General features: G+C 39.2%; 6 protein-coding genes across 7 annotated transcripts; 2 read left to right on the top strand and 4 right to left on the bottom strand.

Moving 5' to 3' along the window:
* Window positions 1-2,261: 2,261 nt before the first annotated feature.
* LOC116264531 (probable protein phosphatase 2C 39) lies at window positions 2,262-7,136 on the top strand. Of its 2 annotated transcripts, none has more exons than XM_031644820.2 (5): window positions 2,262-2,448; window positions 5,160-5,306; window positions 5,602-5,878; window positions 6,328-6,482; window positions 6,780-7,136. In XM_031644820.2, the coding sequence occupies exons 1-5, from the start codon at window positions 2,416-2,418 to the stop codon at window positions 6,915-6,917; spliced, it is 750 nt and encodes a 249-aa protein (XP_031500680.1). In that variant the 5' UTR covers window positions 2,262-2,415; the 3' UTR covers window positions 6,918-7,136. The 2 variants fall into 2 exon arrangements, with proteins under 2 accessions (XP_031500680.1, XP_031500679.1); XM_031644819.2 differs by having other exon boundaries at window positions 2,273-2,448; window positions 5,160-5,411.
* A 7,514-nt stretch (window positions 7,137-14,650) lies between these two features.
* LOC116264546 (zinc finger CCCH domain-containing protein 23-like) lies at window positions 14,651-16,367 on the bottom strand. Its single transcript, XM_031644841.2, has one exon. The coding sequence runs from the start codon at window positions 16,029-16,031 to the stop codon at window positions 14,847-14,849; it is 1,185 nt and encodes a 394-aa protein (XP_031500701.1). The 5' UTR covers window positions 16,032-16,367; the 3' UTR covers window positions 14,651-14,846.
* Window positions 16,368-21,990: 5,623 nt separating this feature from the next.
* On the bottom strand, window positions 21,991-24,008 carry LOC116264324 (aspartyl protease AED1-like). The gene is made up of 2 exons (XM_031644467.1): window positions 23,680-24,008; window positions 21,991-22,747 (listed from the first exon to the last, which is right to left on the bottom strand). The coding sequence occupies exons 1-2, from the start codon at window positions 24,006-24,008 to the stop codon at window positions 21,991-21,993; spliced, it is 1,086 nt and encodes a 361-aa protein (XP_031500327.1).
* Window positions 24,009-42,814: 18,806 nt separating this feature from the next.
* On the bottom strand, window positions 42,815-45,442 carry LOC116264323 (aspartyl protease AED1-like). The gene is made up of 3 exons (XM_050080559.1): window positions 45,387-45,442; window positions 44,574-45,152; window positions 42,815-43,577 (listed from the first exon to the last, which is right to left on the bottom strand). Exons 1-3 carry the CDS (start codon window positions 45,440-45,442, stop codon window positions 42,815-42,817), a joined length of 1,398 nt encoding a protein of 465 aa, XP_049936516.1.
* Window positions 45,443-53,283: 7,841 nt separating this feature from the next.
* Window positions 53,284-56,463, bottom strand: LOC116264321 (aspartyl protease family protein At5g10770-like). The gene is made up of 3 exons (XM_031644465.1): window positions 56,269-56,463; window positions 54,867-55,335; window positions 53,284-54,037 (listed from the first exon to the last, which is right to left on the bottom strand). The coding sequence occupies exons 1-3, from the start codon at window positions 56,414-56,416 to the stop codon at window positions 53,284-53,286; spliced, it is 1,371 nt and encodes a 456-aa protein (XP_031500325.1). The 5' UTR covers window positions 56,417-56,463.
* Window positions 56,464-61,317: 4,854 nt separating this feature from the next.
* LOC116263934 (pentatricopeptide repeat-containing protein At2g35030, mitochondrial-like) lies at window positions 61,318-63,678 on the top strand. Its single transcript, XM_031643767.2, has one exon. It carries the CDS (start codon window positions 61,774-61,776, stop codon window positions 63,661-63,663), a length of 1,890 nt encoding a protein of 629 aa, XP_031499627.1. The 5' UTR covers window positions 61,318-61,773; the 3' UTR covers window positions 63,664-63,678.
* Window positions 63,679-71,443: the final 7,765 nt, after the last annotated feature.

Here is a 71,443-nt window from a genome sequence, read left to right as displayed (position 1 = left end):
CCATTAACAACTTCATTAATTTTTAGTGTTTTTTTTTTTTTTGTTACATATGAATGTCACTTAAAAGTTTAACTTACAGTGCTTCTTAACCAGAAATTTCTCCGCCACTGTCCACCTTCTTAACCTCCAACACCGACTAGATGGTGACTCCAACGAGAATTGAATCTTCGACGCATTTCTGCACCGCAGGTCCGACCGGCTACTTAAGAGATTGTTTATAGCTAAAAATACCCATAAGCTTTTCATCATACCTAAAAACTTCCATTTGATCCCAAGTTATTTTAAATCCAAGGCAAATCAATGAGTCAAAATAACTAAAATTAATCAGTTCAAATTAAGTTTCCTTCTTCTGTTGATCGTTTCGTTCTTTTGTCTTTCGCAGTTTTCATCCCACCAACTTTTTTTGCAGCTTGCAGCAACTTTACTTACTTTTGCTCAGTCATCCTTCACTCTTCGTGAAAGTTAAACGTCTCTCTCGTTGCGTCTCCATAGAACTTTAACATGTTCTCCAACTTTCTATTGTGGTAGAAACTTTAAATATGCTTTGAGATCTTAACTTTTTTACTTTATTTATCTCTTCGTTCGCTTTATGTCATAAGCGTGTCATCTAACTGTCTAAAATCAATGCTTACCTAAATGTCACACAGAAACGCGTCCAACATTGTGCATGTTTCTAAGGCCATAGCTTGGCCCAAGCTCGAGTTCATATGGTTTTAGCAAACAATTATGAGATCAACGCTGCTTCTTGATGATGCCGAACTCTAAACATCGAATTTCATGCATATTTCACGAATATAACATTTATTTATATTCTGCTTAAATTTTTAAGATAGATTCATGAAACACATAAACTTAATTACAGTAAAAAAAAACTTTTCTTTAACTCATGTGACAGTGCCCAACACACAAAAGGAGTAGGCCATCATCAGTGGCTCAACTCATTAATTAATTTTAAAAGTAACCCTTCTTTATATAAAATCATTATTGATATTTAGGAAAAAAAGTAAACGGAAAACAATGAGAGAAGGGAAAGGAAAAATGCATTGGAGACGTAGGTTTCTTGTAAATTCCTAAATTGCCCCTGATGCTACATGTTGGGGCAAGCACCTCGCTTTGCCCATTAAATAGATCCCCTGAGCTGCCTGTTAAATTGTGATTCCGGCTCCGCCCATTAAAAAGGCGTTTGATTGTCTTTGATCTAAAATCCTCTGGATTTGAGAACCGTAAATTTAAATCAGATTTTCTCTCTTTGACCTTTTCTTAATGCAAAAAAACAAATAAAGATTTCAAATGTAGATCTTAGGTCAAAGTTAGTGTCCTTAGTTTGATTTTGTTTAGAATCTTTTGTCGTAGGCATCCATGAATTTCAAATCTAAAGTAATCAAATGCTCCTCAGTTCAGCATGAGACCTCTTTTTTTAATTAATTGACCTTAGCATTCTTAAGAACAAAAACGAAAGGGCTTTCTTTAAAATTGAAAAAAGAAATAAAAAAGTTAGTTTGTCAACAATGTCATGTAACCAGCGAAAACCAGGGGTTAGCTCCCTCCCCTTTACAATTTGAAAACTTTTCTCTTTTAAAAAGTTTGAAAATGTTAAATGGCTCTGCCACGTAAACGTTCACACCTTGTCGGCGAAGGCAGTTCCATAGAGCAAAACCGATTTCATTCCTGACATGTGTTGATCCCATCCTTTCTCGTTTGGACAGAACAATTTTCACTGGTTCTTTCAGAAAATTTCATGTGAAAAGTTTAACACTCAGGTTCTTTCAGAAAATTTCATGTGAAAAGTTTAACACTCAAGTCCAGTTAACTTGAGATTGAGCTGAACTCATTCGATGCAAGTTGATTTATTCAATAAATAAGTCGAATTCAAGTTATGAAAAGAACTGGATGATATCTCTTGTTGAGTGAGGCTTAATTAATAGGGCTGTTCAACAAGTCGAGTTAACTTGAACTTGAGTCGAACTCATTCGATTTGTTCAATAAATAAAAGTTATGAAATGAACTCGACAACATAAACGAGTTGAGCTCCCATTATCTAATGCTTAGTTAAATTCTGTTAACCTAAAAAAAAAACTATAAAATAAGTTTAATAAAGTTGTGACGAAAGTTGGATGGCCAGATCGAGTGGAACACGAGTTTCACAGTCGAGCCGACAGCCCTACTTTTCGTCAGAAAATGGGTTTGCCGTGGGACTCTTTTTCCTACCCTCTGGTGCGAAACAAACGCCTTCAAAGCGTCAACTCCGGCACGGCGGGCCCCGGCGTGTGTAAGCGGCGGCGTCAACCATCAACAGCGAAGACTTTACAAACGGATAGATGATAACTTGTGGGACTTCGAACCAGTGCGATCACATCCCGGCTGCTTTTTGCGATTGCTTTCCTGTTCCTTCCGGAAAGAGAAACCGAGAAGACCATGATGGGCAGAGACATCATCCAGAGGATGAAGGTATCCCCCTCCCCTGTCTCCTTCTGCTATTCCAATTCTGGTCTGGAGTTTCAGATCCTTTTGGCTCCTCCCCATATGGTGCTTTGTTGCTTACGTTCTTTTTGAGAAGTATGTTGTTGCTTCTCACATCAGTATGCATCTGTGATGGTTTTGTGGCCTGTTAGTTTGAAATTTTTCTGAAGGAATATGAATGGGTTCTGTTGATTATGACATTGACATTGGAAAATTCAGATGCCCACTGTTCTGTGAGGAACCAAAATAGTATTGTACTATTGTGTTTTTAAGCCTCTAAGTCTAAGAAATTCATGTGTAGGGGGTTCGAAATTTGGCAATCGCCTACTTGTATGTAACCTGTCTACATGAGCAGGCGAAGAATGTTAAATTTGGGGACCGTAGAGTTCAAGAAAATGGTTTGACCGTTTGATTGGTTTGGCTCTTCGTGTTTTGAGCTGGAGCATGGAGTGGGCTTGGAAGAATATTTGCTGGTCACGAGTGCAGTGACGTAATTCGTTGCTGCGCCCGAATCCTTTGATCTGTACCATCTGAAAAACACTGGAAGGTGACAGGCCAACTCATTTAACAATCAGGAGTGTCTTTTCATCATCTTATTTTCTATGTTTTGGAACATAGGATGTGATTACATTCGGCAGGGGCAATGCTCTTTATTACCGGTAACTGTTCCTTTGGCGGAAAACCTTAGCATCATACGGAAACGGAGCTGGAGCGTCTATGTCTTCTTGTCAGACTTTGAAAATGTTGGGGCGTACGAAGGCGCTGGGGAGCTTGTTATATTTGTAGAGCTGCCACCTTGATAGCAGATCAGTAGCGCAAAGTTGTTTGACAATTGAAGGAAAGATTACAAGAAGTGACACTGGGTTTTGTATATTTTGACGTGAATAACAATATAAACAACTCGAGAAAGCGATGGCTACCGGTGATCTTGGGATATGCTTTTGAAAATTTAGGCAGGCGAAAAGTTATTTTTAGTTAGTTCGGTAATGGTTTCTTTTTATGGTGACGAGAATCTTCACATTTATGATTTATGTAACTTTGTGGGAAACCTTCTTCAGATGGTAGCAGATAAACCATGAATGGAGGGCTGCAAGTTGAGTTCAGCAGTTGCCTTAGAAACAAGGAAACGTGGATAACCCTCTTGGTACAAGTTGAACTTTTAACAAATCAGGTCAAATGGAACCGATCTTGTTGAAGAATATGAAAGGGAAAAGGACTTGCATAGTCAATCAATCTTCAGACTTGATCTTGGAGGCAGACAAAATTATGTCGACTTTAAACTCTGCAGGAATCATAGTGTACATATTAAGTGGTTTCCTGCTTGTTTGCATCTAGACTACGGCCTGTCAGTTACAAGACTATTTCGATATGGCATTCTTAAGGAACATAATATTGGAATTTAGAACATTCAGGAACTCCTGATGTGCAAATTTCACCAATGAAAATTGCTTTATATATGCAAATGTATAAGGCTTAGAATTTTATGACAGGACAGGTTGAAACCTTGAAGAGGCAAATTCTATTGGAATTTACTTTTTTCATGATTACATTTTTAAGCTTAGTTTATAAAGTAGGCTAAAGCGAGTTGTTACAGCAAAAGTGGTGATAATAGACTATAACTTATCCGATAATGTGGAACTTATCATGGTGATAACATTTATTTTTTAAACAAGGTTAAATTTTCTCATATAAGTGAAGGTGCATTTGTGCTCAAGCTCCAAAAACTGTATGTTATTTCCATATTCATATGTTTTTAGGGTTTTGTTCTTGGTTGCTGTTCATAGTGAAGCAACTGAAATGAAGTGCAGCTATTCTATCCTCGTTTTCTATGGAACATACCATTGGGTGCTGTCTTTCACAGATTAAATGTGCTATACTTGGTAATATGTTATGGTATTCAAGAGTATCTTAATTTATGGTAAAACCTGGCTTAACACAGACCAGCTTCATTTTCTTTAACTTTTTGAGTGCGTTGTTATTTTGTTGACTTCATGCAAATTTATGAACAAACTCTAATTTACCAAGAACGCTGGAGAGAGACTAACTGTAGCATGTAACTAATAAATACATTATTAGTTGTCATCTTTTTCTTTTTTACTTTTGACATTTTCTTTTAGTTCTTTGATAATGATAAATAAGAATAATATTATTATTATTATCAGTGATATCATGGTTGATTTATCGAGTAGCAAGGCTATAAGAGGCATGTCACAATTTTGGTATACAAACAATAATGGCTTCTTCGTTTCATAGGTTTGACACCATTGTCATGAAAAATGGTCACCTTGGACACTGTTCATACTGTCTATGTGGCATAGCAGTAGGCCTCACATTTTCCAAGTTCGATGTTCCATTTTGTATAAAATGGCTTCATCGGTCCCCATTTCCTGCAGGAAAGGAAGAAGAGCTTCTGTTTTTTGGAGCTTCAATTATCTTACCTCAAAAGGAGGCTTGAATGTTTTTCATTTTTGTCAAACTATTTGTTGTCTCTAACAAGTATGTATCAATGCATGTAACTGCTGTGGAATTTCTAAATTATGTGGTCAGAACACATAACACATGTTGTTAAACCTTTGTTGGCTATGTTACAAAGTGAGGTTTCTTTTGAGGTGGTCATTCAACTTGGGAATTTATGTAGGATCATTGTCTTTTGGCAACAAATAATGCAATATTGCTCTGATGGCTTTTATTCTTTGTAGGAGGTAGCTGGTTTTGGCAGTTCTACATCAGACACAGGAAAAGGGAAGAGCAAACAATCTGCTAGGCGCATCACTCACGGGTTTCATTTGGTTAAAGGGAAATCTCGTCATGCCATGGAAGATTATCTCGTGGCACAATTTAGGCAGGTGAAAAATTCTGAATTGGGATTATTTGCAATATTTGATGGCCATTTGGGTCATGATGTGCCGAATTACCTAAAGGGAAACCTGTTTGAGAATATTCTAAATGAGGTAAGCATGATAGTTTCCTCAAGTGTTCTTTCACTTGTTTGTTAAACTGCATCCTACTGTTTCACGTATGTGGGGTTTCACAACATGTGTAAATATGTCTTCCAATTTCATTCTGCGTTGCTATGTTTCTATTTAAGGTTGTCTGTCATATTTCTTCGTGCAAGATTCATATTTTTCTTTTCTTTACCAGCCCAACTTCTGGACGAATCCAGAGGAGGCAGTAATGAAGGCATACCAGATGACTGATGAGACAATCTTGGACAAGTCAGGTGAATTGGGCAGAGGGGGTTCAACTGCTGTCACAGCTATCCTGATTGATGGGGAAAAATTAGTAATAGCAAATGTAGGAGACTCTCGTGCAGTTTTATGCAGAAAGGGTGCGGCCAAACAGCTATCTGTTGATCATGAACCTGACAAAGAACGCAGTGAAATTGAGAACAAAGGCGGTTTTGTTACACTTTTACCAGGTCTTAGATTTTTCTTTTAAATTTTTGTTGGATTACATAATCCTTCTCACCCTATGCTTCACAGTTGGTGTAATTTATTCTTCCTTTCTTTTCTTCTATTTTTAGGATTGTGATATGGCACATTTATTCATCGAAAAAAACAATTCAGTGGCTTGTCTTTGTTGCTTATCTTTTCATCAAGGACAGCGTATAGGTCCAACGGCCAACAGGATGGCCCAAAATAAGTAATTGCAGGAGAAATTACTATCCAGGTACTGGTGGGTTAGTCCATAGGCTGGAATATGCCCCTTGTGTGCTTGGCAATGACAGTTGAGCTTATTTTAGAGTGAAGTCATGAACAAAACTAACTCTTATGGACTTAAACATAGAAAGAACAAATTTTCACCAGTCTCTAACCTTAATCTGAGAAAATTGTGGCAGATAATTATGTCATTACTATTGAGTTTCAGGAGATGTTCCGCGCGTTGATGGACGTTTGGCAGTAGCACGGGCTTTTGGTGATAAGAGCTTAAAGAAACATCTCAGTTCCAAACCCCATGTTAAAGTTCAGATGATTGACAGTAATGTGGAATTTTTTATACTCGCCAGTGATGGATTATGGAAGGTATGCTTGTTCGAAGGTTATGATGATTTAAGCGACCCTCTTACAGTACGATGGTCACTTATCCAAGATTAGCATCATCTCATTAGGTTGCACAAATTACTTGCTTGCTTAGTGTCCCAAGTTTATGAACTTGGACCTATAGTTTAGGCCAACCTCACTGAAGCTTTTCATTCTGGTTTGAGCCTCTTGATAAAGAGCTCCACACGAGCACATTTGTTAGCATCGATTTATAGAAGGTAACCTTGAAATTAGTTAGTGGCATTATGGGGTGAAGCTGGTGCTGTTGTTTACTTTCAGGTAATGACAAACCAGGAGGCAGTGGATGCAATAAGAAATATAAAAGATGCACAAACAGCAGCAAAGCGTCTGACAGAAGAGGCTGTCTCAAGAAAGAGCAAGGACGACATCTCATGCATTGTTGTACGTTTCCACTGATCTTCCTTCATGGCTTGGTCCGAACCAATCTGTAGGTATCTTGTAATGATAGCTCATCGATAAACAATTGTTGGTTTGTGTTACTTTTGTGATCATCTTATTGTTGCAGATATGCAACGAACTGAACAGTGAATTCAAATGTATCCAAGTCCTATGTAAACCTAAGAAATACAGTACTGCCAGTTTGGACTAGATAAAGTAAAAAAGAGTTTCTTTGTACTTTATACTTCTCAAGACTTGCATGCATAATAAAGCCCGACTTTCAATTATTGGATTGGTCTGATAAGTTTTACATAATGAGGCAATTATATTGAAATTTTTGTTCTCAAAAGCCAAATAAAACATGATTAGAATTTTCTGAGACTACACTCATGCTCATTTAGGCGGTGTATATCGCACCACTTCTGGTTGGAGACATTGGGGAGTTGAGATTCCCCTAAGGCAAGTGTATCATGTTATTTAAAAGCAACGAAGATGGTGGCAAAGGTCCTTTTTGTTTGGCCAGTTAAGTGTGGTTGCCTGTGTCTCCATGTTGATGCTTGTTTTGCAGGGTGATCTGCGAGTCTTTTGCAGAGTGTTTGATAGGTAACTGTTGTGCAGTAGATTGGGTCTTAATTTTTCTTGATTTCTTTAATTTGATGCCATTCAGTAATACAACCATTTACCGCGTGTTCAGATGCATGTAGGCGATTGTTCATAACTTGCGCATAGTCGAAGGAGTGGTACTAGGCGACGCCTACATTGTTGAATGGCTGTATCAGTAGCTTATCTCTGACCAGTATAAAACCTGTTCTCTGCAATACTGACAGGGTCGGCTGGTCCGAATTGATAACCATGGGTCTTTTAGTTACACTTGATCAAGTCTCTTTCTCTCTCTATCGATGACCATGGGTCATTGAAGTATTCTGATCGGTCATCTCTCTCTGTCTCTCCCCGTCTCCCTCTTACCCTCTCCTTCAATTTAGGGACAATGTTTAGGCTAACATCCTGAGATTTACACATCTGGATTCCCTGATGTAAGTGAATATTTTGCTGACGATTTCCGAAAGGTGTTTTAGCTAGAAGTTTTCCATTTTGAAAATTATGAAATTTGGAATGTTGTAATATTGCCCTTTTAAATTGGGAATTTTTTATCTTTTCTAATGAAAAGAAGAAACAACACTAGTTTTTCTTTAATTTGATTAAAAGAACAACGATAAAGTTAGGACATTATTCCAAAGCTGCTATCAAAATTTTGACGTAATAGGAAGTTAAAGCATGCGGAAATGGATCTCAGGTTCCAATATTTTCGTGCGTCTTTTTTGCAGCTTTCCTTTTTGAAAAGTTTCTCATCATCCCCAAAAAAGGAGGCTAAACTAAGGCCAAAAGTGACTTTAAATGAAAATTTTCCTTATCAATTTAGAGGTCATTTATTATATAGCGGCTGCATGCATTTTTGAGCAGCAGCTTTATATTTTGAAACTATCTGTACAATTTCTACATAGACTTCATGTGCAAACACCCCAAAATTTTCGATTTGGCCGCATAACAACTTTACCCATCACAATGAGATTTTTAAACTCAGTTTCTAAAGCCATTCCAAATGTAGGGCCTGTTGTCAAGAACCAAGCCTCAAAATTTTCTTGTGTGTTCCTGCACGGACAAAACGAAGGCTAATACAAGTAATATATTTTTCTTATTGCCAAACCATTTATACGCAAAACTGAAAACTTTTATCTGTAAACAACATGAAATGTATCTTAAGACCATCGAGATGGATTGTTATTAATATGAGGACCTATATATTAAAAACGTAAATGCTACTGCATAATAGACGAGGGTGTATTATCAGAATTGCTGTGGTTATCAGGCAGCCAACATTCATTTAATCAGCCACTTAGCAATACCCCCCACTAGATATAGGCCATAGATAGTTGATTTCTCTCAATCTCTCTCTCTTGAATCAGCGAAAAGCAGCTGATTCAGCCTGTTTTACCTTTTTCTGTTATCGAACTTCTCTCAAAATAATAAGACATAACTAACCCGAAAAGCCCTAGCGCTTGCTTTTGATCATCAACAAAGCATCAAGGTCATCCCCTGATCACATTCTAATTCAACGATGCATTATATAAAGTCGGAGTGTATTGGCATTGGTGATTGTTGGATGCTAGTGAGAAGAGTAGCAAACCTGCTATTTTCCTTGATTAGTAAAAGCAAACATGTTTTCTTTGTGATAAGGAAAGAGAGGTCCAAATGAAGGGCAAAGGAACAATTGATATACCATCTGACATACGTCTCGAGTGAGAAAGTAACTGCGTGTAGGATTACACTTAAAAAGAAATCTTTATCAACTTCCAATGAACAGGGGTGACCCATTGCGCAGCATAGAGCCAAAGCTCCCACTCAACCCCTTGTGCCACTAAGGTACAAGATCTTACTCCCACTTCAATTAAGTAGTAATTGAGAGCCCTTGTTTCAAGAAAAAAAGGATTTGAAAGCCGGAACAAAATCTTTCCTTGAAAGACATTCCCTTGAAACACTTTCCACAATAGTTGCTAAAAGCAGCATTGGTCTAAAGGCAGATCTTGCTTCTGGGAAGCACATTTGAAAACTGAAGCTTGTTGCTTTTTCCAATGAATGTGAACTTGAGTGAAGAAAATAACAACAACTACAACAACAGCAACAACAATGATAATGCTTGTGCTACCATTTTTCACTTGCACTTTTCTTTTTGCCTTGTGTTACTGTGATATAACCATATTTTCTATCACACCTACAAAATTTCTAGGCTAATTTTCTTGCGCCTACTTCTCATATCACTGCCCTCACCTTTTCATAGGATGGTAGTTCTGGCCTTGAGCACGCAAACAATGAAGCAATTTCCTTGACAATAGAAGCATCCAAACGCATGCAAATTGCAAATCCATTATACTTGTCAGGGCCTAGGTCAGATTGATCTTTTCCTTCTGCTCATGAGAGAGCTTCATCCACAAAAGTTTTTTAGCATGTAAATGGCCCTTTTATACTTTTGTTAAAACTTCTTTATCAATAAATACAGTACCAGCAGAGAAAATATTATTTGCTGTTGAGTTATCACTATAATTTCTACAAGCTCTGCCAGTGTTAATTTTAAATTTGACAATCACACTTTACTTTTCATTTTTCGATCTGTAATATATGCATACAACTGACTTTCAAATCTATGCAAATATGTTCCGCGAAAGTTTCTAGAATAGAACTACATGAAATAAATCAACCAATCTTTAACAAAAGCAGAACAAAATATGCTGCTAAAAGGAGAGGCGATGTATTTGCCTTAGAGACGATTATTCTTGAAGTTGTTAATCAGTGATAGCGTAAGTCGTTCTAACAAAGTAATGATACAGACATGTAATCATGTTACTTACATGTCTTGGCCATCATGGGGTGTCTATATATGAGCTCCTTGGGTCAAGAATTTAAATAGCAAATTTGTTGCAACATATAGATGTCCTATTTATAAGAGAGTCTAGCCGTTGTCTGTAATATTTTGAAGACATTGTGTTGGTTTACTACCTAAATTTTGCTGGACTGTTTGAAATTTTTCTTTAGTTATCCCTAAAACTTTATACTTCAAGTGTATGTAAAACACAAATTCTAAATTCTTACTCCTTTTCGTGAATTCATTTTCTACAATAAAGTCCAATACCTTAATCATGAAAGAGATAAATGTCAAGTAAATTGGCCAAAGAATCATAGTGGGAACCTTACTAACTAGGTCATTTAAAATTCACTTTTTGACTTCATCATCATTTTGTTTGTCAAATAAGCTTACACATCTCACATGAATTAGAGAAAAATTTGGTAACTTGGATAATGTATTAAAATATAAATCAAATGTCTAACGAACTCTAGCATAAGCAATTAGTACCAATTAGAACTGATGTGCAAAATAGTGATATAATATGCAGATTCATTTTCATTTAATGTAAATTTTCAATTATTAAATTCTCTAACTCGTGTTCTTAGCTCTGTCATGACCCTCTCATAACAGTGCCTTATTGGTGACGAGACTTGTGAATGGTGGCAGTCCATAAAAGCAAATTAGAGAAAATGCTTTAATCACGAAGCCAAATCAAATACCCAAATGAAAAATTCCTAAATGGTCAAATATTTCCCAAAAAAAAGCCCAAATTGTCGAACATCCAACACGTAATTGTAGTAATCGGCAATCAGGTAGAGCAAAGAGCAAGTTAAATTGTAAATAATAATAATAAGAAGAAGAACAATAACAACACAAACAACAACAAAAGAGAGAGAGAGAGAGAGGGAGTTATAGTTTTTTGACAAATGGTGGCTATTGGTACCAAGTCACTGGCAATAGTGTGCAAGCAAATTGTAAGCGACAAATATAGAAATGAAGAGAAAAAAACTAAATTAGAAGAAGAAGAAGAAGAAGAAGAAAAGACTTCGCTAGAGTTAGTTATGGTCGACTAGGTGAACCAATGTCCCAATTATGAATAGAAGCTATAGAGCACCAGAGAAAGTTTTGGGAAGATGTTTTTTCATTGAGGGCTGAAAGCATCATTTACTGAGTTATTTGGGTCCGGGGAAGAAGTTGCTTGAGCAAGGACTTAGGGGCACCTACCCAAGTCTATTTTATTATGTTATGTTTCTATGTAGTTCAGTTTCTTTTCAAGAATTGTCTGAGTTTTTGGACTATAACCTTTTTAATAATAAGCTTGGCCATTCAAATAGACCATATAGGCCTTTTGCTTTTCTCTATGTGACCCCTATTAGGGTTGTGTTGATTGATGTGTTAATTAGTGTTTTGGGGATCCACATGACATACACAACTTGTTTGAGTGATATGCATATACACACACATTACATCTAAATGCATGATGCATAAAAATTACTTTATTGGATACTCTATGAGGTCCTCATGAATTGTGTTGTTGTGGCATTTTCTTTCTTTCATATATCTTCATGTAACTATGTTTCTAATCTATGTTTTTTGTTTTTCATGGTTCTTCTCCGTTGATCTATCGAACCAAGGAAGAGGCACAACCTATACTTTTGCGTTTTTTACTTTTCAATCTTTCATTTTATATGGAATCAAAGCCAAATGCATAAGAAGGTGGACTTAAGATCCATAGATGGAGCTTAAGAAGTTGAGATTTGATCATTTCAATGAATGGTGGATGTATTAAGACGATATTGGATATTGTAGCATTGTTGAAGCGACTTGAGAGGACAAGTAGAAACCAGGTGGGGTAGTGTCCACTTAGATTTGAAGGTGGATTACATGTATGAGAATAAGCTTCTTAAATTTATACGTAGAATCTTCTGTGACAGTTAAAAACTCAAGCTTGTCTCATAGGTTTCAAAATCTTTTTATTCGTGCAAACATGGCGACAACATGAATATAAATGAACAAGTGACTTTGTTGTACGCATGATCTTTATGATTTTAAATTTGCTAATGTTAACCTATAAGAAAGAAGGGTCTTTTAACCTATAATGATTTTAAATTTCATATTTGTTTTCTAAATTCAAATCTCTTTGTTTTACACCCATAAAGAAAGTTTAAATCCCGCTGGAACTTTAAACCCAACGAGGGGCCGAGGCGCCTAAAAATGAAAATTACATGTTATAGTTTATAATTTTATTTTTTTCTTTAAATATTTCAAAACTTTTGAACAAAAAAAGGGTTAGTAAAAGTTTTAAAAATGGTAGCCTCGCTCCTGAACCCCGCAGACGTGTTTTGTAAGAAAAAAAAATAGAAAAAAACGAAAGTTGCCGGCATAAAATTAACGATAAAAGAAGCAAATGCAGTTTTTTGAGTTTCCAGGCAAAGTTTGGGACCAGGAGCGAAATGGTGTGCCTGCGAAAGATCAAACTGCTAGCGGTCAGTGTTTCTGCAGCATGCAGCTGCCACGTATCGGGTGCCGTGGCGCCTGCTTTCCCTACTCAAGAAAACTTAAAAAATAAAAAATAAAAAAAAATTAACGGACGAGCACGAAGGAAAAAATAAACAATAAAAAGGAGAGAAAGGAAGGTTCGAGAAGGTCGCTTAGGGAGGGTCACGTGCGGTCATGCCCCCTTCACGTGGTGCTGGCGTCAGTTAAAAGCCACGTCTAGCGCCGCTTCCCACAGCCGATAGGGCGCACGTACATGATTTTTGTACTGAAGGGAGAAAGGCCGCAAACACAAAGCGGTCCGGCACCGTCAGCTTAGGTTCGTGCTGTGTACCGTACCGGGCCCTCTAACGAGCCTCCGCTCGTTCTTAGTTGACGAAACTTTATTTCGACTTAGTTTACCCGATGAAACCAATAACTAGCAGATGATCAGCCTTCAGTTTGATTTAAGTAGATGTTACGACGATTTACGTAAATGTTACGATCACGTGTCTTCAGTTAGATGTCTTCAGTTCAATTTATATTTCAGTTCGATTTACATAGATGTTAAGTTCCATTTACATAAATGTTACTAGATGTATTTACATAGATGTTACTAAATATGTTACTAGATGTCTTGAGTTCGATACATAGTAACAGTTGCTAGATGTTAGTTCGATTTACATAGATGTTATAGATGTTACTCATGAGTCCTCAGTTCAATTTACATAGATGTCTTCAATTCGATTTACATAGATTTGCGATATTCAATTCGATTTACATAGATTTGCGATATGTTACTATCGTGTGCTCGATTCGATTTAGTATATGTTAGATTCGATTTAGTAGATGTTACGATCGCGTCTCAAGACATTTGTTTTAAGGTAGTGTTTTGCTGTAGATGTTACGATCGCTTCTCAAGGCATTTGTTTAATGCTTGGATAACACTTTAAAAACAAGGCAGCTTTTTTTTTTTTTTTTTGTTTGGATAAATACCAAAACTATGTTTTATTCAAAATTTATCTAAAAATAATTTTTTTAAGAAAACCTGGTTTTCACGTGGGATCGAATAACCTGGTTCCTTCACGTTATTCATAAAAAGAAATGAATTTTATAAACATACAAACCAGTTTTTTAAAATTAACAAAGCCAATATATATTTTTTTTAATAAGAATGTCGTCCAAACACCCCTGGAGCTAAATACAGGTTAAATTTGTTCTATACAAAATGACAAACAGCAGTGATTGGACATGTTTGTTCCTTTTTGAAAATGTGGGTTGACAACGTGAGAGAGAATTAGTGAAGTCATCAAAGTTGTCACATAGTTCATAAAATTCATTCCTCCAGTTGCTTTCATTTGAGGACTAACATGCTCGCAAACGTGATCTTCCTTTCTGCTTATTGGCTTCATGAATCATCACAGTGTTATGAATCGTTAAATTCATTCATCACAGTGTCATAAATTCAAAAAATAAAAACCTTCTTCTTTCGTGTTTAGTCCTATAGATCGTGTTGAAGTTTAACAAGTATGAATGTATCTGTATTTGGTCAACTGAGCCACCAAGAATGACAACATTCATCCCCACCGGGTAACAATGCCCTTTCGTCACACACAAAACACGACCAACTTCATGAAAACGGTGCCACTTCACGAACTTGGTCGAGTCCCACGCCTGGTGTTACAATGGACCAAACAGCTCCACCGGTACGAACTGACTATTGGGTTCAGATTTGAATGAAACTGAATCGAGAGATGGGCAACAGAACCGTTTGATCAGCCGGAAAGCGTGCCCACGTCGATTTCAAAGGGCAGCCGAGCGGGCGAACACACACACACACACGAACGAGGAGAGGACGAAGCTTTAGAGTCTGAGGAACCGATCCCATATATTCAACAGCAAAGAACATTTACACTGAACAGAGACAGACATCTTTCTTCGTCTCTGAGTTTACAGACAATGTTTAACATCAAAATAAAGGGGGAAAAAAGACCAAAAAAATTGACTGAAAATGGACACACAAAATAATGGACATACGCAACTATGTACCATTTACATTCTCTCTTCTACATCTACATGATAAGCTCGTTTACCCACCCGAAATCAGGATCAGATATGGCGGCCGCGACGGAGGTGTCATTCTGGTTGTTGTTGTTGTTGTTGCCGGTGGTGGTGGTATCACGAATCATTGTCTCCTTTTCCATCTCTTCTTCCTCCTCTTCCTGGAACCTCCAGAGCGTGGAAAACGGAGTGCATGAATAGGAAGGGCGTGTTCGATCAATAGACGGCAAGGATGACCAGGACAGGGATCGCTGGGACGCACCCCCAACGGCGGTGGCGCCAGTGGCCTTCCCGCCGAAGGTTGCGGTGGAATTGAGATCAACGGAATCGAGCGAACTCGCAAGCTCCGATATGAAGCTCTGGTACGCCGAAAAATATGGAGAAGCGGGAGACACGGACAGAGGGGGTGACGAGATGGGCGGAGACGCCGGCGGCGAGAAAGGGGAGACGCCGACCATCAGCGTCGAATTCGGAGAGGACCCACCTTGGGAAACCCATTGATGGAGCTTGGAAGCCGAGCAGAAAGCGCAGCATCGAGGAGAACGGCCACCGCCGCGGGTGTCGCATCCGCCGCCTCCAGGCACGCGCAGTTGCTGCGGCGTGTGGGCGAAGAAGCAGACCTTCCGTCGGCAGTTCAAGCCGTCCTTGCAGGGCTGCGTCCGGTACCTCGAAGGGTGGAGCCAGCACTCGAACACGCCGTGGGCGAACTCGCAGGCGTCACCCCGCCGGCAGGCCCCCTTCCGGAAGTCAGGGCAGGGAGTGGCGGAATAATTGTACCGGCGGGGGTCCCGGCGCCTGGCCTTCTCCCCAGGATGAGCAAACGGACAATCAGTCCAATCGTGGCTCCGGCCGCGAGTGCACCGCCGGACCTTGAACTCGTACATCCTGAACTCGTCGCAGGCGTAGTCATCCGGCACCGCGTCCTCCTCCTCCTCGTCGCCCGCACCGCCATCCTCGTAGTTAGAAGGCAGGAACCTCTGCAAAGCGTAGGCTTCGGAAGGGGAAAGAGAGCAGTCGCTGTGAAGGGAATCGGCCCTCTGGAGAAGAAGGCGCCGGAGAGTGGTCGCGGCTGTGGTGGTCGTAGTGGCGGTGGGGCTCAGATCCAAGGCCTCATGGAAACCAGAAACGGAAGAAGGCCTGGCCTTCTTACCAGTTAAGAACTTCAGCTGTTCAGGAGAGCAACAAACACTCGTCATACTGATCCCACAGCAGGAGTAAAAGGATGAGAATGCAGAGGGAACCTGCGGGTCAAGAAGGAGAAGCCATGAATGGCGGAGAGAGGAGAGGATGGAGTGCAGGGAAAGAAGAGGGAGTGCAGAGAGAATATATACGGCGGGGGAAGGGGAAGACGGTTAAATTACGGGGGAGAAAAGAAGGAAGTGTGCAGGGGAGGACGCAAGAGATGACGCATGGGAGAGAAGAGTACGTGGAAAGGAGGCATGTGAGAGGGAGCATGCAACGACCATACGTGGTGGGTGACAGAGAGGGTGAGCCAGAGACGAGAGCCCGAGCTCGGAGACACGTTACCTAAACTCTGCCTCCGATCTTCGAGTGTAGCGTGCGTGCGCGTGACAAAGAGCGGCCGCGAGCGCCACCGCCGATAGAGGAGGGACCCCGCTACCTACTGGCGGTTTTTACCTCTTAATTTCTCTCTCCTCTTTTTTTTTTTTATATATATATATTTTTCTTTCAATTAAGTAAAACGCTTAGTTGTTAATTTGATTATAATGTGATGATTCAATAAAAATTTTCTGCTTAGTTGTTAATTTGATTCTCTCATGATTCAATGAAAATTTGGTTACATGAAAAATTAGCTGTTAAAATAACTGGTTAACGTGGAAGATGTCAAAAAAGAATAAACTGACAGATTTTGTCATGGTAACGAGATGGTTTTGTAAGTAGTTGGTTCACGTGCCAACTTTATAACCATCTTAACGCGAGTTGTGGTGGACTTTCAAGCAGTACTTTTGAAGGCAAAGACTGATAAGAGTAGTTAACTTGTATAGATTGAATTACATGCTTATGGAGCAAGTATTTGAGATAGAAAACTTTGTGCTTTAGATATATGCGTTTGATGTATATATTTTAAAAAACACATATTCCCTTCTTATCAAAGGTCCTCCAAAGTAAATGAGGAGCCTAACTGAAAAAATGACTTCATATGATTTCTTCTGCTCGCTTTGCTACTTGCCCTGATACAACCATTTAACTGTACTTCAAAATGGATGCTTCAAGAGACAAATCCTAAACAACCCAAGGTCTACAAGATTATTCGAATCTACATTCTTTCCTTAAGTTTCAAAAGATTTTTTTTTTTTAAAGTTAAAAAAGTTAGTTTTAAATTAACAATATTGTTTCTATATACGTTGAGTGAAGCATTTCTTGATTTCCTTCGAATAGTTTTTTCTTGCTTTATTCATTTTAATTTGAATTTAACTTTATGTTTTTTCTAAAAATATCTAGGGTTTAGCTCTGCTGCACCTTTGATCATGAGGTTAAGCCAACATCCTTATTTGGACCGGAGATGGTTGCGGGAGTGGATCCAGCAGACTCCTGCTCCAACCCATATGAAAAATCATAAAAACATGCGTGAGATGATGAGAAACTTCGATCTCCCAAGGATGTCACTATCATGCCCTCAATGTTATTGTAAACTTGAAGTAAAAGTTCCAAAATAAATATACCAATTAAACTTTGGTTTTGCTGCATTAGGCAGCTGGATCGATCTTCCTTGTTATCTTTTTCACGGTGACTTCGAAGAGAAGAAGTATCTCCGTCTCTCTATGTCTCGCTCTTGGGATTCACAGAACATACTTTGAAACCTTTTTACGATAGTTTTTTACAAGATAGAGGAGTGGCGCATCTGGACTGATCTTACTTGTAAGATAGTAAAACTCTAAATCATAGTCGGGCACATATTTCTACTTAAACTTTGATTAAATCTAGATATTTGAACAGCATTAGTGGCTGCTCCAGTAGCCCATTTCTTGATATTGGGATATGTCCTCATGGTGGCTCAAGTTGGGGATTTGTGTGGCAATGACTTTCCATTCTTTTTTATGGCGTGATAAGTGAAAAGTCTATTGGTACAAGTTATGCCCATTCAAAATTCACATGAAATATGTACCTCACATCGTGAACACCATTAATTAAGACAATACCTTTTTACTAGCGGTTTCAAAATCACACGGCAGTTGAAAGACCTGTCCATTCTCTAGTTACCTTAGCCGTGCGGCAAGAAACTCAAGTCACTCTTTTAGTAGACAAAAAGGGCTTGAAGCGTTCAAGCACTTGTAAAAGTGAGGTCATGAAGGTTTACCATGGGAAAGAGAGTACTAATTCTCATTCTTTTATTCTTGTCTCTTCTTTTTCTTTATTTTATGGTTCTAACTAGCAAGGATATATGAGGTTTGCTATTGATGTGTGGCTTAAGATGACTGCAAGTAGGCAAGTTGGGAAAGTAGCTAGCGATGCATAAATGGTTAAGATATGATTCTGAAAACTGCAATCAATTCACCCAAAGCTGGTTCTAATTATCCGAGTGAGTAAGATATGAAAATTTGATATCTTGAGTGTGAAGTACCTTGCAAAATAAGTAGTTATATTTTTTCTGATGCAGGTGAATGGTTGAGAGAAAAATATAGAAAAAAAGATGATAACTAATATTAGATGATAAAATACCCATCACTTTTTTTTTCTCTTAATTTTTATCATGTTAGATCATACGGTCCTGATTAGATGACTCAGCGACTTTCAAAAGTTTGAGTCAATCATATATATATATATATATATATATATATATATATATATATAGAGAGAGAGAGAGAGAGAGAGAGAGAGAGAGAGAGAGAGAACTAATTATTTGGATATTAATAAGTGAAAGGTAATATTGAATTGTTTGATTAGATTAAGGACCTTTATTTAAAGTCCTTAGGATTTAAAAATCATGGATTTAAGATAAGTTCCCTTCTTCTCATCTTCTCAAGAAAGTAAAATAAGGATCTTAAGTATGGGATTTAGGTCGGACCGAAGGTCCTTGGTCTTATGAACTATGAACTTCACCACGAATCTTTGATCACATCAGTAAAGGCATACCACATCAGATCCACACCCAATTTTTGGATTTCAAGTCTAGTGTAATCAGACGCCCATGCTTCTTTAGCATACCCATATGTGCTACCATCCTCCATAAGAACTTGAATGAAGAGTTTTACTCAAGACTGACGCATCCACTTGGTCATGTTCTTGTGACATAAAGGGAGAGAATCATAAAGTTTGCCTTTGAAATTGAACTCCTCATTTTATTGCCATTGATTAACAAAAATGCAAAATAAATGTCAATTAAACATTATGAGATTTTCTTTCACTTGACTAGAAAATTGTAGATAATGAAAATCTAAAACAAAAATTAATTAGATTAATGGTCGGAGCCCCAAAATGAAATCTTGTTTCTGCCTGAAATAACACGTCGCGTAGATTGAATCCATGGTTGTAGAAAAAAATGATTTCCACAACCGTGAAGTTAATTAAGATATCTGTTAAGCCTAAGGTCCACAGGAGAGCTCTCGAATCGGAGGAAGAATGCGCTGACGCGAACTCCAATGATTTTAAACTCTCAGTTTTGAGAAACCCACATGTATTCCTTGCATCTTGCACCGCGCACATCGTTATTTAATTAGAAATCAAAGATCTCAAAAACAGAAACCGCCTGCCGAAGAATTGAAAGAAAAACACAAATCGGTATCCTGCGATGTATCCGCCGCTGAACGCCCGCTTCGGCCTCGATTGAGAAGACGATCCAAAGTCCCAGAAAAGAGAAAACTCCAAGGAATAGCTAGCGAATCAAAGGGGAAGAAGAGACAGTCGAGACTTCATGCGTTTCACGACTCCCCGGCCGCCAGGTTGCCGATAAAACTCGGTTCTGAGTTCAACCGAGTGGCGGAACCCAGGGGCAACGAAAGGTGGCGGCTTCTCTAGACATCTTGAACACAATGACAGCCCATCGATTAGAGATTTCTTTAACACAACCCAACGTGGAAGAGACTGAATGAAGGCATATTTTATCAACTTTGCTGATTTCATTGACTCTTAATTTTGCGTTTTTGGAATAATCAAACGCTGTCCTTGCCGATGGGGTTCAATGCCGCCGTCCACCAGATGTTATTGCATATTTAAAATTTAAAAACTCGTTATTAAAAAAATCACTAATTTGATATTATATAAGAATGAATTCACATGTAATCATGTCTCAGGCAGTTAGTTGATTACAAAGTTAAGAAAACCTATATATTTATATATTGGTTTCTTTGGCTCGAATTATTTTGTTTATTTATGAATTACTTCCCCTTAAATATTTAGCTAATTATCTTTATTTGGTGCCCTTTCATCAATTTTAAGAGGACTACATTTTTTTTTAATTTAGTGCCTTGAAATCATTGGCACAGTTTATGACATTAATAGCATATGACGACTTTATCAACAAGTTATGATTTTTTATTGAGAAATTTTTAAATTTTATTACCACCTCAAAAAAATTATTTTTAAAAATTTATATGTAAATTTTAAAAATTTTTACTTATTTTATATAAAAATTTTGAAAAATCTGACACTACTTAACAAATTTTGTCCGCCTACCCTCAATTAGGAGGAAAATATGACATTTTATCGTTTGATGGTAGACCGGCTGAGAGTGGTGCCGTGAAAGAAATCCGGCACAAAGTTAGAACGGAAGAAATTGTTTAAGCCCTACGCGATTGGATCCGGCTGAACGAAGCTCTCCCTCGTTCAAGATGGTTTGTTTACATACCGGTGGGTGGACGACTTCCGCCGCTAGATTGGTGGAAGCAGGGAATATGTAAGAAGGATGAAGAGGCGATTGATCTTGTGTTGTTTAGATGTGCGGTAGCAAAAGTTGTTTGCAGATTTGTGGAAACAGGATATTGGCCTCTTAGGCAAAGAAAAGCAGGATGACTACAAGCTAGAGAATTTGCTTTCATACGGTTATTTGGAGCCTCTCGAAGCAACACAACATTTGCATGAATCAAGAATTTTGAGACGAGTATAACAAAAAAATATAATATTAAACTGAGAATAATATTGGGACGAGTATATCTACCTTACATCCTAGAGAATAATTTTATATATTTAAGAAATATTAAAAATTAAGTTATTTGGCAAAGTCCGGCACGCCTGGCTTAGCCCGATAATTTATTTGGCTCGACGCTCAATTTTAAAGCTTGGGCCTAAGCATGAGTCGTGTTGGGTACCTCATATTTGTCTAGTACCTAGATGGATGCTTACACGTGCTTTTAAGGAAACCCAGTTTGAAATGCATCTAAACAAAGAGAGTAATGTGCTCTAAATTACTTTTTGATATGAAATAAAGACGTGGTTATGTGCATGGGCATACACCATGCACGACTCTTAGTGCACAATATTTGTGCTCCTGACCCACTTTCATTGGGCCCCTAACTCACTTTCATTGGACTCCTAACTTACTTCTAAGGGTACATGTTATACTCCTAAGGGTACATGTTGTACACATGGACTTGTGCATAAAGTAAAAGTACATATGCTTATGCATATAATCACCTTCAAATGAAATATGTCTCTATTTGACTTAAATTCACTGATTAATTTAACTTGAATCGATGGCAAATTGATTGGATTAACGAGTCAATTCAAGGGTGCAATGCTTGACACTATTTATTTTTTGCTTTTAAAAAATAACTTAAGTTTTAATTTATTTGAACTAATTCTGTTATAATTCTCCTACATGTGATGTTTATAGAAAAATATTTTTTCCATTGCCTATATATGCATAACTAATCTCATCTAAACCACGAAATCAGCAACCTAGTTGATTCAACTAAATTTCCTCTTTTGAAAAGCAGTAAAGCACAATAAGACACATAGTTTCATTGAGAAATCCGTAATGTGGGTATGAACAATACAAATGAATAAAAAGCAAACATTTACAAGTAGTTTCGCAGTAAAGACACTTCATGAATATTTTATATATTTTTCCTAAAAATTGAAGTATGTTAATGCAACAATAGTTTTAGTGTTCGATCAATCCACCTCAATATTTTTTTTTAGATTTATAAAACTCACACTGCCCAGAAGAAAATAAAGTAAAAGCTTCCACCTAAACTATTAACTGCATGCTCCGGGTACCAATCCTATTCTAGACCCAGCTAGGTCGTAAATGATCTGCGTCCTCTTCTGCTGCCAACCCCCTAAGATCCCCAGCTGCTCGTGCGGAACAAAGGCCAAGCAAACCTCGCTCATGCTGGCACCGATCATGATAGCGTCGGCTTGGAGATCCAAATCCGTTCCTCCGTCGAAGTGAAACGTGACCCTGGGGATCAAGATATCCGTGTGCCCTGAAAAGTCATAACAGGTGTCCAGGCCGTGGGTTCCCGGAACAGAACTGTACGCGGACATGTGGGAACCAAACGCCGACTTCAGTGCAGCGTACACTGGATCCGGCAGAAGGGTGAAGGAGGTGCCTGAGTCCAGGATCATGCCTCCGGAAGAAGACATGTTCAGGGGCTTCCCTTCCACGCTGATGCCTATCAACGACACAAGGTAGAAGGTTGGTACTTGGGGAACAGTGAGCAGCCTTGTAAATGAAGCGGATTCGGACCCTGGATCAGGTCCGAATGTCAAGAACCCGGTTGAGCTGGAGGATGGAAGGCAGTAGGAGAAGACGCTGTCGTAGTACTTGGCCGTCATGGACACGAGGGACAGCTTGTTCCGTCCCAGTCCCAGCAGCCCTGCTTCTCTTCCGAAATTGCCTACCTGCTCCAGGCCACAGCCAAAGGGGAAGTTGCCAAACACGTCGCTGCTCGTCAGCGTCAAGGTGTCCCGTCCGAGATGACCGCTTGAGTGTACCGTGCCATCCCCGTACCTGCAAAGACGGACGTGGTCCACAAACAGCACCAAATTCGATAACCATCGTTAGTGAAAGAGTCAATCGTGTCCATCTCTGCATTTACTTTAGAGCTTCATGAGCAGCATGATAACGATTTAGAAATCGAGGGCAGATTCTGAATTTCTATCTCACAATTCTAGTTGGATTTAAATCTGATGTTTACGCATATCTTAATCCTCACCTAGACAGATGTCATTTCTTACATTCAAATCCATTTTTGATTTCTTAATTGGAGATTTTTCTTTTTTATATCCAGTTTTTGCATAATGGTTCCTAGTGAATCATATCTAAATTGGATATAATTACATCCCTTGATTAATCCCATTAAGACTGAGTAAGGTGAACTTATTAAATTCAAGAAGAAACGATGTGTTATTAATAAAAATGTATTAGTATTACATATTTAGTTATTGTGTCTAGTACTGTATATTACGAGAGGGTTTCCTAAATTTTATTTAATCATATCCAGTTCAACATTCAAACGGCATCAGCTTTGTCATGGTGGCTTGAATCTATTTGCTTCGCTGTTAGGTGAGGGGTGGAGCCAGTAATTTTTCCTGGTTAAATTGTAGTTTTAAAATTTTAACAGGAATTAAAATATAACTTTACAAAATTTTGATATAGAATAAATGATTTTTTAAATTTATTTTTAAATATTGTTCAGATTTTTTTAAAATATTGTTCCCACCCTCCTTAGATTTTGACAGAAACAAAATTTACTCTTAAATTTAAGAAGTTTTTAATTTGAGCCCTAGAAATTTTAAAAAATATTGTTCTCTTTAAAAAAAAAAAAATCTAGCTTAGCATTTAAAAAAAAAAAATCTAGCTTAGCATTTAAAAAAAAAAAAATCTAACTTCAACACAGAAATATAGCACCTGATATGGGGGGCTGAAGGCGTGGATCATACCTTACCTCATACGCACACCTAATTGATCCGTCGCATGCTGTTTGATTTCCTTCGTTCCTAAGCTCCCGGCATTGGCTTGAATTGCAGGGGAAGTACTGGAATGTGGCGGAGGCAGAGGGATTGAACCTTGGTCCTTCTTGAGGGTGGCAGGAGCTTGGGCAGGGCTCGCACTGCACCCATGTCACGTCACTTCCCGTGTCGAACATTACCAGGAAGTCCTCTTTGGGCGTGCCCAGTCCTATCTTTACTATGAACTCCAGAGCACCTAACGCTACGCCGGAAGTGGCCGGAAGGGTTGTATCGTTCTGGTTGCTGCTGTCCAGCAGCATCCTCGAGTGGATCCACCTGGTCCGAGCCCTGTCGTGGTGGAGCTGTTGGGTGAAATTCCGTTCGGTACTGGTGCCCGCGAAGGGAGAACAAGGTCCGAACCGACTGACCACTTGGGCCACTGACTTTCCTTGAATGCTGCTCGAACCTACCATACACACATGCAGAACAAAACAAATTAAGAGCTCCCGTATATTTATTGACATGGTAGACTGCTTTAGTTAAGCAGTACTGTCCTATCTTATTAGCGCTGCTGGAGTTTTATTTCTTCAAAGTTTTCATGTCTGATGGATCAAGTTGAGATGACAGTGTTGTATATATTTATATATAAGAAAATTACAATCTGCTGGCTACCTCTGTGATCATTGTATCACTAAAAACAATCATAAAAGGTACATTCCCCTGCTACAAACCTTGGTCAAGCAATGGGCCATCATAAATGCATGATGGTTTTTAGTGACACAAAATGAAAATATATTCACCCGGCCATATAGGTTGCAGGCTGATTTCAATTCCCCTCTCTCTTTCTCTCTCTCTCTCTCTCTCTCTCTCTCTATATATATATATATATATATATATATATATATTTGGATCAACAGTTAGTTCTTTTAATAGGCCTCTGCCGTTAGAAGCGTAGCAGCAGTTTTTGTCTTTTGGGTTGATCTACGTACTGCTTATACGTGATTATTTTGGACTACTTTAAGCAGTTTTTGTCTTTTAATAGACATGAACTGCACTTTTGCTTTCAGACAGGCACTGAAAAGACCGGTGGCTAAGGTGTTAGAAAATTCTAATGACGAAATTAATGCTTAAAGTTTCTCTCTCAATAAAGTCGAATATAAGCATTTTTTTGTTATGTTGAATGAATATGTAATTAGCAAATCCTTCTAACGATTCAGGTCCACCGAAAAGCCGCTTACAGTCATTCAAAATATTGAAATAATTAACATATATGGCAGCCCATAATTACGAAGCCTCTTCCTATGGAAGGTGCAGATTAACGAATCGATTCACTGTCCAGCCCAACTGTTGCAAAGGCATATTTTAGCAGCTGCTGCTTGTGCTTGCAGGTTATTCCATCACAGGAAATGCTAAATTTCGAAATTCTGGAGTTCATTCCTGTTTTGAAAACTTTAGGCTAAAGATGATAATTGCAGTCTGGAGTCTTGAGGCCAACTGTGGAAGGACATGCATGTCTCCAGATCCCTCCTAAGCCCATTTGAAAAGCAATTGACTGATGCTGACTTTTCTGAACGGTTCTGGGATTTTCACGCATTCAAGCAATTCTACAACGCAAGCAAAGAAAAAATAACATGGCGTGTGATCTTCTTTGTGCTGAGAAAGATGGCCACATATTTTTCCCATCAAAGAATAGGCGAGAAGGAAATTTGCATTGTGTAAAGGTATTCGTGCCTATGATCATGCAAGGAAACAATCAACTAGGCAAAATCAAGATCGGTTCGATCTCTCTCTCTTTCTAAAAACTTGGGCTTGATGTGGTGATCGATAGATATCCGACTTGCTGCAAAAATTTCCGTCTTTCTGGTTAAGAAGGAAGAGAGCGGAGGGACGTAGGAGAGAAGGATCCTACCTTTGAATGGCATGCAGATTGGATTTGGTAGCAGCGTTTCCACACGAAAGCTCTGAACGTGGTGGATAGGATCAGATGAGCCTAATTGCAGGAATGGCAGAGCAAACACAGCTACAAACAGCAAGGGAGACAAAACGCTATTAGCCATTGGAACTTCCTTCCGACCCTCCAAAGCCTTATGCGTTTTCTCGTCTCTCCCGTGAAGTCGTGAACGTCGTGATTTTGTGATTCAGACTTTTCTAATCTGACATGCACAATTATCTGTTTATTTATTTATTTATTTTTTTAGTCACCTCTCTCTCTCTCTCTCTCTCTCTCTCTCTCTCTCTCTCTCTCTCTCTCTCTATATATATATATATATATATATATATATATATATATATATATATATATATATATATATATATATATATATATATATATATATAAAATCATGAATGGATGATGACTTTGGTTATTTAAATAAATCCAACCATTTAATTAAGTCGTTCATATAAAGCAAATGAATGGTTAAGTAAAAACATGAAAAAAAATGGGTAAATATTAGATAACTAAAATGTTTATTATATTTTTAAATTTTTTAAAAACCATCCATCATAGTGGATGAAATGGTCTTCATTAAACAGCTAGGTAACTTTGAAAAGTTAGAATCACAATTCAATTATATAAGAGAAAGGTGGTACTTTGAAAAGTTAGGGTCACAATTCAATTATATAAGAGAAAGGTGTATATAGTAAAGAGAGAAAAAGATAACTGCCCAAGTAAATATTAGATTGATATGAAACAATTTGAGCCATTTAGCTTTTACACATCTGCAGTTGAGTGACAAACAAACAAAAAAAAATGATGGATCCTTAGATGACAAGATTGTTGATCACCTTTTTCTCATTATTATTTTTTCTTAATCATTAATTTTAAAAGGCTGAAATTGTTCGTTATACATAAACATCTAATCATCTACCGTGCCCAAGTTAAAAGTGGCATTTCCTGTGAAATTATTAACGTGGTGTAGCGTCCACGTCACCCACCATAACAATGAAATGGTCATCGTCCATATCGTGAAAGTCGATGACTAGTAGCACAGTCACCTGGGTGCGTTTCAGGTGAGCTCGCGCACCCAATCAGCACCCGTTGAGCTTGCACCCAAACCGCACATCTGATTTTGAAAAAAAACCAGATCCAAAATCCATAAAATCAAATCCACCATTCTCACCCGTCAGCCATTACATTTAAGTTGAATACATCTATAGATATATTATATGTTCTCTTTTCTCTTTAAAAAAAAACGATACATGACTAAAGAATGGTGGTTTTGATAAAACAATCTGTTTGTTTTTTTTTCAAACATTTCTTTTTTGATTTTTTTCCACTACCATAAAATGTATAATTTTAATTGTGTTATTTAATTTCTACAAAAAATTAATAATAATAATAATAATATTATTAATATTAATAAAATATCTTCACCGCACCGCCGCACCTAATTTTTTTGAGATGTGCCGCACCGGCACCGGCACCCGCACCCCGCACACAGGTGACATAGACTAGTAGCACCTGTACAAGTAATTTGAATTTGTTGATTATTTTATATAGACAATATGTATGATAAATATATCTTACTCCAATGTCAATGAAACTAATTATCTATGGTCAATGTTTCATGGATGCACGTAATTAATTTGAAGCCTCCACGGGAAAGCCACTGCGTGCCAATCATTATATTCTTCGATTATTTTAATTCCGCGTTGAGCAGGGCCATCACGACGCGAAATTAATGTATAATAATTCAATTTGTCTATTACACAACTTGGCAGTATTGAAAAGATTTACTGAGATTGGAAAGAACAAACGTTAAGCGACAATAAAAACAATGCAGACACCTTTTGTTTATTGCTAAAAATATAACTAAGCATTTCATGGTTGTTTGCAGATTATATCCCACTATGTATTTCAGGATCTACAAGTGCTAAACTATCTATTGGAAATGCCATCTTGCCCTCTAAGAAAGTATATAAGCAGTACATCCGCCTTTGTAGCGACACCGAAACTTATTTGACCCAACTTTTTAGCATTGATTAAAAAAATCACGAAACACTTAACTAAGGGATGTCAATTAATTTGGATATAGTAAAATATTAGAGTCGGATATAAGCTTTTGCGTTATTTTGGAGAAACCAAGTCCAATGTATCTTCCTATTATCAAAGGTTGATTTGCTTGACATCAGTTTACTCAGTTAAGTTGTACACAATTTGCATGCTTAAGTTTTTTTATTCTTTTAAATAATTTTAGTTTTGTGACATATGTTTCCTTTCCAACCCCTCATTTGACTCGCTTGCATTAGGATCTTTCTTTTTTGGATTTCTTACTATGAAAACTGAAGTGTGAAACTAAACTTTCACGTACAATGTAAATTTGCTGCGTGTACTCATGGAGTGTCTTTCACTAGTTAACTGTGATGATTGAGTTGAACGGATAGTTGATTATGAACGAACTCTTGTATTGTTGTTCATGTTACTTTTCTTTTAAGTTGAACTATATTTTGCTATCTTCCTAATGAATGCTTCTTCTGTATATTATTGTGGAAGTGCTTTTCTGCAAATTCTAGTTGACATGTGGCTTCTATGAGGACATTTGGTCATGCAACATAAGATGCTACAATCAAAATCTTGGTCATGGTGGCATATATGTACCATTTCATATATATATATATATATATATATATATGACAAGGGAATACATGGCGCTGAACTTGTCTAGTGGCAACTTGTAAACTCATTTTATATATACATATGTATGTTTTTGGATTCCTAAGCAAGTTTAGTTTATATGATTTTTTATGGCTTAAAGTGAAATGCCCTCATATTACAATAATATTCTACACTTTGTATCGTATCTTGTCAGTGAACTTATTAATCATGTTACTTATGCAACTCATTTCTTCTCATGCAGGCTCTTAATGCTAGATCAAGGGCAACGTTAATGAAGAAACATGATTGAACTGGTATAGCTACGAGGTTTGTTCTTTGGCTACCACAATCTTTTCCTACATTCTTTTCATTTTGATTTTCTAAACATCAAAATGGCATGCATCTGTTACAGTATTGTGGGTTCACTTCATGCATCCTCGCTCAATGGCACCATTCTAGTGCAACCTCGAAATCTAGTGTGTCTTTCCTTGCAGCAGAACCTATTGGCCTTCCCAGTGAATGCTTGTCATTCAATAACATGTTTGATCCAACCAGTGAATGTTTGTTGCTGAATCATTAGATGTAAGTGGGTGGACACCTTATTACGAAAGAACTTGTGGATCACATTTTCCTTCACTTGTCTAAGTGTATTAATATTATAGTTAAGAATTGACATCTTTCTATGTAGTGGAATTATGTAACATACAACATATTAGTAAAAAATTAAAACAGATATTTACTGATGCTAAGAAGATGTTAGTACAAAATGAACATGTTCAAATGAAGGCCTAACGTTAGTGAAAAAATGATTTACTGTTGCTTGAATGATGTCAGTTTAAGCTCGAGTGATGAGATTTACTAACGAAAGTAAACATCAGTATAAATGTTTTTCTAATACTCTTTTGACTGGATTTCCTAACACGAAAGTGTCAGTAGTGATACTTGATTTACTGACGTGTTTCAAAAGTCAGTAAAGGTTTCAACAACGATGTTTTTGTTGACGCATGATTTTGGGTCAACAAAAATTTTACTGACGCATTATCGAGTGATATTGATGTTTATTCTGCGCCATCAAAAATGGGTTTTTTTGTAGTGTAAGACTATTAGGTAGATGGTAAAATAAAAACATAGGTGGAAGACCTCCACCCAAATAATTACATTGTTTTGGAAAGATCAAAAGTGCAGCTTCCAAACCGTATTGTATGAAGATAATCTTTAAAACAGTTCTAAAGACTAGATAGCCTTATTATTATTTGTTGCCTTTAGATCACAGAACAAGCAAGAAAACTGTACTGTTGTTGGGCTCATACTGAGTCTTCAGGCATGCAGAGGATATTGCTTCTTGTATGAAGGCTGTACAATCTTCTACTTAACTTATGGACATCCAACTTCTATCTAATGCTTTTAATTTCTTGACATCTAGCTTTGCCCCTGGACTTCTAAACTATGTTATAATACTTAAAAATACATAATAAACAAGGACTTCAAGAAATCATGTGATTGAAATTTGAGACTAGGAAAAGAGGACCTCATACAGTTCTATTTCTTCAATAGCAGTAGAAGCAATATCGTCATTGCAGTCAATATCCTCTTCATCGTCAATCATAACATAAGGGTTTTCTGGCACCGGCCTGAAGCTACACTGTGAAAATATAAAACATGGCTATAACAATCTCCTTCAGTAATTCGCAGGTCCATGAATATCTAACAGGAACAACATCGATCATCGTAGAAAGAATGAACCCCGTTAATATATGTAGCCTATCCAAATCAAGTACGAATATCTGAATAGCTAGAACTTCAGAAGGGATCTAGCGGCCTTCCCATACGTTTGACTCGCTTCCTGAAGCAATCTAATTGATCCCATGATTGGGAGAACGATGAGCACACAACAAAGGATATCATATAGAACAAACACTATGCTCCATGCCTCCGAGCCCTCTTCTGAAGGACTAAACTCCTTGACTGCAATCATGGTGATATTCATCATGATTTGCATGGGGATGACCACCATTAGAAGTTGTTTCTCTTTCTCTTGCAAAAAAAAGGCTTCGCAAATTAACACCTTGGTCCTATAAGAGCCAGCAGAGCAAAGAACATGATTCCTGTGAGCAAACTGATGGTATAAAACATGACATCCCATCCCTTGGAAGTCCCGCTTGTGCGAATTGGCAGCTTGTCTTCTGCTCTGCCTACCAGATTGAGCACTTTCCGCACCACCAACGTGACCATTAACACATGAATCTTACAGTGTTACTTACAAGTCGAGCACCAAGAAGAAACGAAAGTTGCGATGAAAAATATTTGATTTATTTTATTTGTTAACTAATTTGAAAGAGCTTACAAAATAATATATACACTTGATTTTTAACGTCTACAAAATTGAGAATGGTAACTATATAATAGGCAATCATTTTTTTCCATTATCAATGATTTCCATGTGTAAGGGAGTTACGCATGTTAATGGAAATTGTGGAAAGTGTTGATGGAGGAGATCGCGTGTCCATTGTTATGCACGTCTCTCATGGCAATGGTCATCATGCCAACGGTCATCATGTCATGATCGTCATGTGTAATGCTCGTCTCTTGACAGATAGACCTTCTCTTCTTCATGCAGATATACATCCAACACAAGAACGCCAAGAAATGTAGCAATGAGAAAGCAAAATAGAGAGCAGAAAGCTCATTTTCACAACTGAAAAATAATATTTGTTCCCATCCTTTTCAAGATTGTAAGCAGATGTCTCTATGTACGTGCACTGTGATATTCAGTGGTGTCAGGTAGTCTATGAAAACAAAAATGTATTCATTCGAAACAGAGATTGTCATCGAAAACATGGCACCTTTGGTATCGTTTAGCCTAGCTATCGAAATGCGAAATGGGAAATTGGATTGTCCTGAGGAGGAGCACTGGGGAAAATGTCTGGTCGGTTTGGATTTCCCAGTCTTCTTCCAATCAAGAGAAAACACAAATTGGACAAATAGAGGTTGCATGAAGATGAACATGAGAAACCTCTCAGCTCGACCCATTTGGTTTTCAATATGTTACGTTTATGAGTTACGACAATGACTGCGGAATTTTTTTCATTTGTAGCCCTCTTTCTGGCTCATTATTTCAAAAATAATTTTTTATAATTTTTTTAACTAGGGCTACACATTTTACAGGAATCGTCAAATAGATGCCTAAAGGAATCTCTCTTTAACATAAAAAAAACCTGTTAGCTATTACCCTTTTAATTAAGTGACATTACTGATTGAAAAGCAGACTGCTAGAGGTTATTCCTCTTGATTTATTAATCGATCATCATAAAACAATAACAATCAATCAACCAACAAACAAAGAATAACGAGAACAAATAATTTATGCTATTATAACAGAAGAATTACATGGACAAAAGCACACTTGCAACTTCAACAGAAGGTTCATAATAAAAAATATTAGAAAGAAGATGCTTAGATTGCTCAATGCTCACCAAAGGGCGTCCTCTAGATCTGCCCATGCTTTCTAACATGGATCATCATCTTTTTCAACTGTTTTTGTTAGAGATGATAATATTACTAAAAGGCCAATTGTAACACCCTGTCCTGGCCTATGGCCTGGGATGACAGGGCTTGGCTGGCCAGATGGCTGGTCTGGCCTGGCCAAAGATGGCGTACCCCGACTAAGGATAGCTTGGCATGAATATGCTATGGAAGAGGCACTTTCCTGGTCCCAAAGCAACAAACATCAAGCCATAAGTCGGCAGAAGCAGGCCGGCAGCAGCAGATAGTCCGAAAATTATGGTAAGACCATAATTATTGGTGTTCCCTCCTTCGAGCGCGGAGCAATCACCTACAACATTTATATAAGGAATTGATGGGACTCGGACCCAGCGTCGACCAAAGCCTCTGCCAGATGCCGATCCTCTCCCAAGATCTCTCGGAGGAGCCATCCGGCAAAACCAAAACATGTTTATATACAAATTGAATACCCAGCCAGACAGTCACTCCGACTCAAATTTTCCCTAGGACAATGAATATGATAGGATCAAAGTTGCGGCGACAGAAAATAAGAGAGTGCTGGCCGATCCTTCACCCAAGTCTTGGAGGAGGTTGCCGAAGTCAAGGGTGTAAACTTTTAATTACAAAGATTGGTTCCCCACCAGACATTTACCCCGACTTACAAGTAGATCAAGAGAGTACAAGTAGGGCTTCCCCAATCCCGATTTCTATTACCACAACTTGACTAAAGTGGGTGAGAAGGCTTAGTACAACTGCAGTGTACAAGATTTCTCTCCTCACTCAAGCATTCAACGCAATCGATTCCATCCTGCCATGTAATCCCTAGGTGGCCAAACCACACCCTTGCCCCTAGGTAGGCTCATGATCCGGGAGTCGTGTCCTCAGCCCACGGCTTTAGAGGGACTCTAGCCGATTGTATTGTCCGAAGACGGTTGAAATAAAATACACACATCCCATGGTTCTATAGGGTGAACCGAGTTTACCTCCCGAGGCCTCGCTTGGGGACTCGACTAGCTTCAGTGATGGTGAATCTCCAGCAACTAGTCGTTGCACCCCGGTATTCAGCTTCCTCCAAGTCACGGGCAACAATTGAATGTTTGATTATAAAAAGCAACAATGAAGAGTTTACTATTCTATCAAAGAATAATCGTAAGGGAGAGAAGTTATTCTAGTCACCCGATGTCTGATTAACCTCAAGAGTCAAGCTTCGTATCGATTGGGGGATGCAATCGTCGATATCAACCAACGGACGCGGTTTCTTCTCTCCCAGGTGGCAATTCACTCACGGCCATGGTTGAAACCCAACGATGCTTTGTTGGAAATCAATTAGAGGTGCAAAATCTAACAAGTATTAAGTTCGGAAAATTGACAAGATATCAACTTCCAAAGAGGAGAGCCTTCACCGTGTATGACGGTTTGAACCCCGGTCAATTGTAGCTTGAATGGGGTAGCAATCGCCGGTAACACCGGTGAACGTTGAGGCTTTCCTCAATCCCTTTTGCGCTCCTTAGGTCTAGCAAGAGAACACCCTTCCTCCGAGATGATCCACGGCTGGTATAGCTCCCTCAATCTCACGAACAAGGGTCTGGCCAGTCCAAGCAAGTTTCATGGTAGTTAAAATCCAAATAATAAGAAATTGAGAATCAAGAGTGTGGATGCAGTTTACCGGAATCGCGAGTAACCCCTAGGAAGTGTTGAAGTTATGGGGAGGCAAGTGTGAGAAGCGATCACACATGCATGTCTTCCATCTTCCGGTGATCGGAGCTCCCTTCTGGCGAGGAATGTAAATCGGGAATCGGCAATGAACACCTTCTCTTCCTCGGCTCCTCTTAGTCCTTCGGTTGGTCCACCAATGCACACGATCCCTCATTCTCTTGGCTGCTAGGGTTCAGTCCTCTACCTTGATCGAGGCTTAGCCCTCCTTCGCAGTTGAGACCCCACGTTGCCTAGAGCTCCACCATGTGTACGGCCATGATGCTCCCAGGACTAACGTGTCACAATCTCTCTCCTTGCTCGGTTATGGCTTGGTTTATTGCACCGAGTCACCCCTCACCCTTTCCTAAAGTATAGGAGGCAGTTTGGGGAAGGATATCTCTCTTGAGGACGTGCGAGATGCCACTGAACACGTGGCACTCTCTTGTTGAGTTGTCTAGAATCTTCCTTCATGAAAGTTAGGAACGGTTAAGGGAAAGTGCGCTCTTTCCCTTTTTGAACGAGGCGAGGTGGCACACAATCCTTGAATCCCTCTGAAAAAGTCCCAAAAGGGATAGCTTCCTCCTTTTGGTGCATTCCACCACGAGCTGCCACTTGTCCTCCCACCTTCCTTGGCAAGATTCCTCCTTCTAAATCGTCGGGGATGCTTTTGGAAAGAGCTGGAATGGTGCCAACTTGCCAAAAACTCTGACAGCTAGGGTTTCTCTTGCCTGTAGTGGAGCTAGGATTCACGAACCTGTAGAAATTCATTTGTTGCTCTGTTTGCCCTGAAATTTGGTATGTAGATTGTCGAGGAATAGAAAAATAGATGGCCAAATTTGCAATTCAAACTGATCCCTCCTCGAAAATCAGATCCACTTCTTCTCTTGCTAGAAATGACACTCTATTTGTTGAAGAATAGAGGACTCTGACGGTGGTTTCTAGACTTCCCTCGATAGAATTTGAGGATTTTCCCCAATTCGCACAGAGCAATGTGTATGAATGGATATGAACATCAATTAACGATGAGAAGGGTCTGAGAATGGTCAGATTGATGCACCAGACCAGATCGGTTTTGGAGGCCCCTGTTTTGTGTGAAACCGTAGATGTTGTCAACTGGCAGCGATTTGCTTCCAGCGCCGTCGATTTCCCCCCGAAAATCCAACTAGAGGGTATAAATCCACCATCTGAGCTTTGATTGCTCTCAAAATTGGTCCAAATGATTATGCAAATGACCGATTGCCCAAACGTTCACCTGATTGCGTGCAATTCATGCCTGATCGGAGGTTGGTTGGCGGCAAACAGGGAGAAACAAACACAGTCGATTCCCCGATCAATTTCTCATTCAAATCTGTCTCTTATCAATTCATTTTTCGTCCACAAATTAAAAATCCTTAAATCAACACAACAACAATGAGGATCTCCCGATTAAACTTGCGTTCGACCGATATCGAATGCACTAGATTTTGTTAGCACCTCCCGTTAGTTCAACCCTTCAATCGACAAAAATCTGTGGATCTACCCAGATACTTTAGACCAATGCTAGTTGGAATGTGTATTGGGCGTTAGCGCGGATGATGCTATCCAATTGGGATGATAAATCCCCTAGGAAAGTATCGGTAGAGAAGATCGATATTAACACGGTAGAAGAGGGGATTCCAAGATGTCGTTCTGCAGGGATCAAGCCGACACCAAACGAATGGTAGCGTTTCCTTCCTACAACCCCAATGTTGAGCTCTGCCTCTCGGTCTCCCTGTGGCTGAGAAACCAGCACAACTCAAACTTCACCTCATGACCTGGGGAAGACGATGGTCTAGATTTCGGTGACAACCTCTGGCATTATCCCTCTAGTTTTCAGCTAGTAATCTTCGCTGGAAATGGCTTTTGACCAGACTTAAAGATGGCGCCAACAAAGCCGTCATAGTGACAAACTCCTTGCGGGAGAAAACTCTTCAAAATATCATTAGCACATATCCCAGGGTTATTACATCGCTTTGCTTATATAGGCAAAGCATCCTGGTTCATGCCAGCGTCTCGTCTCGAAACGATACAAAAGCAAAACTGAAACAAAACAGCTTATGTACGTGTGAACCGAACCGATCGAGTCGGTCTAGTTTATTCGAAACCCAACCGAGTCCACGCACTGACTCTCCTCCACCACACGCATGAGCACTAGGCTCGTGCCTATGTTCCCCATAGGCTGTTAACCTCTATCGCTCCCTCAAACCCGATCCTGTTGACCCGAACCGTGCCCAGCTCTTGGTCTGACCCACTCGTGCCTTGATCGGACCTGGTCTGCTTTCTCATTTCTGCCTTGGTAATCACTACCCACACTTGGTCCGATTGGGCTAAGTTTGAAAGTGGACTATGTATAGATGTGACTGAATCTGGACCGACTTGACTCAACTCAGTATCGGCTGCCTGCTAAAGTCCGTAACCTGTCTGGACATTTGAAATAACCTCCATAGAATCTAAAGTACCTATCGTATGCTGCCCGACTAGGCTGTTAGCCTCACAACGCATGAAGTGCCTCACGCGACTATCCCCTGGGGTCGCTGCCTACAGGGCGTTAGCCTTGCAACGCTCCTCATCTGCCACTATCACTCCTTCTGCATTCGGCCCGCTCTCGACCACGGCCTCGTCTGCCTGCAGCCCCGCCTCTTGCTCTCAGCATCCGTCGGCATGCCTAGTGCCTACGGTCGGGTGCTGTCGAGCACCCTTGGCCGGTCGCTCCTCCTCGTTGTCGGCTATGGCCTCCCACTGCTGCAGCAATCTCCTTAGCCTCCTTAGACGTTCAACTGCCTCCTTTGACAATCCTCTTTGGTTGCACGCTATAGTCATGTGACTCGATAACCTCACAACACATTCATACATGCCTCTTTGCTGTGTTCAAGGTCTTCATCCTAGCTGGCCGCCCGTCACTAGTGTCATCCTTAGCCTCCTCGATGCCTCTCGACATGGTCCTAGGTAGACCTATAACATTTCCCTATGAAAGGAGTGCAAGTAAGGTTTACCGCCCCAAGTTTTGACCTATTATAGAGAATTTGAAAGGGATGTGAGGCTGTTACAACCGCAAACGATACAACAGAACTCTCCTCATTCACAAACCATTCAAACTATCCACATGCAAACCACCCTGTCAAGCATGCCTAGGCATGACAGACCACACCCAAAATCCCCTTAGGTAGTCTCAGCAATCCCTCGGTCATGTCCTTGGCTATTAAGCCTTAGAGGGACCACAGCCAGATGCAATGACCGAAGCCGGGTCAAAAGCAAATAGCACTCTCGCCCCTGCTACTATAGGATGGCTAAAGATCACCTGTCAAGGCAAAACCCGATGTAATTCAGCAAGGGAATCTGAGGAGAAGACCGACAACGAAGGCTGCCTTCAGATATTGCAGCTACGGTACTCCCGGCCACAGCTACTCCCGCACGCTTATGATGTGATCAGCCTCAGTCCTTGCCTTCGATGTTCAACACCTTCCTCAGACGTAGTCCTTCTCACGGATGAAGGGAGGTTGCCATTGATCCTAGCTCGCCTTGAGTGGTCATGGAGGAGATTAGGGTCCCGATTGGCGAGGGGGCGCGGCGTGACTCTCCTTCAAGGTTCAAGGGACTTGCCTTCGTTGGTTGCTGATGAGGATGCAAGGTGATAGCAACTCCTAAGCCTTCGTGCGATGAGGAGAGGTGGATGGGGGTCCTCGTACTTGGATATCGACAAGATGGCTTGCCAAAAGGGACACATGTCTTTGATAACTCCTCCACTAATCTCGGCCCACCAATTGCCTTTTTGAGCCATGTCTAGGGTGAGGGTGGTGGCGAGGAGGTCTCCTTGATTCTAGGGGTTGGCCCCTTTCCTTTTTGTGCGACACCTCCTTAATTTGCGCCAACCGGGGGGGGGGGTTTACTACTTGAATGTGGCAACTCCCCATGTTACCTTCCAAAACCGCCCCAACTTTCTTGCTCGTTCAGAGTACACGCTCCTGCCCTCTTGCACGTCTAGATTCAACTACGATCTCCTTCCTTTTTGCTCACATTGCCTAGCTGGCTGTTACGTGGAAAATTGGAGAGAATAACCATTGGAAGATGGCGAGCGTTGATGACTACTTTGCCAACATAACCGGCTGCAAAGGGGGTGGCTCAATCTTCGGCAGTTAGGGTTTTGCCCTTACCCACATGTCCTTTCGCAAAATGGCCAACGTGGCTCCAGACATGAAGTACAAGATAATAATGATTTAATATACGAAGGGCAAAATGGAAATAATCACTAGCTCGGATGGTGGCTAAGATTTTCAACTGAAACTTGAGAAGCGATCACCAGTATGTCGAATCTGGCGGTGTAAACCTAGCGCAACGGTTAGAAGGGTGTCCTACCAGTCATGTTTTGGCTGCACTCTAATCATGACCTGATCTGGCTTTGCTTGGACCCTGGTACTCTTTAACATGGGGTGGAAGTTACAGGAAATACCTTTCGACTAGATTTGCCCCCAGCGACTGAAGATCTCACCAAAACACTCAACTGTCTCCACTGGTATAACGCAGTCTTCTAAGCACTAAAACAGCTCAATGTCCATGGGTTCTCCCATGAAATTGCTACTAATCTTGTTGTCTAGAAATGAATAGGAAATAACTAGGTCCCATGGACATGAGAGTTGATTTACTACGGCCGTCTAGTCAAGATGAAGAGGATGTAAACACCAATTGTAACTTGCATTCCAACTTAGGCACATCTGATACTCGTTCTTTCTTTCTGGTTGTCTATGTCACTCGGGTTGAAGTGGCTAGAACCACAGGTGATATCTTACGTTGCAGCCTTCTCGTATAGTGAAACCGGCCTCTAAACTCCTCCGAGGTTGAGGAAGAATGCTCCGTGAGTCACTTAAACTTGCACGTCGGGATTAGCATGGACTTGAAGATGTATGAGAAGAAGTCAGCAGCCTCCTCATTGTAATCTCCAATCCTTTGATCCTTCGGCCATGAAAGAAGGGAATAAGGGAAGAAGAAGAAGCAGAAATAGAGGACAATCACCCCAACACAAATGAAATAGGACAAGGGTGTACAAGTGAGGTTAATCCCGTCCCAAGTTTTCAAGCCTACTACAAGAATCTACCAAAGATTGTGAGACTTATACAACTCACAGCGATACATCAAAACACTCCTCACTCAACATACATCAAACCACAACAAACCACCCTAACAATCCTTAATCACAGAAAACTACACCCAAACCCCTAGGTGGTCAAGACAACCCGAAACAGTGTCCTTAGCCGAGTGGGCCTTAGAGGGGTTCCAGCCGGTTGTGAGCCAATAGGCAGGCTGAAAACAATCAACACCCTTCCTCGAGTCCAACAAGTAGCTGCCCCTCAGTATCCCGCTACTTTCGGTTATGGGCAACAAATCTGGCACCTTGAATTAGAACAATGAAGCAAACGAGAAGAGGGAATCTAGTCACTAGAATCTCATGTAACACCAAGTTGTGTGTGAGACTTTTGGGGGAAACGGTCGCCGAATGGCGCCTTCCTCTTCCCAAGTAACAAATCGCTCACGGTTGCGTTTGAAGCCTTGCTCCTTTGTTGGAATATGATATGAATAAAAAAAACTAGCATCAAAGATCAGAATTCAACAGTATGTTAACTTCCAAATGGGGAAAGCCGTCATCGTGAAGACTATATGAATCAACAGTATAAGAACGTTACAACTTTCTGCTATATTTCGCTCCTAAGGTTTTGGCAAGATAACGCCAGCAGCAACCTTGTCTCCTGCGGCACATGCACTCTTCCACCAATCTCAATCTAGCCTCGGTTTGTCCTCGTACAGTTGAACCAATGAAGGAATATGTAGTAATTACAATCCAAACGATAAGAAAAGATGAATAAGCCGAGTAGGTGTACTTCACCTGATGTTAATTGATCCCCATGGAAGTTACGTCAATAGGGGAGGCTAGCATTGGAAGCGCCAACGCTTGCATGTCTTCCAATCTCCGACGAACATTGCTTCTTCTCCAAGAGGTACGTTGATCGGATTCCAGCAGTATGTCTCCTTTTCAACTGCCTTAGGATTACCATTGTCTCTCCAATGGCTGGCGAGATCTCCTCCAAGTGGCTGATAGGGTTTGGCTCGTCCTTCTCCTTCAGGAATGGATTTCCTTCCGAGTTGGGGATCAAATCATCTTCCTACTAGGTGGAGGTGATTGATAGTTTCTTTGATTGGTGTTGATCATGTTTGGCAAAAGATCCCTTTCAAAGTTGGCGCATATCCTTCTCTTTCCAAGTTTGTCACCCGATGTGGTGAGGATGCTTCCACGTGTTGAGAGATAGCCCCACTTGGATGTGTGTTAGCCCTTTCCTTCCTAATCCAGCTCTGTCCAAGTTCAATGGACCTAGGATGCGCCAGCCACTTTCCAAAATTGTAGGAGCCGGTCATAGTAAGTGATCTTCCCTTTTTAACATGCAATCTCCAAGGGACACATGTTGCTCCCTCCTTTCCTCTTTCAAATTCTTTCCTAAAGTGTCTCACCTGCAGGACGAGGGCTGGTCCTCGAGGTTCTCCATGTGTCCAACCACGATCCTCCCTTTGATCAACTTCCGAAATTGTTGGAGAAGCTCTAGGGAAAGTTTATCTAGGTGATGCCCCTTTTCCTTTCTTAGCACTAGGGTTTCTTGTTCTTCCTTGAACCAGAATGCCCTCAAATAATCAAATGTGACTTTTAACGAATTTAAAGGACAACAAGGGCAAAAGTGAAATATATCACCAAATTCTCAAATGAACTAAAATCCAGTTGGAAATGAGGCCGGCAGTGCCAAATGACATCTAGGGTTCCGGCAAAGTCGTCGGTGCAGTCCAGTCTGATTCCGCTGCTGGTTCCCCTACCAAACGGACTCCGATCACCGCAAAAATTGGATATGTTGCAGATAAGATTCAGACAATTCCAATGGTACCAAGCACGTCTTCATACTCCCAGCAGACCATTGAAAATCTAGGTCTGATCAGACAGGTCTGCAACCAGTTGTAGCAGGAAAATGCGGCTTATATCGACCAATCGAACTCCCTTCTTCTTCCTCTTTCCACACCGTAGAAAATAATGGATCAGTTCCTCACGCCATGAACATGAAAACACAGCATCAAGCGGTAAATGACCATGGAATGAATCAAATTTAGACTGCTTCCTTTAGACAGCCGAATGCATCGATCTCTCCCTAGATGATCCAATGATTAAATCTTCAATCTAGTTTGATACTGCTTGGATGAAACCTCAGTTAGATGAGGTTTCTCTCGAATGCAAAGGTCACCCTTACGTTCATCTATTAGATTGGTCTAGAACCAAAACTTCTACAGCCAAGTGATGGGAAGAACGTGTACTTATCTCGATAGTAGAAGCTTCGCCGGTAGTCGGATGTGGGGATGATCGCCGCTACTAGAACCATGGGTGCCGCTATCTCCTCCACGTTCCCTATAGGACAGCCGCCTCTAAACCTCTTCGTGTTTAAAAGGAATGCATGGATGCCTACCCGAAGGCCTTGGTTTGGGATGATCGTTGCTAGACTCTTCCAATAGTGGCAACCAACACTCCTCTAGAAGAATCTGACAATACCCTCACTGCAAAGGTGAGTATTCCGGTGTAGTGCCTCCCTACGTTCCCTCGCGCATTTGGCGGGCGTGCCCTCACCAGAAAACATAACCTCACTTAGATCTCGTTTGTTTTCGATAGAGGTCCCGGCGCAGGCTAGCCGAGCTTTAGGCTGACTCGTAACAGATGAGTTCTAATGCTTTGAGTCTTTGTAAAGTTCTGCTATTAAGAAAAAGACTAAATCATCGAGTTGAGGCAAAGCCTGGTTGTCCCTTGTTCCTTGAGTTTCCATACGGGTGGTGATTGGCTGGTAAGTCTAAGAGTGCAGATAGGTGGAAAATGAAAGAAAAATTTGTCCCTGCAACGCCAATCATCCATGCCCGGAAAGCTCAATGATACAAGGATGTCTTCAAAATATTGCAGTTCAGGGAAACAAACCACAGAGTTAAATCTGCAGACATCAAAGATCGTTTTGCTGCCGCTACCCCTGCAGATATCGTATGAAAGCAACCATGAGCTCTTCCTCTTGACTGACGTGAACTGCAAGCAGATTTCACTTTCTTTTATGCTTGCCCAACCACACACAAAGCATCCCATCTAAGACCAAATTTTGTATTCCAGATTCTATGGGCTCTTTCTCTCTCTTTTTGTTTAGGCGTATGTTTGATGCATGCATCTAGTGGCGCACACAACTCAAACTCCTTTGGGACTGGATCTAGGTGAGAAGATATTAGTAATTTCTTTTTTTTTTTTTTTTAGATGTAAAGTTTAGGAGGATATTCACATGAAAGTTTCATCCAAGGCTATTTGACATATTCCATATGCTATTATGAGATTTTTAATCCTACAATTGATGCTTCTTTTATTCATAATTGTGGTCCTTAAGTTATTGCTTAAAGAGTAAGTTTTGTATTCTTTGCAAGCATGCAATTCCTTTAGTGGACTTTATATTAATGTTGAAAATCAACCACACATATGAAGGCGTACACGCTCACCTCACACGCACACACACACACACAAAACCTTTTGCACATATGCTCATATTACAACCTTCACACTAATACATGCCATATTTCAGTGTGTTGAGGCTAATAACTAAGGTTGTGTTTGGATGACATAATAAAAAAAAAGATTTTTGTGAAAAATGGGTTTTAAGAAAATCAATTTTTTAACGAGTTTCGAAAACCTAGTTGCATGATTTGGTGATACAACAAAAACCAAATCGATTGCAGTAACCAATTCACGGGTCCAATGCTTCACGCTATTTAATTTTTGCAATTTTTATAAATATCTTAAAAGTCTTAATCTAGTTGAATTAATTCTGTTGCAATTCTCCCACATATGATGTTTATAGAAAAATATTGTTCTGTTGCCTACGTATATGCTTAACTGGTTCAACCTACTAACTCAGCACCCTAACCGGTCCAAATCAATTTCCTATTTTGAAAAGCAGTAATGCACAAAACTTATGCACCTCACAGAGTTTCATCGAGAACTAAATAATGGATATGAACATCTAACGCGCAATGATGAATGAGTAAGATCCAAGTTTCAGAACCAAGCAGGGGTTGTTTGGAAAGAGTAACAGAATGTTACCGTTCTGTTCTATGCATCAATCCTAAAAAGTTTTTAAAATGTTTCGTGAGTTTGCTTGACAGATACATAGAATGGTAATATATTGTTACTATTTCCAAAGACACACAATGAATGAAAGAAAATAAAAGCTCCCATGAAAGAGGTAAGGATCAATTTTGAATCTTTGATCCCCATCAACTGCACGCCCCCGGTACGAACCCAATTCTAGACCGAGGGAGGTCATGAATAATCTGCGTCCTCCTTTGCTGCCAATTCCCTAAGATCCCCAGCTGCGCCTGGGGAACAAAGGCCAAGCAAACCTCGCTCATGCCGGCGCCGGCACCGATCATGATAGCGTCGGCTTGGAGATCCAAATCCGTCCCTCCCTCGAAGTGAAACGTGACCCTCGGGATCAAGATACTCGTGTGCCCTGAAAAGTCATAACAGGTGTCCAGGCCGTTGGTTCCTGGAACAGAACTGTAAGCGGACATGTGGGAATGAAACGCTGTCTTCAGTGCAGCGTACACTGGATCCGGCAGACCTGTGAAGGAGGTGCCTGAGTCCAGGATCATGCCTTGGGAAGAAGACATATTTAGGGGCTTCCCTCCCACACTGATGCCTATCAACGACACAAGGTAGAAGGTTGGTACATGGGGAACCGTGAGCAGCCTTGTAAATGAAGCGGATTCGGACCCTGGATCAGGTCCGAATGTCAAGAACCCGGTTGAGGAGGGCGATGGAAGGCAGTAGGAGAAGACGCTGTCGTAGTACTTGGCCGTCATGGACACGAGGGACAGCTTGTTCCTTCCCAGTCCCAGCAGACCTGCTCCTCTTCCGAAATTGCCTACCTGCTCCAGGCCACAGCCAAAGGGAAAATTGGCAAACGCGTCCCTGCTCGTCAGCGTCAAGGTGTCCCGTCCGAAATGGCCGCTTGAGTGGTCCGTGCCATCCCCGTACCTGCATAGAAGGACATGGTCCACAAACAGCACCAAATTTGTCAATCATCCATTCACAATTTAGTGAAAGAATCAATCGTAAATTTCTTGAGAAATGCTTTTCATCACATAATTGGGAAACCAGTGACTTGAACTCGGATCTCGGATCTGTAACGACTGAACCACCAACTTAGTTCGGAAACTCGGCAAGTTGACTCAATCGAATTTTAGTGAACCGGGTCAACCTTAAGGTTTTTGCAATCCAAATTGACTGCAGTGTTTCTCAAACCAACCGAGCCCAATTCGATTCATTCCCGCACTACAGCTTCATGAGCAGCATGTGGTGCTGCTGCATGATAAAAACGTTATTTACCCGTCTCTCTCTTTCTTCATCGAGACGCTGCTCCGGCGACCGGCGACGCGTCACAGGCTGATGATGATCGGTCGGTGGCCTCGCGGGAAGGTCAGACGAGAAAACGCAACACCGGAGCAGGTGGGTTTCTTTTTCTTTTTTCTTTTTTCAATTTTGTTTTTATTTCTTTTTTCTATCACCGGAAAAAAATGACCGGCATTCGGCAGCGGCATCGTCGTCTATCGATGGTCGCTATCTCTCTCTCTCTCTCAGTAACCTATCTAGCATTGAAACCCTCTCCATCGAGAGTTTTACAGCATTTTTTTTAAATTTTTTCATCGAGAAGACGGGCTTCGGAGCAAACCCCTGCCGCGGTTTTTTTCTTTTTAATTATTCATGGGTCTGCCGGAAGCTCACCGTTGCCTGCAATGGTCACTTCTATATAGGGTGTGATGCGAATTCGGGATGTCCCTTCCTGTTCCCACCACCAAGGGTCGAAAATTCTATCCAATGTTTGATGAAATGGGATCATTTTTTTTTTTTTAATTTGAATCTTCATTCCAGGTGAACAGAGGATTTCCGGGATCGATGCGCATATAACGAAATTAAAGCGCCCACATGACTGGAAAAGGGGCACGAGATGGGGGTGGAAGGCATGGATCGTACCTTACCTCATACGTGCACCTAATTGATCCGTCGCATGCTGCTCGATTTCCTTCGTTCTCAAGCTCCCGGCATTGGGTTGCATTGCAGGGGAAGTACTGGAATGTGGCGGAGGCAGAGGGATTGAACCTTGGGCCTTCTTGAGTGTAGCAGGAGCTTGGGCAGGGCTCGCACTGCACCCATGTCACATCACTTCCCGTGTCGAACAGCATCAGGAAGTCCTCTTTCGGCGTGCCCAGTCCTATCTTTACTATGAACTCCAGAGCACCTAAAGCTTCGCCGGAAGTGGCCGGAAGGGTTGTGCCGTTCGGGTTGCTGGTGTCTAGCAGCACCCTCGAGTGGATCCACCTGGTCCGAACGCTGTCGTGGTGGAGCTGTTGGGTGAAGTTCCGCTCCGTACTGGTGCCGGCGAAGGGAGAACAAGGTCCGAACCGACTGACCACTTGGGCCACTGACTTTCCATGAATGCTGCTCGAACCTACCACACACACATGCAGAACAAAACAAATTAAGAGCTCCCATACATTATTTACATAGTAGACTACTATATTTAAGTAATGCTGTCTTATCTTATTATCCCTCCTATAGTTTTGTTTCTTCAAAATTTTTCATGTCTGATGAATCAAGTTGAGATGACAATGTATATAATCAGCTGTCTACCTCTGTGATTTGATGGTTATTTGTTCTATCACTAAAAACCAACATAAAAGTAACATTCCATTACTAAAATATGGAGAGGCAAGATTTAAAGGTGCGAGGCCCTCAATACTTTGCCCGGACTGGTCCGAACCAGCCCCTTTTTTTTTTAATTCAGACCAGCGCATATGTTGAATAGCTGCCAAGCCAAGCCCATCATGAGCAGAATACCCCATGAACTATCTGATGCCTACCCTTAAGCGCTTACTCTAATAATTGGCCTGAAGTGAATATACAAAAAAAGTAGTACAATTGTCTAAATTCACAACATTAAATTGCTCTTGCCTATATTCTTTTCCAATTATCATCCACACATTTTCGAGAGGGACATTAAATTGCTTTTTCCCCTGCTGCCCATCTTCCAAGGTTGCATTGGAACATGGGTGGGAAGCGGTACACTCATATACTAATCTCGTTGTCCATCGACTGGTTGCAGTATCCATGGGCAAATTACATCACTACACTTTCAAAGTGATCCAATAATATAGCCATTTTCACTTCCTCAAGCACATATATGGCAGCACATAACTAGGAAGCTTCTTCCCATGGAATGGGCAGATTAAGTAATTGATTCATTGTAATTGGTTGGAAGCGAAGAATATATGCCCATTGGTTGATCTGTGTGAAGGAGGAGAAGTTGCCAGCCGAACTGTTGCAAAGGGATATTTTAGCAGTTTCTGTTTGTGTTTTTGAAGGCTATATTCCATTACAGGAAGTGCTTAATTTCGAAATTCTAGAGTTCATTCCAGTTTTGAGAAATGTAGGCTAAAGATGACAGTTGCAGCCTCTGGTCACGAGGCCAGTTGTCGAAAGACATGTCTGCAGATCTCTCCTAAGCCCATTTGAAAAGTAATTGACTTGTCTACCGTCTAATGCTGACTTTTCTGAACGGTTCTCGGACTTTTAGCATTCAAGCAACTCTACAACACAAGCAAAGAAAAAATAACATAGCCTGTGTTCTTTATTTGTTTCTTGTGCTGAGAAAGATGGCGACAGATTTTTGCCATTGAAGAATAGGCGAGAAGGAAATCCGCAATGTGTAAACTTACTCATGCCTATAACCATGCAAGAAAACAATCAACTAAGCAAAATTATCGATCGCTGTTTCTGTCTCTCTCTCTCTCTCTTTCTCTAAAGTACAGCTTCATGTGGTGATCGATAGATATCTTATTTGCTGCAAAATTTTCCGACCTGAAGATTCAGTCGTGCACCAAAGCTGACCCGACTAACTCGGGTTGATAGTTAAGAAAGAAGAGAACAGGGGAACGTAGAGGAGAAGTATCTTTACCTTTGAATGGCATGCAGATTGGATTTGATAGCAGAGTTTCCACACGAAGGCTCTGAAGAGGGTGGGTAGGATCAGGTGAGACTAGTTGCAGGAATGGCAGAGCAAACACAAATACAAATAAGAAGGGAGACAAAACGCTACTAGCCATTGGAACTTCCTTCCGATCCTCCAAAGTCTTATGCGTTTTCCCTTGCTCAAGTCTCTCCCCTGAAGTTGTGAACATCGGGATTTGTCATTCAGACCTTTTGAATCTGACTTAATGATCTGTTTATTTATTTATTCTTTCTTTCTAGTCAGCGCCTCTCTCTCTATCTCTCTCTCATATATATATATATATATATATATAGCCGAAGACTGACTTTGGTTATTTAGAATCATTCAACTATCTAACTAGAGTTGATTGTACTAAACATTGAATATCTAACTAGAGTTGTTTGTACTAAACATTGAATGAAAAAGATGTAAGCTAATATTAAATAATTAAAATGCTCATTACGTTTTCTTTTTTTTTTAACCATTCGTCATGTTGGATCAAACACTCTTCATTGGATAGCTAGGTGATTTTAAAAAACTAGATTCACCATTCAATTTCCTATATAAACACACACACACATATATATATATATATATATATATATATATATATAGAGAGAGAGAGAGAGAGAGAACTGCCCAAGTAGATGCTATATTAATGTGAGACAAATTCAATCATTGATCTTTTACATATCTGCAGCAAACAAAATAAAGAAAATGATAGATATAATACTAGTTGACAAAAATGCTTCATCACATTTTTTTCTTCGTTTTTTTTTTTTGAATCATTAATTTTGAAAAATCAAGGGCAAAAGTTATTCTGTATACATAAACATCTAACCATCTAGCGTCTACCAATTCATATAATGAAATGGTGCAAGTCAAATATTAGTTGAATACAGCAATTAATCGGCATTGATAGACTGCATTAATACTTGGTTGGCATCTATATATCCATTCCCAATTTAAACTTGGCATTTCATGTGAAATCGTTAAAATGCTCTAGCGTCAACGTCATCCACCTTAACGATGAAATGGTCATCGTCGATCGTGAAAGTCGATGACGAGTAGCATCTGTACAAGTAATTTGAATTTGTTGATTATTTTACGTAAACAATAAGATAAATATATCTTACTCGAATGTCAATGACAACAATTATCTATGGTCAACGTGTCATGGATGCACGTAATTAATGTGAAGCCACATCGTGGTTGGGAAGCCACTTGAGATAAATATATTTTATTTGTACATATGTATGTTTTTGGATTCCTAAGCAACTTTTATATGATGTTTCATGGCTTACAGTGAAATGCTCTCAAATTACAATAACATTATACTATTTTTACAGTATTTTGTCAGTGTAAGGTCACGTCACGAGCATAGCCCTCTTGAAGGGTATGCTTCCCAAGAAAGAAGTGAGTAAGGAACCGCAAACGAAAGAGGGAGGGGAGACTTATTAATCATGTTACTTTTGCAACTCATATCTTCTCATGCAAGCTCTTAATGCTAAGAAACTGGATTGAACTGGTATAACTACGAGGTTTGTTCTTTGGCTACCACCACCTTTTCCTGTATTCTTTTCCTTCTCATTTTCTATCCATCAAAATGGCATGCATTTGTTATAGTATTGTGGGTTCACTTATGCTTCCTTACTCCATGGCACCACTCCAGTGCAACCTCCAAATCTAGTGTGGCTCTCCTTGCAGGTGAACCTCCATGAATGTTTGTCATTAAAGAACATGTTTGATCCAACCAGTGAATGCTTGCTCTTGAATCATTGGATGTTAGCGCATGGGCACTTTATGGGAAAGAACATGTGGATCACATCTTCCTTATTTGTTTGAGTGTTGATTGTTAACAGTTACCAATTTGGCATTTTTTTATATGTATCAAATATTAATGGAATTATGTGACATACAACATATTAATAAAAAATTAAAACAAATATTCATTGATGTTAAGAAGACGTTAGTACAAAATGGACACGTTCAGATGAGGGTCTAACGTCAGTGAAAAAATGATCTACTGATGCTTAAATGATGTCTGGCGTCATGTAATTTACTGAGTATAAAAGTCTTTTAACACTCATTTGACTGGATTTCTGATGCAGAAACGTCTGTAATGCTAACCAATTTACTGACAGTAAAGGTTCCAACAACGATGTTTTTACTGAGGCATCATTTTGCGTGATGCACAGCATCAGCAAAAAAAATTACTGGCGCATTATGGATGAATATTATTGACCTTTATTCTGCATCATTAAAAACAGGTTTTTTGTAGTGTAAGCTCTGAGTAGAAGGAAGCTAAAATAAAAACAAAGGTAAATATTCAGCTCTGAGATATATATGCCCTGCTTGCATGAACACGTCTACTCAAGTGAGAAGTGAAATAGCACGACTTACAACCTTCACTGCAAGCAAGACTATGCCCACTCTAACTTTTGGGATATGAAAAAGTTGCAGATGCAATAAAATTATAAAAGGAAGATGTTGCATGTGCTTCATTTTCACTTTTTAGAAATTCTCACATGCTTACATAAAGATACCTCCAACAACATTAACCGCCGCCATTGTGCCAAAATGGCCATTAACTTTAGAAGCTGGTTATGACCAATGTAGCCCTTTAAGTAGTAAAAAAGTATAGACATTTTTTGTGTCACTTATAGCGGTATCTCGTTATCTCATAAATATTTTATTATCACATAAACATTATCTCATACTTATATTTAGTACTTTCTAATACATGTGTTCGTTATCTCATAATCTAATAAACATTATCTTATACTTATATTTAGCGTTATCTCAAGCATACGTCTGTTATCTCATTACCTTATAAATTTTTTATTGTCTCGTAAACATGATCTCATACTTATGTTTGGGGTTATCTCATACATTCTTCCATCCATGATCTCATTATCATGTAAATATTTTCTTATCTCATAAGAATTATCTCATACTTATGTTTAAGGTTTTCTCATGCATCTGTTTGTTATCTCATTATCTCATAAATGTTTTAGTTATCTCATACTTATGTTTGGCGTTATCTCATATATTCTTCTGTTTATTATCTTATTATCTCATAAATCTTTTGCTATCTCATAAACATTATCTCATACTTGTTTGTTCTTTCATACATATTTGTTATCTCAAACTCATGCATATACAGTTTGGACATGAAAGTAAAGTCTACTCCCACATACGCAATGGGTAGTGTACTTAACTAGGTCCCCTAACTTTCAAGATTAGATGTTAAAAGCAAGTGCAAATCTTTTACATGATATGTGGAATGGTTTTACATGGTCGCCCATGTGTTAAACATTCATAGAATATATATATATATGCATGTAACTGGTTGATACTTGAATCGCTTGCTTGCTAAAATTTCTGTGTTTCCTACCAGCCCTTAATGCAGAAAAATTCATCTCAGATAAAGGTGTACGGCTAAAAGGTTGTCCATATCGGTAGGGATGTCAACTGATCCGATTCGGATCGGATATATCTTTTATCATATCTGACTTATCGGATATTACATATTTGGATTCAAATTCAGATAAAAGATATTCTACTCCAAATCCAAATCTGATTTTTAAGTTTATATATGAAATCCGATATAAATCTGATTCTCAAGTTTATATCCAAAATCCAATCCATATCCAGTTTTCAAGTTTACATCTGAAATCTGATCTGAACCCAACTTTTTAAAATTTTTATCCAATCCAATCCTATTTGAATCTGAATTTGAGTTCATATCTGAATCTGATAATTCCAAACCCAATTTCATACCAGAATCTAATAATTTGAAATCCAATTTCACTAATTCGCTAATTTTGAAATATCTATAGCTATATTGTGGACCCCAAATATCTAAATTTTAGTAAAATTTAATAATTCAATAAAAAAACTAGTTTTTCTAAAAAAATAGTCAGGTATATGAGAAAAAATCAAAGCAAAAGCATACCTAGGAGAGGGATGAAGATACTTTAATCTCAAACTTAAGTGATCGCGTTTACAAACAGTGAGATCGTTGGATGACAAATTTCTATTTTCAAACGAAAGATAAAAGGAGATAATAGAGAACGACAAAAAAGAGAACTGGGAAATTTTGTTCTATGTTATGATGGCTGATGGCAGACTCCCTGCGTTCTCTCTAAGAATTTTGCTGGATAGAGCGGAGTGTTGAGGCAGCCACTTTAGTCACCACCGATCATTTACAAAAGCTAAAACATAAAGAAAAAGGAAGAAACACTCTTGCTTAATGATGAAGCGAAATTTGCCGGTGGACTCTGTTTCACTCAAGAGGAAGATGACCACTGATTGCCGGATTTCTTTTTCTGTCAAATCTGCTACTTCTTTGTGGTCAAAAAGAGGAAAATGAGGAAAAGAATAAACATATTCAAGGCAAAAAAGAAAAAAGAGGTTAAACTTTACCAATGACAGTAATCCTCATTTGTTTCTCGGGCACTTGAAGGCCTTGGTAGGAATCTCAGGCTGTCCCTGAAACTTTTGACACACACCTGAATCTAGCATGTTGGTCGTCAAAAGACAGCACTCTTAAGTGGAACTTAAAAAATGAAGTGAAGAGCCCTCAGGAGAAAAAAAATATAGTAAGAGAAAAATAGAAAAAAGAACAAACAAAAAGGAAAAAGAGAGAGAGAATAAGCTTGTTATCGGTAGTCATACACGCCAAGGATGAGCTTGCCTGTTGCTAAGGCTGCCTGCGTACCTATGCTGCAGGTGGAGAAGCCACCGTTGCTTCTTTTCCAAAGAAATCGCCAAGAAAGCCCTCTTTTGTGAGAGCAAATAGAAAACCCTCGATGGAAGACAGAAAAAAGGAGGAGCATGACTGTTTTCGTTTGCATGCGTTATGGCTTGATCACAGAAGTTCGTTGGTCGCTGGCTGTAAGAGTTGGCCATTTTAACTCTCAAGGAGAAAGCCGTAGTAGAAAGAGTCTACGACGATTAGAGAATGCGTCTGAAGTTTAAATTTAAAAAATGGGTAGAAAAAACATTTTATACTTGTGGATTAAAAATTTACATTTTATGCTCGTGGAAAAAAACAATCAAACTTGATTTTTATGGAAAATTTCGAATGACTACCCCCTTCATTATACAAAAAAATTTGTTAAAAAGGGTTGGACAAATTTTAGCCTTTGTTAGAAATGACCGTTTATAACATTCCAAACCGAGGTCAACAGATATTTTTAAATTCTACTTTGTGATTAGCAGGATGATAAGTTCAAGAAATTCTATTTTGTGATTAGCAGGTTGATTTTGTCAAAAATTGGGTAAATGATTTCAAAAATAATTTTTTATGTTTTATGTGTTTTTTATACTAAGCATAGTAATTAAATGTTATTTTTTTTAAATAATAAAATTTTGAAATTTCTTGTTTAAATTATAATCTATTTCCTATTAGATAAACAGATTATCTAAGAGAGCATATATAACTGACAAGGTTAATTTGTTTTGATTATACAACATATCTATTGTTATGTATCACTACATTAAGTTTGTATTTTTAATTATTTATTTTTTTAAATAATTTTTCGATGATATTAGCTTTACATGTTATTGTTATTTTTATACTATTTGTTATCCTTTATAAATAATTTCATTTCTTGATTTAGATGTTGTTATAATATTTTCAGTTATTTTGGTAAACCACCATTTTGCTTTTATTTTGATTAATTATTTTTATAGGTTATTTGAGTTAACAATCAATTATTTGTTAGAGTATGATTGTTTAATTAATATGCTTGTTTATTAATTCACTATGTAGTTTTTAGGTTCAAATTCTTCCATGTCATTAAAATTGTCAAACATGTTTCAACTTCAAAACCTCCATACGCCGCCAAACTAATTGAAATAGATCAAAACAGATACTATTCTTTGGATTCAGATATTAAAATCAGATTCAGATACTATTCTTCGGGTTTGGATATCAAAACTGCAACTATCCACATTTCGGTGTATAACAAAAACATTGTATATTTGCAGGTTAAAAATTACATTTTATGCTCATGGAAAAAACATTCAAACTCAATTTTCATGGAAAATTACAGACGACCACTCCCCACATTGTACAAAAATTTGTTAAAAAGGATTGGATAAAAAGAATGCTATGTTAAGCATCCAAATATCCCTTAAAAAAAACTCAGCAACAAAAAATCTCTCATTCATGACATATTTATGTAATTGAGCTGAGTTGAGTTTAAACGAGTCAAGTTCTTATACAACTAGAGCTCGATTCATTTGACATTTTGAGCATAAATCTAAACTCCACACACGATGTTTATAGAAATATATTCTTCCATTGCTTATATATGCATAACTGATTCAGCTGAACCACTAAATCAGCAACCTAACTGATTCAATTCAATTTCTTATTTTTAATGCACAAAACCTGTGGACCTCATAGAGTTTCATTGATAAATAGATAATGCGGTTATGAATACGATCAGCGAATCAGAAGTTTGAGAAGGAAGCAAACATTTAGGGGTAGTTTGGCAGTGACGACATTTCATGAATGGAAGCATGTTTATGAGACAGTAGTTCTAGTGTTTAATGAAAACTATCCCAATCTTTTAATAGATTTACGAGAGACTCGACAAGACTAAGTGTTTTTATTGCCAAACAACCACTTCATTTTCTCCAATCAAAGTAAATGAAATAAAATAAAAGCTCCCAGGCAAACTATTAACTGCACGCCTTGGGCACGAACCCGATTCTAGACCGAGCTAGGTCGTGGATAATCAGCGTCCTCCTTTGCTGCCAACTCCCTAAGATCCCAGTCTGCGCCTGCGGAACGAACGCCAAGCAGACCTCGCTTATACTGAGAATGATCATGATAGCGTCCGCTTGGAGCTCCAAATCCGTCCCTCCCACGAAGTGAAACGTGACCCTCGGGATCAAGACACTCGTGTGCCCTGAAAAGTCATAACAGGTGTCCAGGCCGTGGGTTCCCGGAACAGAACTGTACGCGGACATGTGGGAATGGAACGCTGATTTCAGTGCAGCGTACACCGGATACGGCAGACGTGTCATGGCGGTGCCCGAGTCCAGGATCATGCCTTCGGAGGAAGACATATTTATGGGCTTCCCTCCCACGCTGATGGCTACCAACGACAGGAGGTAGAAGGTTGCCACTTGGGGATTCGTGAGCAGTCTCGTAAATGAAGCGGATTCGGACCCTGAATCAGGTCCGAATGTTAAGAACCCGGTTGAGCTGGAGGATGGAAGGCAATAGGAGAAGACGCTGTCGTGGTACTTGGCTGTCGTGGACACGAGGGACAGCTTGTTCCTTCCCAGTCCCAGCAGCCCTGCTACTCTTCCGAAATCGCCGACCTGGTGCGTGCCACAGCCGAAGGGGAAGTTGCCAAACACGTCACTGCTTGTTAGTGTCAAGGTGTCCCGCCCGAAATGGCCGCTTGACTCTGAGCCATCGACGTACCTGTAAAGAAGGTCACGGTCCACGAACCGCGCCAAATTGGATGATCATCCATTGAGAATTTAGTGAAAGAGAGAACTGCATTTAGCAATCTTGAGAAACGTTGTTCATCACTGAACATTAGAGCGAATGATGAGATCACAATTGAGACAGAAGCTAAGCGAGAAAAATTAGTTAAAGAGGCACTTGTTTAAACATACTCAAATTAGCTGGGGCACTTGTATATATATAATGATAAATATTAAAAATTCATATTTAAAAAAAAAACTTTTAAAGACTGGTGCCCACACAAGTCACAATGTGGCTACACCACCGAATCCAGGGCAGAATCAAAAAATTATTATAGGCAACAATTATTCTATACTAAGATCTAAAAGCAAGACAATATATAGTGGCTTCCAAACAGTCTTTTAACTGATTAAATGACTCATATGACTGATAAAAAGTATGATCGAACCCGATTATATACACTATACAGCAGCAGAGGCCATGGATGCCTTAGATTTTGAAAAAGAAAAAAACAAAATTTACTCTTAGCACTTCAAAAATTTATAATTTGACCGCGGTAAAAATTTTAAAAATATTGTTGAGATCTAATCCAAAGGGGGCCATAGCCCCTCCCACCCTCCTTAGATTTGGACAGAAAAGAAATTTACTCCTAAATTTAAGAAGATTTTAGTTTGACCTCCAAACATTTTGAAAAATATTGTTCACCGCTTGGTAAAAAATTTGGTTAGCATTTTAAAGAAAAATTTTTAGCTTCAACCCTAGAATATAGCAACCATGTGACAGGAAAAGAGGTAAGGTATGCGGGTATAACCATGGATCGTACCTTACCTGGTACGTGCACCTAACTGATGCGTCGCAAACTGCAACATTTCCTTCTTTCCCAAGCTCCCGGCATTGGGTTGCATTGCAGGGGAAGTACTGGAATGTGGCGGAGGCAGAGGGATCGAACCTTGGGCCTTCTTGAGAGTGGCAGGAGCTTGGGCAGGGCTCGCACTGCACCCATGTCACGTCACTCCCCGTGTCGAACAGCACCAGGAAATCCTCTTTCGGCGTGCCCAGTCCGATCTTTACTATGAACTCCATAGAACCTAATGGTATCCCGGCAGTGGCCGGAAGGGTTGTACTGTTACTGGTATCCAGCAGCATCCTCGAGTGGATCCACCTGGTCCGAGCACTGTCGTGGTGGAGCTGTTGGGTGAAGTTCCGATCGGTACTGGCGCCGGTGAAGGGAGAACAAGGTCCGAACCGACTGACCACTTGCGCCACTGACTTTCCATGAATGCTGCCGGAACCTACCACACACATGCAAGAGTAAAATGAAGGGCCCCCATACATCAACCCAAATTCAAACTCGCTTGTCAAAACTCGACACAAGTTTTGACTCGTTTGTGACTCAAAATGTTAAATGAGTTACACTCGTTTAAATTCAACTCTATATAATGAATATATAATGAAGATTGAGATATAACAAGAGAATAGTTAAATGAGTAGCAACTAAACGAGTTAAAAAAAAAGAAATATGTGAATCGACCTTATATGGCAGCTCATAATTACGAAGCCTCTTCCTATGGGAGTTCCAGATTAATGAATTGATTCACTGTAATTGGTTATGAAGGGAAAATATATATAACCATTGGTGGATCTGTAGGAAAGAGGAGTTGCCAGCCCAACTGTTGCAAAGGCATATTTTAGCAGCTGCTGCTTGTGTTTGAAGGTTATTCCGTTACAGGAAATGCTAAATTTCGAAATTGTAGAGTTCATTCCTGTTGTGAAAACTTTAGGCTAAAGATGATAATTGCAGTCTGTAGTCTTGAGGCCAATTGTGGAAGGACATGCATGTCTCCAGATCTCGCCTAAGCCCATTTGAAAAGCAATTGACTGATGCTGACTTTTCTGAACGGTTCTGGGATTTTCACGCATTCAAGCAATTCTACAACACAAGCAAAGAAAAAATAACATGGCGTGTGATCTTCTTTGTGCTGAGAAAGATGGCCACAGATTTTTCCCATCAAAGAATGGGCGAGAAGGAAATTTGCATTGTGTAAAGGTATTCGTGCCTATGATCATGCAAGGAAACAATCAACTAGGCAAAATCAAGATCGATTCGATCTCTCTCTCTTTCTAAAAACTTGGGCTCGATGTGGTGATCGATAGATATCCAAAATTTTCCGTCTTTCTGGTTAAGAAGGAAGAGAGCGGAGGGACGTAGGAGAGAAGGATCCTACCTTTGAATGGCATGCAGATTGGATTTGGTAGCAGCGTTTCCACACGAAAGCTCTGAACGTGGTGGATAGGATCAGATGAGCCTAATTGCAGGAATGGCAGAGCAAACACAGCTACAAACAGCAAGGGAGACAAAACGCTAATAGCCATTGGAACTTCCTTCCGACCCTCCAAAGCCTCATGCGCTTCTCCTTGCTTTTGTCTGTCCTGTGATTCAAGACGAAGTCAGAAGTTGCTAAGATGGGGAGTTTCTGCTTGGAGACTTTTTGAATCTGACTAGCACAATGATCTGTATTGTTTTTTTACTTTTTTTTCTTTTCTCTCGTCAGCTCTATCACGTCACCTCTCTCTCTCTCTCTTTATATATATATATATATATATATATATATATATATATATATATATATATATATATATATATAAACAGAAATTTGATGGATGGGAAACCATTTCAATCATTCATCTTTTACAGTTCTAGTCGAGAGGAGGAATAATAATGGACGGCAAAAATGCTCCATTAAGTACTTTTGTTCAATTTGTTTTTTTTTCTCAATCAACGAATTTTCAAATCAATGACTTAAATTGTTCCTTAAACATCATTATATATATATATATATATAGGCAAGGGGGAACAAAACAGTGCAAATGAAATGTTAGTCAACTTCTTAATACAGTATTTAATACAGTATTTAATTGGCATTGATGCATTAACAGTTGGTTGGCATCTATATATCCATGCCCAAAAAACTTGACATTTCATGTGAAATTCTTAAAATGCTCTAGCGTCTCCATCATGCACTATAAAGATGAAATTGTCATCATCGTGAAAGTCGATGACTAGAAGCACCTGTACAATTAAGTAATGTTTCTTGATTATTTTTATGTAAAAAAATATGTCAAACATATCTTATTTCAATGTCAATGACATTGACGGTCTATGGTCAATGCATCATGGATTCACGCAATTAATTTGAAGCCTCATTGGGGTTGTCGTAAACGAAAAAGAGACATTAAGTCTTTCTAGAGACCCAGTTACAAGACATTTGGATCGGTTCATCTTGGTAATCCAGTCCCTCGAGGAGAGACAATGATAGTTACCTTCTCTTTGCACATATAGTCCAATAAGATTTATACCGAATACATTCTTGAGGATAACTCAATTCTAGTTTCATGAATCCCACTAAACCACTCCCTGGCCGGTCTATGAACATCCTTCGAAAATCATAAGAGCATAGGATTTCTAGCTGGATATATTACAAGGCTGTCTTCTTCAAACTCTGGGTTATTATAGGCCAATGGCATAAATCTAGCTTCCACCCAAACCCTCTTGCTAACTGCAAATTCCACATACACATCTTCATTTCATGAAGTTGTCTTTAGGATATCCAGTTATCCTCTTTAACATTGTAGCTAATTGCATGTCAATTAGTCTCCTCTATGAATTGATTGGTTCCTTGATGAGATCTTCCAAATTAAGTTTTAAAGGAATGCACATTCTCCTTAACCTTTTGACTTGGACTTGCTTAATTTTTTATATATATGACAAAATTGGGAGGTCTACTCCCCATCCGAGCAAGTTAGTTGAGATGGCATTTGGGAACACCTTCTTACAACTTTGAGCATCAAACTCACAACTAGCTTATTTGTGCGTGTACACATTCATTGGAATACTTTCTTTTGAGATCAAGATGATTATTACACACAAAACCATGCTCACTACTGCGACATTTGTGCATGTGCGTACCCACTAGAACACTTTTATTGCATGTTTCAAACTCATGATTGGCATGTTCGCACATAGTTATTGGAGCACTTTCCTTGGCTACATATATATATGCAACAAGATTATTATCACATGCACAATCAAGCTCACTATGATGTTCGGGCATGCTCACATCCACTTAAATATTGTTCTCACATGCACAATCAAGCTCACTACTGCAACATTGAGCATGCAAGCAACCATTGGAACAATTTTCTCACATAGATAAAAATCACCATTAGCCTATTCTAATTGCATGCGCAAATCATTAGAGCACTTTTCTCTATTCCAAGTATATCATGTCAATTCACATTGCGTTGTTTGTGATATTTCTCTTTGCATTCATTGGAACACATCCCTTTGGCCCATGTACATTAAGATGGTTGTTGCATGTAAAATCAAGTTCATTACTATGACATTGGAGCATGCGAGCATATGCTAAGAGACTTTTCTTGCATGTGTCAAATTCACCACCGAACTGTTTTTGCATGCATAGATGTATTGGAATACTTTCACATTCAATCACAAATACATCATTTATATTCTTGTCAACCATTATGTCATCTATGTCAACATCATCATCGTCATCAACATTTGCAATTGTGTTTAACAAGCCACATTTCAATGCTAAATTAATATTGCTTTTACAGTTGGTGTTTAAGTATAGTATGACAAAGAAATACATGTCCATTGACATCTACTATCTTTTGTTGGCAATTTTTTTAACCAATCAACTACTTCTCTACTTAAACTATCATTCATAACAATACCCTTCAGTTTTCATACATTGGATGTCAACTTAGCATATCTTCAAAGGGGTTGGCATAGCACTGGCCTTGTAGGTGGTTAGTTCTTATTTCTCACATTGGATGTCAACTTTTTGTGCTGCAAAAAGGAGCCACTTACGTTTTGAAGCATGGTGGAAGTAGCATCTTGAGCTACCGAAAGCAAACATTGCACCCTAAGAGGACGAAAGGTTAGGTATGAGCTTCAGCTATTTTCTATGTGGTAGGATGAAATACTCTTCTTGTTTGCTAAAAAAAAAGTGAATAAATGAGTAATTGTGTTTAACAAACATTTGTTTAAATGAAAAGAGAAGTGGAGTTCCTAAAATAAAAGGGGTAAGTGAAAAAATTGGCAAGATAAATAGATAGACAAATATTTTTTTTACTAAAATTTAATAAGAGTATTTGTGGTGTCATGGGCTGATTTTCAAGCCACTTCTGACTCGTGCAGCATCGAGGGTTGCCACAAGTGATCGACCAATTTGGCTCATTCTTTAAGGTAGCAAAAGCATTTTTCATTCTTTAACCATATAGTAAATGGTAGTGTTACATACTCGGTAAACCATCACCCATTATTTATTTCATAGTAGGCTATCGGCAAGCCATAGCCATGTGGCCTTGTTAAAACATTATCGTTCCTCTAAGCATTTATCTACCTCAATACTAGGTGGAAGCAGTTGTGGACTGGATAACATTAAGTAAGACAGTCAACCATCGGCTTACTTGATATCGAGCTTTTACTTGTTCATTCCTACGCCCCCATAGATGGTTGTGAATGCAACCTATGCATCCACAAGAGGAGTTACGAAGGGATTATTGACCATGTTGTACTTATATGCTTTGTAATCGTGGTGCACATCCCTATTGCATTGCTTTATGAGCAATGTGAAAGCTGACAACACAAGCATCTGATACTGCTTTCTTGTTTAGCTAGACTTAATTGGCCTGCAATATTCTCCTACCATTAAATCATCAGCGTCATCATCGATCAGTTGCCTGTCTGAGAAAATCCATGACCACCTCTTTTGTTTCTTTTTATCGCATTCAATCTTTTGCTGTGCATGAATCATTTGTAGATCTATCTTGTCCATAAGCTGCCTTCTTAAATTCTCCATGCAATGACTTAGTACAATATTATTGGTTGTTCCTTACCATATTGACATCCATCTATTCGACGCACCTGCCATGTCTCGGGTACCTGTCTTAGCATATGTATTGCCTCTAGTCCAACTTTAGTTTTTCCCACTTTCTATCGCATAGCTTTTTTTCTTAGTAAAGCTTGAAACACATCCGAAGGCCACTAAGTAACAAATTTTTTGGATGTGCTGCCAGCTAATACTCATTTTTTAGTACCATGACATCATTGCTTCTCCAGTCATCTCAACACCAAGAACCCTTGCCCTCTTGGTTGATCTTTTTGCATGTTGGGTTTTCTTCACTTTAGCTGTCTCTCACATTCATAACTTTCTATTCTTGATGTCTATATATCATCTCTGGAACACGTGATCACTATTTGACCAACACCATTGAGGTCACTTGAATTAGTGTTCTCTGAACTTGCCCCAAACCATTGGGCGTATCATAGCAAGCCAACATTTTTTAAAATAGTCTGCTGGATACTTCTCAGCATCAGAACTTTTAGTTCTTGTTTCTTTTTTTGAACTCATTTTTTAATATTATTCGTCTTTCAAGTCCTTTCAAGTGCTTGGATGAAAGCTTCAAAAGTGCACCTAGAAGGCAAGTACCCTAAGTGCATTCAAAAGGGATGCAACAAGATGCAGTGACAACAGACTGTTTTGGCCTTAGTAGAAGTATGAAGAACTCGTAGATTTTGGAGAGGTATGGACTTCTTTTCTTCGAAAGCAGGCATATGTTCGTGTCGGGGTGGGGAAGGCTTTGACGAGTGTTCCTAAAGAGTGTCATGACACTTTATGAGCAAGTCACCCTAGCCAAAAGTAAACCTTAGCACTGCTTGAACTTGAGTGCTATTGGCTTCAAATGGAGGATGATGTTGAAGCCTATGTAAAAGCTTGTTTGATATGCTAACAAAAGAAAAAAACAAATCAGAATACAACTGGCCTCCTCCGGCATCTTCCTATTCTTGAACACCCTTGAGAGAACATTTTCATTGACTTCATCGTGAGCTTGCCAAAAGTTGATGGGTTTAGCTCTTTTCTTGTGGTTGTCAATAGACTCTAAGTATGTCATCTTCATTCTAGCATCAAAAGAATGTCCTAAAGAAAAGACAATAGAGTTGTTTGTCAAAAACATTGTGAAACATTGAGGCAAGCAAAAAAAAATTGCAAGTGATCGCAATCCTCACTTCACATGCAAGTTTTAGCTTGAAGTTTTTTTATTGCTAGTTTTGGAATTGCTATTCTCAACAAGTTTCCACCTACAAACAAATGGTCTAAGCATATAAAATACTATGACATCTAATCAATGCCAATATGAAGAACTGGGTAAAGTTCCTCAATGCAACCCAAAAAAAGTGGAACTTCAAGACATCGTCCATTTGAAGTTGCAACAGGGCCGCAACCACTACTGCCACACATACTTGTAGCACAAGAGAATGGAATGTGGAACTTTGTTTACCAGTTCACTCAAGACTGGCAGAACCCATGGTCAAGGGCATTTGTGAAATGCTCGATTGTTATTTACCTGCTTCGGCGTCTGAAGGTTGACTTCAATTGGCATTGTGCAGATTGACTACGTTCCTTTCTCGGAGTGTCATGCTGAATCTCGCTGAGAAATTCCCTTCAGGAGGCCGAAGCCTTCAAAAAATGATGGTCGGCGGGCTGTGGCGTTCGGAAACCACGGTATTCTTGATTTAGAAGATCCAACACTGCCTTTTCTTTCGTTTTATCTTCATGAAGCTGAGGTAGCGACGATGGGTTTGAAGATTAGGAGAAGAAAAAAAAGAAAAAGAAAAGAGAGGAAGAGGCAGTTCTTAGGCACCGATGGCGGTGGCATCTCTGGGTGTTGCAGCACTTGCGGTTCGAACTTCCAAGGTAAAATGGGTAGTTGGTGTTACTCTGAGTGGTTTTTGTTGCTACTCTCAGGGTAAACCGATCTTCCACGCCCAAAGTGATCGAAGTGTGAATGGAAACATCTCGCGGGCCAACTACATGATAACCAAGTTGAGCCGTGAGGGCAGGATTGCGGAAGCCCGCCGAATGTTTGATGGAATGCGTGAACGCGATATCGTTTCGTGGACTGCCATCATCTCAGGGTATGTAAAGTGTGGGCTGGTGATGGAGGCTCGTCGTCTCTTCGACAGGGCAGGAACGAAAAACGTGGTCACTTGGACAGCAATGCTTGCTGGGTATGTGCGGGCTGAGCGGATATCGGAAGCAGAGAAGCTTTTTCGTGAGATGCCCGAGAGGAACACTGTTTCTTGGAATACCATGATTGCCGGGTACGCACAGAACGGTGAGATTGATCGTGCCTGCGACCTGTTCTATGAAATGCCCGTGAAAAATGTAGTCTCCTGGAACACGATGATCTCGTCATTGGCTCAGCATGGGAGAATCGAGGAGGCACTAGAACTTTTCAGAAAGATGCCTAGCAGAGACGTGATTTCTTGGACATCCATGGTTGCTGGTCTGGCACAGAATGGTAGGATTGATGACGCTAGACGACTGTTTGTTCAAATGCCCGAAAGAAACGTTGTATCTTGGAATTCGATGCTTGCTGGTTATGTCCAGAATTCCCGCTTGAAGGAAGCAGAGATGCTTTTCATTGAAATGCCGGAGAGGGATGTGGCTACGTGGAACAATATGATTACGGGCTATATTCAGTCTGGCAATTTGGAAATGGCGCGACGGTTATTTGATGAAACTCCGGACCGGAATGTAGTCACCTGGACTGCGATGATAATGGGATACTCAGAAAATGGCCATAATGAAGAAGCAATAAAGATGTTCTCCATGATGCAGAGGGCTGGTATCAGTGCCAACCAGGGCACGTTTGTTAGTGTTCTTGGTGCTTGCAGCAGCTTGGCTGGGCTGAATGAAGGAAAGCAGATACATCAAATTGTTTGTAAAACTAGATACTTCTCGAATTCATTTGTAGACACAGCATTGATGAGTATGTATTCAAAATGTGGAGAAATCGAAACTGCTAGGTTGATTTTTGATAGGGCAGTGCAGAAGGATGTCGTTTACTGGAATGGGATGATTGCTGCTTATGCATATCATGGTCATGGCAACGAGGCAATTCAAATCTTTCATCAAATGGTGGATTGTGGATTTGATCCAAATGACGTTACTTTTGTTGGAGTTCTATCTGCTTGCAGCCATGCTGGCATGATTGATGAAGGTCTGAAGCTTTTCCACACCATGATCAGAAATAAATCCATAAAGGCACGTGAAGATCACTATGCGTGTATGGTCGATTTGTGTGGCCGTGCTGGTAAGCTTAAAGAGGCTGTGGCTTTTATCAAAAATTTGAACATTAAGCCTTCAGCATGCATCTGGGGTGCATTGCTTGCTGCCTGTACTGTCCACGGTGATCAAAGAATAGGGGAATATGCAGCAAAGAAGCTTCTAGAGGTGGAACCTGATAACGCTGGAACCTACCTTCTGCTGTCAAATATCTATGCTGGATCTGGGAAATGGAAAGAAGCTTCCACTGTGCGGTTAAAGCTAAAGAACAAAGGATTGAAGAAACAACCGGGATGTAGTTGGATTGAAGTGCAGAATAGAGTGCATGTGTTTATTTCACGTGATAAGTCTCATAGCCAAGCAAACCAGATATATGATTTGCTTCAAATTGTACACAGACAGATGAAAAGAATTGGATACATGCCTTGCAACAATCTCGTTTCATTATTTAACCTAATGGAATGATTCTTTTTCTTTCAATACGCTCTCTGTTCTTTGGATGGTCTTGTTGATTATAGGGTCCTGAGACCTTTTCTTTTCTGCATAAGCCACTGGTGTTAGGAGCACTCTACCAATTATGCAAAGAGACGCATCCTGCAGCTGCATGTCAAATTATTGTCCTTTTCTACGTTTGAGGCCTTTAGTCCAATCCCCTTGCTTGGTGAAGGGAGCTTTTGTTTGTGCTCCAACATTATGTTGTTCTGCATGAAGTCGAGAACATACAAATACAAATTTTCACTAGGACATAGGAAGAACTCCTTCCAATTTCCGTCATGCAGTGGAATTATCTTTACTGTGTTGCATCTTGAAATTTCAACTTTTTTCGAAGACCTTTGTTGTTTTCGTTTCTCTGCAAAAGATTTCATGTTCTCAAGAGAGAGAGAGAAGAATACACCACTTGGCTCCCATAATGGTGTCCTTAATCCCAAGAACAACACTGCTCAATACCATCACAATAACAACAAAGTGAAAAAAAATACAAAAAAAAACACCTTAAAAACACATTTTTTTCGTTTTTAACATTTTTTTCAGAAAATGCGTTTATTAAAGTTTTAAACAGCATTTAATTTTCTCATTTTTTTTTCAAAAATAACGCGTTTCTTTTTACTATGTGTCACAGTGTTGGGAGGTCACCCCTCTAGTGCCCGCCACTCCAATTTGTTTTTTGGGTCCAAGTCTAATTTTGGTTCAATCTTGCAATGTCAGCTTATGCCATGTTGGGAGCGTCTTCTTCATGAGTGGATCTAACTTTTCTCGTTTCTGTTCCAACTAAAATTCCACGATGAAGTACAATTTCAAATTTATATATTTACTAACCTTATCACTGAGTCACTTCGGTTTTATTTATGTCTAGATCTTTGAGTTTGCTTGATTTTCATCAGAATTCTCTGATTTCTCAATTGATTATAGTTAAGACACCTGTTAGCTAGGTACCCTAGGCAAAACTCCACCAAGAATCCCGTAAACCTGTTTTTTCCCAGTTTATCTCACATTTTCCCATTTCTTTGTTGAAATAAAGTTGTGCCTTTTTTTTATATATATAGAAAATGGTGATTTCTAAATAAACCAAGAAATCTTTTTTCTGAACCGTCTGAACAAGGCCTAGGCTAACCCAGAAGCCCACGTCCAAGCCCAGACCTCGCCGTTCTAAAAAATAGACATCAGTGCCAAAATTGTCTTTTCATATGTTGTTCCCATGGACAAATTGGAATTTGGTTTTATTCACATTTTTTCAGATTATCCTATGTTATAATGGGGTATAATGTGCATAATTGAATCCCACAGCATGCTGCGCCTAAGCCAGCCCGGCTCAAACTTAACTAATCCTAAGAACCTGACCACAGTTAGCCTAGTTCACAAAACCGACCCAGTTCAACACACCTAGTCTAGTTTTCTAAGACTAGGCTCAAGCAACCCAGCCCAAGCAGAACCAGACCTATGAAATTTGACCTGAATGCACGCTCGATTGAACATAGGCCTAGCCTAGGTGCAGACCTGATTCGATCCTAGCTCAGTGGGCTCCAGCCAACCGAGCTTAGTTCTGGAAACCTGATTGAATTTGACCTGACCTATTCAGGCTCGGCCAACTAGACCTGGACCAGCTCACCTAGCTCATGGGCCTTAGCATGAGGCATCTCTCCCTCTTTCAAATCAATACCATTTGAATCCAAGATTCAAGTCCAAAATCTGCAATTCCAGATCCATTCTACAGTCCAAATCTTCACTCCAGATCTTAATCTGGATCTTCAATCTAAATATTATATCAGTATTACAAATCCAAAGCTCTTTTTATGTTCACATTACAGTCTAAATATACGTCTTAATCTATGTTTGGAGTCTGGAATCACCAGATGGTGACATGTATCCTAGCGTTCATCCTAGCCATTCAATTAAAAAGGCAACTTTTCAAAACTTATTCAGCTCCAATAGAAGCAAGGAGGTGCTGCCGCTCTTAGCGTTTCTTTCACACATGCTATTCCCCAGCATTATAAAAAGCACCAAGGATGGGATGTCTCATCCTTGGTGACCTAACTTCTTTAGTTGCTACGTTTTGAAGCATTGAAAGTAAAAATCTTCAAGGGGGTTGGTGCAGTGGATAGAAAGCGGGTTCGTAAGCAGTCAGTTTTCATTTCAAATCCTCAAGGCGTGAACCCAATGTGCTGCAAAAAGAAAGGCACCAACACACAAGTTGGAGCAAGTGAGGAAGACAGGCCAAAATGTTGAAAGCAAGCCTTGTACCTTAAGAAGATGATGGGTTGGGCCGCTTTAGCTTTCTTCTAAGCAATAGGATGAAAATGAAATCCTCATCCTGCTCACAAAGAACTCAAAGTGCAATTGCAGCCCCAAAGAGCCTTCCAAACCTCCATCTAGCCTTGGAGAAGATAAGAATTAATAATAAGATAGTGTATTAGTTTTATTAGTCTATCCACCTTACAAAGACATTGAGGCCTATGCCGAATATGAATTTCATATATACAGTTAGGCCGGGGCATTGGGCCAGGCCGGCCCGGTAATTGTCTGCCTGTAACTACACTAGCAGGGTCGAGCCGAATACTGGGTCAAGACAAAGATGTTGAGGCCCAGCATGGCCCGTTCTTAAACCACCAAAGGGGTAAAGGTTTTGACATTAATTGGGAAATCAGATTCAATTGGAATTTCAATAAACATCCAATCGGATCTGTATCAGATTTAATTTTAAACAATGATACTATATCCAATGCCAACACATTTTTATAGTAGTTTATTGTAATGTTGTTCGACTTTAATTAAAAAGTCTATTCAAGTTCAAATGTAAATTCGAAGGTCGGAATCGGATTATGAGGTCAGATGCAAATACTTTATTTGTTTGCATTCAAATCTAAATATATAAACATTCGAAAAAGCGAATGTAGTTAAATCTACATCCAATTATTTGAAATCCAGTCCGCTAACATACCTATTTCTGAATTGTATAGATGTCAATGAATCATTGAGATCGAGTATCTCATTCGAATGGTCCAATACAGAAAAAAACTTATTATTTAATTAAAAAATCAAATCATATTAGTTTTTCATTTTAATTACATTTTAAAAATTTCATTTAACCAAGTTCTAAACAAAATTTGTTATTTATAAACGACTAAATTTTATGGTGTCAATATCAAGTATCCAATATCCATATGAGTTTGGGATTTGGAAAAGGTGTGATGATTGGACTGTGAATTTAAAAATTAAATTTAAATCATATTCGAATTCCAAATTAGAAACTTAGATATGAACATATAGACTTGTATATTTTTGTATTCGAATAAGAAATTATTGTGTTAAATGGTACATTCGATTTCTATTGACTTCGTTAAATTAACCATTTTATAAAGTGGTGGGTGCAGCACTATATATTTTTAAGTGCGTTACCTAAGCGTAGAGTTTGAAATATTGATAGAAAAACCAAGTTCTAAACAAAATTTGTTATTTATAAACGACTAAATTTTAGGGTGTCAATACATTTGGTGCATTGGTGTGGGCAAATGCCCACACTAGCTCACATGTGGTGTGACCTGGAACCGTAGGTCGAATGTTTGTTGTGACCGGGTATAGAAAGTCACGAGTCTGGGCATTCGGGATTTTGCAATAAACTAATATGACCGTTGTAGCTTGAGTGACCTCAATTTGAATTACATTTAATCACTTCTTGTGTCTCTCTTCCGTCAGCTCGCTCCCGTCGCGCCTCTCTCATCTTTCCCCGTTCTTTTCTCTTCCCTCTCTTTTTGGTTCACCCCCATTCCTCTCGTTTTTATACTTTCTCCACCTGAAAGCACCCAAGATTCTCCATCTTGACCAGTGCCGATCAAAATCTTGATGTCAGCGACGGGAATCACCAACATCACATTGCTCAAACGGATCCACACTGTGCAGCCATTTAAATCGGCTACCAATCTGCCGACGGATGCCCCCTGCTTAGTTCCGGCGTGCATCGCCAGAATCTGGAGTCCATCTGAACGATTTTTATACCCAACAACGTCAAGAATCTCAACAGAGGAACGACAGAAATAAGGCAGCCATCGATTCTCTCTGTCCTCTCAACCGTGCAGCCATTGAATGAGCCATTGAATCCGGTCGCCGCCGGTTACCCACCCACCGACGGCCAATATGCTCCATCCCAGATTTGCGGCTCGAATATTGCCTCTCGTGTGGTGGCGAACCGTAAATTAGTGAACAAGAAGCCTGGACGACGACGAACAAGTTTTCTTGCATTGCAGCAGATTCTTGGAGGACTCTTTCCTTGCCAAACGCCACCCGCCGAGCAGCCGGAGACTGTGACAACACAATAGCACGGCGGACTCTGGAATCCGCCTTCGGAGGCGAGTGAAGCATCTCGGACCGTCGTCTTGAGCAGGTATGTTTTTCCTCCCTTGCCGGGTCCTTCTTGGCCTGCGATGTCGAGCTTCCTTTTAGAGTCCAAGGTCAGGGAAGACTGATCATCATTTACTACTGTTATTAGACTGATTCCTTGTACGCCTTTAGACAAGATTCATGCTCGTCATTTCGAAATCTCATTTAAGTTCAAGTTGATACGGGCACTAGATTAATTTCTTGTAGCTGATCATGATATTGAGTTATGCATTGCATAAATGTTTGTTCCTACAGATTCAGATTGACGTTGTACTGTACTCTATTCACTTGAGCGCGTCTCCCTAGCTGATTGTTTACTACTATTGTCGTAAAGAGTTGCAGGGTTTCACTTCTATCAGGAGAAGATCGAGCAAATCTCCATCAATTTGGTGATGCTTTTAGATGTACTTGCCTTCTGCAGGTCCTGGTCAACCATTTGTCAATCAAATGGCTGTGTCCAGCAAGATGCAAAACACGTTATAGATCGACCTGATCTTGGCGTGTTTTTTTAATTTTGAGATCTCCAAAACAGCATCTGTAAGTGTCAAACTTATTGATCCCTTGCTTTGAGATCTCCAAACTAGCATATGTCCTTATCAGTCCTTAGATTTTATTTTATCTGTACTTGTCTACTTTATTTGGCAGCCGTAATTCGGACCATCCAGTTTTCTTAGCGTTTGATAATGTTTCTGAAGAATCCAAACAGACGGATGCATGGTTTCTCTATGTCCAGAAACATAAGTTTTTTAAAATTTGAGAAATACATATAAATAAGGTTTCATAAGGACTCAAAGCCAATAGTCTTAGCTATAGTACACATCAGATTTTGATGGTTTGCTATTTTAGTACTTAACACTACTAGCACATTATTGTGATCAAATTTATATAGGATCTCAGAAGAAATCAAAATCAATAGTGTCAGCTTTGTCACCTCACAAAATCATGGTAAAATCTAATCTAAACGTGAGATTGTCCACCCTACGGTTATTCCTGAACTGCTTTTCACTTCTTTTCTCAAGCATTGTGCCATATCGTTGAATTTGTGAACTTCTATTTGCTTGCAGGCCTCCGAAATCTTTCTTGGTATTTCTCTCATTCACTAAATTGTAACCTCTAAATACACATGTTGACGTCACATCAATTGCTATACTTGTTACTAAACAAACTTACATGTTCTTAGATAGAGTTTAGTCATCTTACTGGATCGTTTGATTCATGTTCAAACATTTTGGAACTAGCACCCTGTTTGTTGCATGTCACAAATTTGCTGCGATTGACCATTTCCGATCTGTTTTCTATCCTTGTTCCTATTATAGTTGCCCTGTTTGGTGCATGTCACAAATTTGTTTTGCATAGAGGGCATAGTACTCCTTCTGCGATTGACCATTTCCGATCTGTTTTCTATCCTTGTTCCTATTATAGTTGCATGTTAGCATAGGAGTTGTTAATCTTATACAAACAAACTAGTTTTTCTTATATCTACAGTATGCTACCTTACATTACAGCTCCCATATCAGAATAAAACAACATAAGAGTTAAAAAAAAAAGGCGTCGCTGTAGTCTTTCATTGTACAGGCGGGCAACTGTTGGATCCTAGGGTGGCTTCTATCGCTTCACCACTATATATGTCTAGATGATTTTGAGCAAACGATTGTGTTTATTCTTGGCGGAGGACTTTGAAGTTGGAACTACTGTTTAGGATTATTAATATCCAACCTCATAATCAGTCACCAAAAAACATGATTGTCAACACAAGACTTCTAAACCAAAAGTAGTTCGAGGAGTGCAACCACAAATTCCATTTTACTTTGTGAAATTCAAGATGGAGTTGAATGGATTCTTGTCCAACTTCGTTGGGCAAGACATAGGCCAGAATTGAGTGAAAAGAAAGAACTGAAATGTGGATGTTGATAACTGTAAAATTAGCAAATGCTACTATTTTCTTACACAAGCTTGAATCATTCAATTATGTTTGATTCAAGACCACAAAGATGAACTTTCACCAGAATAATGATTTTTTTCTATTTGTATTTGATGGGATCATGTTGATTGAAAGTATGTCCATTGTAAATGTCTTTTTATGATAAATCTATTGTTATTTGGTACCTGTCTCTCTCAAAAGTTATTTAAGATTTGTCGCTTTAGGATATCTATTAATTATGTCATCATGGTCACTTCTACTAATTAAGTTTGTTTTTTATTTTAGTTTAGATTTTTAAACAATAAAGGACCATGAGATCTTATTTATAGAATATTTTATAATATATAACAATTATTTTCAGGGATTTTTCTTTGCATGCTATCTAAAGTACTGCTTCTTAAACCATTTCTAATTTATAGTTATGTTATATTTCAACTGATTGAGGACCCATTTTGCCAATTTTTTATTTGGGTGTTTAATTATTTTTGGTCTCATAAATAAGCATTTTTTGTATATTAGTTATGTGGGTGTGGTTTATCAAAAGAGCATGAATCTTATGCCCTAGTTAAAAAAAAGTGGTAATTGGTTGATTTTTTTTTTTTTTTGAGTTAGAGTTATAATATATCTGACTTAAAAATGTTGATGCTTTTACTATCTTTTGATGGATGCTTTTTTATTATAATTTCACTCCTAATAAATTCAGCTTTTCAGAATATATTAAGTTTGTCTATAGAACGGACATTCATTCTGAAAATTTTTATATCTTTTGTTAGAATATTTATTTTTATTGCACATATTTGTGCACTACTTTAGATGCTTGCATTCTTTAACTTTTTTAATGTTCTTTGGATGCACTTTCCTATGTTTGTTTTTTTTTGCTTTATCTCTATCATACTTTGAAGAGCTAATTATGAGTCATTCCAATTTTATTCCATGTCTCCAAATAGACTAGGACCTAAAGATGTGCATTCTATATGAATTAGATTTAAAGATTTTGAACTATTTTGGATTATATTGTCACCAAAGAGTTATATACAAATGCAATTATGCAACATTTGACTATTTATAAAGTTCTTATATGAATAATAAATACTTTATTGTAACTTTTTATTTTATTTTTTTAAAAATACAATAGTTCCAATTGTCTTGTATTGTAGATATTCTTCACTTTTTAAATTCCTTTTTATGTTCTTTGGATGTATTTTCTTGTTTTTATTGTTTCTATCATACTCTTTGTACTTCTTACATGCATTATATCCCAATTCGTATTTAATTTTTTGTGTATTATTTTTAGAAAAGTTTAATATTTTTTATAATTTTGTTAATACAACATTTGACAATTTATAATCTTTGTATATATAATAAATACCCTATGTTAATTTTTATTTTATATTTTTTGAAAGCTTTTTTAATATTGCTTACATTATCTTTTAGGTCTTTAAATAATTAAAC

This window comes from Nymphaea colorata, chromosome 11 (genome assembly GCF_008831285.2).
Source record: "Nymphaea colorata isolate Beijing-Zhang1983 chromosome 11, ASM883128v2, whole genome shotgun sequence".
NCBI lineage: Eukaryota > Viridiplantae > Streptophyta > Magnoliopsida > Nymphaeales > Nymphaeaceae > Nymphaea > Nymphaea colorata.
The sequence above is the reverse complement of the archived record's forward strand: the minus strand, read 5'-3'. Positions and strand labels throughout refer to the sequence as shown.

Bases quoted from the DNA above. Each gene is read 5' to 3' on its own strand.
- LOC116264531 (XM_031644819.2), top strand. From the start codon at position 2,416: ATGATGGGCAGAGACATCATCCAGAGGATGAAG. The intron at 5,412-5,601 runs GTAAGCATGATA...TTTCTTTACCAG, and splicing joins TTGAGAATATTCTAAATGAG to CCCAACTTCTGGACGAATCC. The intron at 6,483-6,779 runs GTATGCTTGTTC...GTTTACTTTCAG, and splicing joins CCAGTGATGGATTATGGAAG to GTAATGACAAACCAGGAGGC.
- LOC116264546 (XM_031644841.2), bottom strand. From the start codon at position 16,031: ATGACGAGTGTTTGTTGCTCTCCTGAACAGCTGAAGTTCTTAACTGGT.
- LOC116264324 (XM_031644467.1), bottom strand. From the start codon at position 24,008: ATGCTGCTGGACAGCAGCAACCAGAACGATACAACCCTTCCGGCCACT. The intron at 22,748-23,679 runs GTATGATCCACG...CCGTCTTTGCAG, and splicing joins AGGTGTGCGTATGAGGTAAG to GTACGGGGATGGCACGGTAC.
- LOC116264323 (XM_050080559.1), bottom strand. From the start codon at position 45,442: ATGGGGTATTCTGCTCATGATGGGCTTGGCTTGGCAGCTATTCAACAT. The intron at 45,153-45,386 runs GTCTGAATTAAA...ACAAAACTATAG, and splicing joins GCTATTCAACATATGCGCTG to GAGGGATAATAAGATAAGAC. The intron at 43,578-44,573 runs GTACGATCCATG...CCTTCTATGCAG, and splicing joins AGGTGCACGTATGAGGTAAG to GTACGGGGATGGCACGGACC.
- LOC116264321 (XM_031644465.1), bottom strand. From the start codon at position 56,416: ATGGCTATTAGCGTTTTGTCTCCCTTGCTGTTTGTAGCTGTGTTTGCT. The intron at 55,336-56,268 runs GTAGGATCCTTC...TGTGTGTGGTAG, and splicing joins AATCTGCATGCCATTCAAAG to GTTCCGGCAGCATTCATGGA. The intron at 54,038-54,866 runs GTACGATCCATG...CCTTCTTTACAG, and splicing joins AGGTGCACGTACCAGGTAAG to GTACGTCGATGGCTCAGAGT.
- LOC116263934 (XM_031643767.2), top strand. From the start codon at position 61,774: ATGGCGGTGGCATCTCTGGGTGTTGCAGCACTTGCGGTTCGAACTTCC.